Below are 72,089 nucleotides of genomic sequence, written 5' to 3' on the forward strand. Positions count from 1 at the left end.
TGAAAAGCGTTCACCTTTATTGGGCTCCACGTTATCATTATCCCGTTCTGAGTCCGTACATTGTGGACCCTCCTCTCCCCATATGATTAACACTTATAATGATCATATAAATCGAAACATCAACTCCCTTCGCTAATAACTTCCACAATCAGGTATACACAACGTCGCATTGTATTATTTCCAGGCTGTGGATTTATTGATCACCGCTCGTTTTTAATTTTTTCAATTCACAGCTCGACTTGATCATCGTCTCACACTTAGATGATTACGTCACAACTTCATCAACGTATCATAACGGGAGGGGTTCATTGGTTCCCTATTTGGGGTAATTACCCCTCCCAATGCACTTTGGGAAATGAAAACCTATTTCGGTGTCTACCTGTGATTAATCCCACTTTATTGAAAGCCGGTATTCGGTACGAGCTGATCCAAGTGAACCCGTCTTCATGGAGAACCGAAGACCCGGTGGTGTCCCGAGATCCAGTGCCGGCGGACGCTTTCCATTCTATGACGACGACGGGGAATCCCCATCGGTCCTTCCTAACCCAGACGGCAGCGCGAGGTCATCCCATGTCCACCCTTGCCTTGCGACCATCTGGGACGTTCCAGAGAATCGCACATGGTACGCGGACCCTGGAGGCGTCAACAATTTGGAGATCGAACGGACTCACCAGCTCGGACTCAGAAATCGATCGAACTCAGAAAGACCTTCTGTGAGTGGATTCGGACCTTTCAGTGATTCTCCTTTTTACACACATTTTCTTGACGAAATGAGGTCGTTTTGGAGCGAGGTCATGACCCCGTCGGGTGCACTCGGGTCAGAGGTGGCAGATTCAGAGGCAGCGCACACTCTTGGCAGATTCCCGATAGGATCAAACTCCTCGTCGCTTGTCGGAGCGGAGTCCCGTGGACCTCAAGCCGTCCCTTTCAACGCCGTAGACCCGAGAGGTCACCTGGAAATGTCGAGCTCCTCGGACCATCGGAGGTTCCAAGCAAGCTACAGCAGGTCATTGGAGAGGACCCCTCGACACAGCAGACCTCCGTGCGTGCTCTGTTTAAAGAACGGATCTGGGAACCAAACGTGCATGGAGCACGCGCTCAAGGACGGGTACGGCCGCATCACGTGTCCCATCCTGCGTGCGTACACGTGTCCCACCTGTAACGCCATTGGGGACAACGCGCATACCGAGCACTACTGTCCGGCGCTCTTGCAGATGGGAAGGTCCTCCAAACCGTCCCATGGTGCACCTCGTCGCGACGGTCCTCCAAACCGCCCCAGTGTTACACCTCTTCGGGAGGGTCCTCCAAACCGTTCCAGTGGTGCACCTCGTCGGGACGGTCCTCCAAACCGTTCCAGTGGTACACCTCGTCGGGACGGTCCTCCAAAACTGTTCCAGTGGTACACCTCGTCGGGACGGTCCTCCAAACTGTTCCAGTGGTACACCTCGTCGGGACGGTCCTCCAAACCGTTCTCGTGGTACACCTCGTCGGGACATCCCCACTGAGTTTGCCATTCGTGGCAACAGGTGTGCGATCACCTGTGTTTGCAAAAAAAACTTTGTTTTACCTCTAAACATGTTTGTTGTGCCGTTTTCTATTTTACAAAAACTTTGATGAAAATGTTCTAATCACAATTCCCCAAAATTACATTTGACTTTTCATATGTTGAAATGAACATGTTGTGATAATAAATTGTGAGAATCAATTTTTTTGGTGTTTTCAATATCGCAATCCAACTTGTAGTAACTCTTTGGGAGGTATCACGTATCGGAAAGGTGAACCAGGTACTCCCGGGACCCAAGGTATCCGTCATCATCTTACTATAATTCACCAAATGTCCGTCTGTCCGTTCGAAGGTACCGCAAAATCGGCTCAACCGATCGCGATATTTTCGGTGGATATTCCTGGGGCCCCTGGGAGTAAAATAGGCGAATATCGTATATTGTTTTTCCAATTTTTCAAAGTTTTCCAATTTTCCAGTTTTTCCAAACACGATGGAATAATATTTACCGATATGAAGTGATGTGGGTTTTGTTAAAATTCTTCAATTACTGTTTAGATTTTGATGATTTGCGTGTGATATGATTCAACGGATGTTTATATGAATCGTTTAAAATAAAAAAGGCTTCAATTACTGATATTTTTCCTTTTCTTTTGCGCTTCCCAATTGAAGCCCCGCCCATAGGGCGGGTACTGTTGCTTGTATTTTAAATTTACTTTTGACGATCGGCCGAAGAGCTTAACTCTCTGAGCATGGCGTTCAAAAAATTGTCGGAATGAGATACAATAATCGATCTGTTGCCAAACCTGGCTGAACATTGTACACGTGCACCTACACAGATAATTACTAAGTGTTTGTACGTTTGTGCGTTTATACGTTTATGTGTTTGTACGTTTATGTGTTTGTACGTTTGTATGTTTGTGTGTTTGTGTGTTTGTAAGTTTGTGTGTTTGTGCGTTTGTATATTTGTGTGTCTCTGCGTTTGTATGTTATTCTTTCAAGGCCGCACCGAGTGCGCCAAATTTTGGATCGTTGGAATTTCAAAATCTGCATAAGGTTTCAAGCTTACCCCTCCATCCTCCCCCCCCCCCCCCCCCCCATTCCATCCGCTCCCCTCAAGGAAATTTTCTGTACAGGTACACATGTTTTTATCGGGTTTGAAAATCATGGAAAATCGTCTCCGCCAATATGCAACTGATTTTGCGTTAGTGTTGGGGATACACAAAGTCACGTCATGTGTACAACCTTCTCCCTCCCCCCTCCTCCCACCCTCCACACATACAAGGTGCTGCATGGAGAAAAACACTATTTCGGGGTTCTGCAACATGTTGTGCATTGAAAACGTTAAAATCTTGAAAATAATTTCATTTGTGTTTTTGTGTGTGGCTGTTTGTGACTCTCACGGCCGAAATCACCGCCAGATAAGTAGGTCCTGAGACTTTATAAAGAGTACTTTATAAATAATTATTGTAAAATATAAAGAGTGTTTTATAAATAATTATTGTAATATATAAAGAATATCTCATAAATAATTCTTGTAAAATATAAAATGTATCATAAATAATTATTGTAGAATACAAAGAGTATCGAAAAAATAATTATTGTAAAATATAAAGATTATCGAAAAAATAATTATTGCAAAATATAAAGATTATCGAAAAAATAATTATTGTAAAATATAAAGATTATCGAAAAAATAATTATTGTAAAATATAAAGTGTATCGAAAAAATGATTATTGTAAAAATATAAAGAGTAACGAAAAAATAATTATTGTAAAATACAAAGAGTATCTTACAAATGATTATTGTAAAATATACAGAGTATCTTCCAAATAATTGTTGTAAAATATGAAGATTATCTTTCAAATAATTGTTGTAAAATATAAAGTGTATCATAAATAATTGTTGTAAAATATAAAGTGTATCTTATAAATAATTGTTGTAAAATATAAAGTGTATCTTATAAATAATTGTTGTAAAATATAAAGTATATCTTATAAATAATTGTTGTAAAATATAAAGAGTATCTTATAAATAATTATTGTAAAATATAAAGTGTATCTTATAAATAATTGTTGTAAAATATAAAGTGTATCTTATAAATAATTGTTGTAAAATATAAAGTGTATCTTATAAATAATTGTTGTAAAATATAAAGTGTATCTTATAAATAATTGTTGTAAAATATAAAGTGTATCTTATAAATAATTGTTGTAAAATATAAAGAGTATCTTATAAATAATTATTGTAAAATATAAAGTGTATCTTATAAATAATTGTTGTAAAATATAAAGTGTATCTTATAAATAATTGTTGTAAAATATAAAGTGTATCTTACAAATAATTGTTGTAAAATATAAAGTGTATCTTATAAATAATTGTTGTAAAATATAAAGTGTATCTTATAAATAATTGTTGTAAAATATAAAGTGTATCTTATAAGTAATTGTTGTAAAATATAAAGTGTATCTTATAAATAATTATTGTAAAATATAAAGTGTATCTTATAAATAATTATTGTAAAATATAAAGTATATCTTATAAATAATTGTTGTAAAATATAAATAATATCTCGTAAATAATTATTGTAAAATATAAATAGTATCTCATAAAAAATTCCTATAAAATATGAATAGAATATTTTAAATAATAATTATAAAATATGAATAGAATATTTTAAATAATAATTATAAAATATAAATAGTATCTTATAAATAATTGTTGTAAAATATAAAGTGTATCTTGTAAATAATTGTTGTAAAATATAAAGTGTATCTTGTAAATAATTGTTGTAAAATATAAAGTGTATCTTATAAATAATTGTTGTAAAATATAAAGTGTATCTTATAAATAATTGTTGTAAAATATAAAGAGTATCTTATAAATAATTGTTGTAAAATATAAAGTGTATCTTGTAAATAATTGTTGTAAAATATAAAGTATATCTTGTAAATAATTGTTGTAAAATATAAAGTGTATCTTGTAAATAATTGTTGTAAAATATAAAGTGTATCTTGTAAATAATTGTTGTAAAATATAAAGTGTATCTTGTAAATAATTGTTGTAAAATATAAAGTGTATCTTGTAAATAATTATTGTAAAATATAAAGTGTATCTTATAAATAATTGTTGTAAAATATAAAGTGTATCTTGTAAATAATTGTTGTAAAATATAAAGTGTATCTTGTAAATAATTGTTGTAAAATATAAAGTGTATCTTATAAATAATTGTTGTAAAATATAAAGTGTATCTTATAAATAATTGTTGTAAAATATAAAGTGTATCTTATAAATAATTGTTGTAAAATATAAAGTGTATCTTGTAAATAATTGTTGTAAAATATAAAGTGTATCTTGTAAATAATTGTTGTAAAATATAAAGTGTATCTTGTAAATAATTGTTGTAAAATATAAAGTGTATCTTATAAATAATTGTTGTAAAATATAAAGTGTATCTTATAAATAATTGTTGTAAAATATAAAGTGTATCTTATAAATAATTGTTGTAAAATATAAAGTGTATCTCATAAATAATTGTTGTAAAATATAAAGTGTATCTTGTAAATAATTGTTGTAAAATATAAAGTGTATCTTGTAAATAATTGTTGTAAAATATAAAGTGTATCTTGTAAATAATTGTTGTAAAATATAAAGTGTATCTTATAAATAATTGTTGTAAAATATAAAGAGTATCTTATAAATAATTGTTGTAAAATATAAAGTGTATCTTATAAATAATTGTTGTAAAATATAAAGTGTATCTTATAAATAATTGTTGTAAAATATAAAGTGTATCTTGTAAATAATTGTTGTAAAATATAAAGTATATCTTGTAAATAATTGTTGTAAAATATAAAGTGTATCTTATAAATAATTGTTGTAAAATATAAAGAGTATCTTATAAATAATTGTTGTAAAATATAAAGTGTATCTTGTAAATAATTGTTGTAAAATATAAAGTGTATCTTATAAATAATTGTTGTAAAATATAAAGTGTATCTTGTAAATAATTGTTGTAAAATATAAAGTGTATCTTATAAATAATTGTTGTAAAATATAAAGAGTATCTTATAAATAATTGTTGTAAAATATAAAGTGTATCTTGTAAATAATTGTTGTAAAATATAAAGTGTATCTTATAAATAATTGTTGTAAAATATAAAGTGTATCTTATAAATAATTGTTGTAAAATATAAAGTGTATCTTATAAATAATTGTTGTAAAATATAAAGTGTATCTTATAAATAATTGTTGTAAAATATAAAGAGTATCTTATAAATAATTGTTGTAAAATATAAAGAGTATCTTATAAATAATTATTGTAAAATATAAATAATATCTCGTAAATATTTATTATAAAATCTAAATAGTATCTCATAAGAAATTCCTATAAAATATGAATAGAATATTTTAAACAATAATTATAAAATATAAATAGTATCTTGTAAATATTTATTGTAAAATCTAAACAGTATCTTCAGAAATAATTATTATAAAATACAAGTAGGATTTTATAAATATTTATTGTAAAATATAAATAGAATCAGAAACTGTTTGCTTGTGTGTTTGTGCGTCTTTGTGCATTTTGTACCTCTGTCACCAAAGGTGTTTGTGTGTGTGTGTATGTTTATATATTTGATATCTACATATATATATATGGGTAAGTACACGATATGTTCAAACCTCTTGTTTTATTTTACCTCTTGTTTACCAAAGAATTAAAAAATGTTACGCGCTGCTTCCTTGCATGACGTTCACTATTTATTAAAGGACAGAGCACTGACAAATAATCGTAGGTTGGTAATGACACCGCAGGCTTTCTTCTCCCGATGGTCTCCTTCTGCGTCGAGGATCCTTCATGTTCCTTGTTAGTCCCAGGATTAGAGTGAAGGAAGAGTGTTTCCAGGTCTCCACGACCTCCATCTCCACGACCTCCATAAAGTGACGACACTCGACATGGATACCGTAGGGAAGGTGTTCTTTCAATTATTCAGAAACTCATAATGTTTCATACATACTCCATCAATACACTTCAATATGAGCTTTGATTGTCGCTCGCAGGACACCAACGGGGTGCACAACTCGGTGTCGGCAGAGACAAACGGACAAACAGATAGACACGGCTGAAAACATAACCTCCATCCACCTTTTGTGGCAGGGCAACAATTCGGTGAACTGCAACGTATTTTGATCGTTTACAAAATGTTTAATTACGAAAACGTGATTGGTTACAAATGCAGATCCACCTGTAAATCTAAAAACAAACGGTTGACGTCTTGACGTTCCTGAGCTCTTGTAGGCGTTTCCTGGAACATTTTTGGCGCTCAATTGGTAATATAACTGTGAACGATCGATGTAATCGATGTAATCGATGCAAACGATCACGTGTAACCTCCATGTTTAATCTGAACCGTTCAAAATACGTCGCAAGCACCCGGAGGCCATTGGCGAACAAAGACCGTCACAGGTGGAACCGGTAAAAATAGACCCGATGTCGATTACTTGACGGAAACACCCATTGATGACGTCACAAGGTGATTTCAGGCACAGGAGGCCACGTCAAATGGTCGATTACGAAGTAAGACTACATTAACCATCAAATATTCACGACTTTAACAATAGTTCTGTAATTCAAGGCCACAGTGAACGTGTATTTTTTAATGAGATTTGTTTGCATTGGTAACCTGCATTCGTGTACAGGTAAACAGGTTATGCGCACTCATTCACAATTGCTGACAATTCATTAATTCCACTTTAACAATGTCAGGTGCACGATACCAGGTCCAAATGAAATGTTTAAACAAGATAATCGACATCGATACTTGTTTATAATACAAACTTCAATTTGAGGATTTCTTCCATTTCCGAGAAAATACAAAAAATTCTCATCAAGTAAGTTTTCCTGTCATAAGATTCCATAAACAATAACAGGAGGTTTCATGAAGTTTCCATGGAATGTTGGGAATTTATGAAAAACTCTTTAATCTATACTTGATGTAACTGTTCCATGAGCATCGCATTTGGTATTGAACGAATTTAAAAAAATCAATGAAGAATTCTATAAAGTGAGAGATAGGTCGGATATATATTTACAGACTTGGCATTTAATATGGAATAATTTTTTTTGGGGGTGAACTTACTTTTCAAGATGTCTTAGAACCAAAATTTCATTGGAATTATGTTGAAATTATTCTAGATTTTGTTAATGTGACCTTTAAAAGAAACAAAAACCACATTTGGCATTTCTAAATAAATAAATTGATCCTTGAAAGTGATGGAAACTGATATCGAACTCAATTCATGGACAGTACTGTGTAAACTTCTGTACGTTTTCCAGAAGTATCTCTTTATTTTGCACATTAGCCAAATGTTTTTTTTAACAAAAACAAAAGTTAAATTACGACTGGGATTACGGACAGTAAAATTACAGTTCAGTACTTTGTGTAACCCCCACGAGCATTCAGGAGAGCATGTACACGTTGAGGCATGGTGTTCACGAGATTTGCCAAGGTTTGGATAGGAATCGCTTGCCATGCAGTGACAATAGCCTGCTGCAAATCACGCACAGAGGTCGGCTGCTGGTCCAAGTGGTCGATTTGACGCGTTAATTCTGCCCACAAGTTCTCTATCGGATTCATATCCGTGGACATGGCAGGCCACTCCATATGCTCTAAAACCACGGTCAGCAAGAAAGTGTTGGATCATGCGAGCACGATGAGGCCGTGGATTGTCATCTTGGAAGACAAAGTTTCCTCGAAAGGCTGCACGAGCAAATGGAAGCAATGTTTCTTCCAGAATGGCCCTGTACTTGAACTGGTTCAGGTTTCCATTCAGAACAACCAGGTCAGTTTTGCCCCCTGCATGAAAAGCAGCCCAAACGGTCACCCCACCACCTCCAGCTTGGACTCTTGGCACTATACAATCTTTGTTGTAGGCTTCATGCACTTGTCTGTGCACTCGGACACGGCCATCTTGACGATAGACCAGAAATCTAGACTCGTCACTGAAGGTCACGTGATTCCAGTGTCCTGGCTGCCATTGACGGTGCTCTCTGGCCCACTGCAATCGGCGCTGGCGGTGTTGTCTGGTCAGGCGTGGCTTTCTCAGGGGACGCCTGGCACGATAGCCTGCTTGAACCAGTCATTGGTTGACTAGCCTTCTGGATACAGGCACATTTGCCAGTTGCTGCCACTCAGCCCTAAGCAGATTTGCTGACTTGGTACGGCCATTGCGGACTAACCGGTGCAGCTGGCGATCATCCCTCCTTGTGGTTCTGCGGGGACGTCCTGGCCTCAGTATTGGAGTAGGGACACCCCTCTGAGCATTTCGTTTCAGGATCTTTGACACCTGACCTTGAGTGATGCCATGCTACCGAGCAATAGCACGCTGCTGTTTCATGCCGTAATTTCGTAAAGCCACCACTCCATGACAAACAGCATTGTCGAGTTGACGGACCATCTCCAGAGGAAGCGGCATTAACTTTTGGAGACGTGCAGCAGTTGTTTTCCTCGAAGACAGAACGCAACAACCCTTGTATACCCGGCTGTGAAGCCAATCATCAAATGCACCTGTCCGTACATTTTGCCACGCCACCTGTGATATAATCCTGTTGTTGACTTCTTGCTGTGACAGACAATCAGTGACATGGTTCTTTTAACAAATAAATCACCAAAGTGTAAAAGAAACTCACCAGATTGATATACTGAGTTAAGAAAGTAAACCCAAGTCAAGAAAAAAAAAAATTCTATATTAAATGCCAAGTCTGTATATATATATTGTTACTGATCGCGGTTTAGGATGTTGTTTGCCGAGCGAAGGCTCCGCGACCGAACAGTTGTTCCCCGACTCACCCGATTCACCCAGAACTTTGGCCGTATCACACCGCAGCTGCCCAATCTGGAAAAGACTAAAACGACGAAATGCAAAGAGGAAAAGGAATAAGACGAGAAGACGGACAGAAGAGTAATTGGATTTATTATACACACAAGCAAAAAGAAAGCAGTCACGTTTATTTACAACACATAAGACGCAGGTGACACAGTGCAAATACTAGCTTATACAGACTTAATTAAATACCCAGGGACAAGACACACAGAACAAACTCACGTACACAAGAAGGGTGGAAAGGCAGGAGGTGGATGGCTGGAGGGAGAGGAAGGTCCAAGGGGGTCCTGCAGCACGATCGGCGCGTTTAGCAGCCGCCGTTCCTTCGCGGCCCTGCTCAAAACCGCCGTCCAGGCCCCAAGCGGCTGTTGGGTGTTGTTGCTGCTGTGGCCGCCGCTTGCTTTGCCAGGACTCGTCTGACTCGTCTGGTCCAAACCCTCAACTCAACTACACTCTTGCACGTGTCCCTGTCCAACCATTCTTTCTCTCTTGGTCCAACCACTCTTTCTCTTTCTTGGTCCAACCACTCTTTCTCTCTCTTGGTCCACTCACTCCTCACCACCGACCACCTCACGCTTCTTGCGCGCGCGCCTTTATAGCGCCTCCGGCGATCAAGCCGCCGGCCTTCAGGACACGCCCATCGGTGTGCTCACCTCGGCCCTGGTTGGTCACGCGACCCTCTGGCTCCGCCCTTGATGACGACGGGCGGGCACGCCCCTCTTCCCCGACCCAAGCACATGTTCAATGGTGGTTTTGGAGGGGATGTAATTGGCAATCGAGGCTTGGCAATGACGAAAGGGGATGTGAAAGGAAATGGAGATTTTGGGGATGGGAATGAAAGGGGATCTATTCTCTTTCACTGGTGCAATGGAGTACTTCAATTAATGGGAGACACAGCCTTACCCTAAAACACAGAATAAGATACAACTATCGAACAGGGGTATTCTATTATTGGCTGACGTGTATGCTTGTGGACTAATTATGGGATGCCCTTTCACCTTTACACAGCTCCGGAGGCAGGGGGCGCAGAATAAACAATAATAATAATAATAAAGCACACAATCAAAAAAATAAATACAGTCCTCATATCCGCAACACTGCACCCTCCTCCTCTTAGGCACGTCCCGGGCCTACAACTTTTATTTAGTGTGACACGTAGGTGTAGTTCCCTCTACTTTTAACCTGACCCTGAGTGCGACAGTTTTAAAACATAAATAAATGTGTCCCGCTGCTCCATTGCACCCTGCCTAACAGACTTACGCCCACAGTTAACCGAATTGCGGAATGGTCTTCAAACTATACACTGACGGTGGGGAGCATTATTTACAATGACGCTATTTATATTTACAAAACTAACCCAGGACCTGTGATTGTTCTTTCTGGGGGGGAGACAGTCTGCTCTGCATCAATGCACCATGAAAGCACCCAAAAACGCACCAATACACACCCAAGCACCAATCGGTGCAGTCACCATTGTTCAAGAATAAAAATAAATCAACAACCCCTAACCCTGCAGGTGATCTCTTGCTCTTCGGCTGCCTCTGCTGGTTATTATTATTTGTTCTTCCAGATGTTGGCATTCCTTTGCTTTGCTTACTGGTGGCCTATTTGTATTAAAACTTGCACCCAATGTGTCCATTTTTATTTATTTTATTTATGGCCCACAGGGCCGACTACGTGTGGTTCACCTGTGGGGTATCGGTGCCCTGTGGCCAAGGTCCGCCAGCAAGATGTCGGGCCCTCATGGCCGGTTCCAGCAGAGGGGCCATGCCCCAACCCATGGGGTCCATCAGTGGTGCTCGGCCACAGACATGTGGTCCATAATGTGGTGCATTGATGCAGACAGCTGGTTCTGGGAATTCCGGGCGCACAATGAAGGACTCACGCACGCTCCCCTCGGCACCCAATGGCGCACAGGTCATGTGGGAGACAAAAGAGACAATTGAGCGAGGGGTAAGGTCACAAGGGTACACATCAATAAGGCAATGCAAGGCGAAATGCGTACGGAGGGCGAAGTGAGAAAGCTCGTCCCTACCGTACGTCACCCCCCCTGTCACCTACACTACCCTTGCCCTTACCCCATATTTACAAAATCTACCCATTTACAAATTCGTCACTACTGTCACGTCTTCCCCATATTTCTCCTATACCAAATTCGTCTCCACAATCCCTCTACTTCAAAATTTGCCATCACCAAATTCATCATCAATCCTCATAAGGAGGAAGAGATGGAACATCAAAGCACAATGTCACACCCACGTCATGATGCGTCTCACAATCCAAACATTTGCATCATAAAAAATAATCTAAACATGGCATGGTGTGGAGTACCTGTCACCTCAGGTGAGTGCATGTAGATGGTGCGAGGAGACTTCAATCCTAACTATCCTCTAAATGACATTAACACACTTTACACTACCCGGGGTCTTTCCCTGCCAATCCATTGGCCAACTTACTCTATGGGTTCTAAAAACCAATTCCCATTGCCCAAACTGTGGTGCTTCTCAATTTGGGGTCTCACTCCCCCGATTCATCTCCCGGTGCCCTCGCACAATTTCTGGGCTGTGACGTGTAGCTCTCCCAGCAGGTCTACCCACCTGCACACCTCCACCACTGCAGTTGCCACCCGAGCTTACCTAGCTCCTCACCCTAACCTAACTAACTGGGGAAATCCCCTCCTGGCTCTGTCACCCCACTCGGTGCCCTCTGGCACTGGGCTACCCGGGTCCGTCCTCCGGATCCTCGGGCCCCATCCACAACAACTACTACCGGCTCCCAGAGCCCACCTGCGGTCTCACCTGGCCGACATCCTCACAGTGGTGGAGTGCCCAAACCAACTACACACACTAACAGGCTACACGCCCAGCCATTTCCACAACACTAATGCACCCATCCAAAGACCATTCTTTCACCCGCACCACAGATGCCAATATCCAACCACAATTTACCTGTACCCTCTACCTAACACTTACACTACCCGCCCCGGGTATCCGTGATGGGGGTCCACTCTTCCCCCATTCACACCTTCGCACCATCCACTCCACTCCACAATTTCCACCATACTCACTCCACGACCATCCATTCCAATACTCCATACCATTTATTCCATACACCTGTCCTCCATTCACCTGTCGTTGCACACCTGTGCAATCATACCTGGTGCCACCTGCACCCTCCTACTCTTCCTGGACCAGTTGGTCAACCCAACACACATCACCATCACTCACTCATACACTGCTCCACACACCTGTTCAGTTGCACACCTGTGCAATCACACCTGTTCAATCACACCTGTTCAATCTTCAAACACACGGCATCATCTCAGCTAACTACTCCCCTCTGAAACTTGCGCTTCCCAGTCGCCCCTTTAAACTATTGCGCTCCCACGTCATTATCATCCACGCTAATCTACCTGCGTCCCCACTACAGGTATCCTTGTCACTAACTAACCTTAACGTCACCTAATGTCATCTTCTAGGGCCCTACACACGATATCCTAACCCACCCGGGCTAGTTTTCACTGCCATAAACCCCATAAACTAGTGCTCCTTTGCCCCCCCCCCCCCCGTTGTGAGGGATGGTGGATTTGCCATCCCACCACATCGGGGAGGTCCTACTATCAATTTCGCTCGTCCAAATCCAATAAATCAAAAATTTGCCATTTACCGCTAATCACCGTACCAATCATCAAATTTTGCCTTTTTCTAATTTTGGGTCCAAAACACTATCCTCATCACCCGTCTACTTATTAGATCCTCTCGGTGCGCCAATTCACGTCTACAGCCCGGCTTCGTACAGCCGAGCAATGAACGCGGGTTGTTTTGTGCCAGCGGCTGGATACGTCCCGCATTCGGGGCAGGGACGGGGGCTTACCCGGGCCGAGATCCCACGCACCACCTCGGCGTGGAGCCATCCAATGTCCCGATCTCGACCTGCCGGCACATCTCAACAAAAAGTGGTCGCCATGACGACCCTTCCTATCGAGCTGCCCGCTCCGTCTAGTGGAGCACGGACGCGGCCGTTCCAAGCGAGGCCCAGTGTGGATCGCGTACGGCGGTCCTTTCGAACCCGCCGTGGCTCGGATCCCCGCTGGTTCTCGTGGCACGCGAAGCCAGGCACGCACCGAGGGCCCGATTCGGCTATAAGTCGCTCTAACCGCTAACCCGGTTACCGTCGATGCCTCACCTGGATGCTTACACGCATACGCTACCCCTTTCTTGCTACTACCTCCAGCTGTTCCCATGCTCCTCGTACCTTTCCTTACACACCTCGGTACACTCATTCCGCTCACCGACTTGGTCACACACCTGACCACCGAACACCTTGGCACACATTCGTCGCTCGCACACCTCACCAACACACCTCTTCGCGCCCCTTCCTCGGTCACCTCCTCTGTGACCATCACAGGTGTGCTTTCACTCGCACACCCAACCACGTGCCTCACTACCAATTCCAGCGTGCATTCCCACACACGCTCTACCATTCCAGGTGTGCTTCCTTTCTCACCTGTCACAACCAACTCACGCTCCGTGTCACTCTTACTACTCTCACCTCCACTCTTGACAGCGCACTCACCCTTACTCTCGACAGCACACTCTTTCCTCATGCACCTGTCCGTCACACATCTTTCGCACGCACACTCTCCCGTTACATCCTCTGTAACACTCACCACAGGCGTGCATTCCCCCTTACTCTTGACAGCGCACTCTTTCCCCATGCACCTGTCCATTACACACCTTTCTCGCGCACACTCTTGCGCACACTCTTTCGTTACTTCCACTGTAACACTTACCACACCGTGCTTCCATGTACCCCCTCGCACACGCGCTTCGACCAACTCACTCTTGACGGCACACTCACTCCTCGGCGTGCACCTTTTCCTCACACACCCCATGGTCGGACATTCTCGCACACCTCTTTTTTCGCACACCTGACCTGTCACACACTTCACCAACGGCCTTTCACGAACACCCGGATCCAAACCAATCCCCAAGCCGACTGAAGCTTTCCTCACATCATGTACATTTCCGATTATATCGCCACTCACCTTGGCACCTCGTCTCTGCACCTCCTTTGCCACCTGCAAACTCTTTATTTGGTTAGTGAGCAGAACATCATGAGTTGAGCACCGACCTTGTACATATTCCATTACTTCCTCCTTTATCTCCCTCTTAGTTTCTGTCCGTCCCTTCTTAATTTCACTCACCTCTTCTTCCACTTCCTCTAATTTTTGCTTCACCTCTCTTATTTCCTGGTGCGTCTCCTCAAGTTCGTCCTCTAAGGCTACCGTGACCGTCTCTATGTGCATACCTTTGTCTCCTTTGTCTTTGTCTCCTTTGTCTCCATTACCTCTGTCACCTCATCCAACCTCATGGTCAGTCCCTCACGTACCATCTGACATTGCCTCTGTGTCGCTATTAATTCGTTTTTAATTTCTTTTTGTGTCGCCTTTAACCCTCCGAGTACTGCAGTGTTCCTTTGAACCTGCTCCACTAACTCCGTGTGTCCCTCCGTCAGCTGTTCCACCTCCTCCGTCAGACCCTCTATGCCCCCATGTAACCTAGCCGTCCCATTTCTCACCTCTTTCTCCATACGCTTCTCACCTCGCTTTACCTCCTCGCATAGCCCCGAGACCTCCTCACTTACACCTCGTCGTATCCCCTCTTTCATCTCCTCCATCTCTTTTGTAGATGCCACCCTCATCTGTCCCAATTCATCCCTCTGAGCATCCAGTTTACTTTCTAACCCGATTTGCACCTCCTCTATCTGGTTCCCCATTCGTTTGATTTCCCGGGCAGATTGTTCCCCTATTTCCCGCAATTTGTCTTCCATCCTATTTTCTAACCCCATTAACCCATTCTTTACCTCTTTTATCCCGTTGTCTAACCCCTCAAATTTCTTGTCTAATCCCTCAAAATTATTGTCTAACTTCCCAATTTGGGCGTTGGTACTCCTCACCTCGTCCCTCAATCGCTCACTATCAGCCCTTGCTTCGTCCCTCATTGCCCCCATACTGTTTTTCAAACCTCCAATTTGGTCTCCCATACTCATCTGTACAGCTGCCTGTAGCTGCGCAATGAGGGCCTGTATGTCAATCGGCTGCATGTTAAAGCCCGCTGATACAGCGGGCTCGGCTACCGCGCGCTCGTGCGAGGCGCCTTTTTGCGCGCCTGAAACCTCGTGCGCGAGAGCGCCATTTTGTGCGCCTGATACCCCCTCAACCACATTGCCAATGTTCTCCTCCTCTCTTTCATCCACATACATTTCCCCGAGGTCCTGGGTCGATTCTACCCCGTCTATCTCTCCCACCGGCATCCCGTCGCCTTGACCAGCCATGGCGCGATTTCAAAATTCGGGTTTTGTAAAACAAAAGCAATTTCGGTACTTTGTAATTTTGAGCGCGTTAAGCGCGCTTCGGGTCCGATCTCACTTCCTGACACCAATTGTTACTGATCGCGGTTTAGGATGTTGTTTGCCGAGCGAAGGCTCCGCGACCGAACAGTTGTTCCCCGACTCACCCGATTCACCCAGAACTTTGGCCGTATCGCACCGCAGCTGCCCAATCTGGAAAAGACTAAAACGACGAAATGCAAAGAGGAAAAGGAATAAGACGAGAAGACGGACAGAAGAGTAATAGGATTTATTATACACACAAGCAAAAAGAAAGCAGTCACGTTTATTTACAACACATAAGACGCAGGTGACAAAGTGCAAATACTAGCTTATACAGACTTAATTAAGTACCCAGGGACAAGACACACAGAACAAACTCACGTACACAAGAAGGGTGGAAAGGCAGGAGGTGGATGGCTGGAGGGAGAGGAAGGTCCAAGGGGGTCCTGCAGCACGATCGGCGCGTTTAGCAGCCGCCGTTCCTTCGCGGCCCTGCTCAAAACCGCCGTCCAGGCCCCAAGCGGCTGTTGGGTGTTGTTGCTGCTGTGGCCGCCGCTTGCTTTGCCAGGACTCGTCTGACTCGTCTGGTCCAAACCCTCAACTCAACAACACTCTTGCACGTCTCCCTGTCCAACCACTCTTTCTCTCTTGGTCCAACCACTCTTTCTCTTTCTTGGTCCAACCACTCTTTCTCTCTCTTGGTCCACTCACTCCTCACCACCGACCACTACACGCTTCTTGCGCGCGCGCCTTTATAGCGCCTCCGGCGATCAAGCCGCCGGCCTTCAGGACACGCCCATCGGTGTGCTCACCTCGGCCCTGGTTGGTCACGCGACCCTCTGGCTCCGCCCTTGATGACGACGGGCGGGCACGCTCCTCTTCACCCGACCCGAGCACATGTTCAATGGTGGTTTTGGAGGGGATGTAATTGGCAATCGAGGCTTGGCAATGACGAAAGGGGATGTGGAAGGAAATGGAGATTTTGGGGATGGGAATGAAAGGGGATCTATTCTCTTTCACTGGTGCAATGGAGTACTTCAATTAATGGGAGACACAGCCTTACCCTAAAACACAGAATAAGATATAACTATCGAACAGGGGTATTCTATTATTGGCTGACGTGTATGCTTGTGGACTAATTATGGGATGCCCTTTCACCTTTACACAGCTCCGGAGGAAGGGGGCGCAGAATAAACAATAATAATAATAATAAAGCACACAATCAAAAAAATAAATACAGTCCTCATATCCGCAACACATAGCGGCATTAACTTTTGGAGACGTGCAGCAGTTGTTTTCCACGAAGACAGAACGCAACAACCCTTGTATACCCGGCTGTGAAGCCAATCATCAAATGCACCTGTCCGTACATTTTGCCACGCCACCTGTGATATAATCCTGTTGTTGACTTCTTGCTGTGACAGACAATCAGTGACATGGTTCTTTTAACAAATAAATCACCAAAGTGTAAAAGAAACTCACCAGATTGATATACTGAGTTAAGAAAGTAAACCCAAGTCAAGAAAGAAAAAAAATTCTATATTAAATGCCAAGTCTGTATATATATATATATATATATATATATATATATATATATATATACATGTATATATTGTTGCGGATATGAGGATTGTATGTTTTTGATTGTGTGTATTGTATTGGAAATTGCTGTGTAACATTATTGATTATGGCCCCTCCTGCCTCCAGAGTTGTGTAAAGGTAAAAAGGGCGTCCCGGTAGTTAATTCCATGAAACACCACATTGAAGGACACGATAAAACCCTTGTTCAGTAGCTTATATCTTTATTATGTGTTTTAGAGTAATGCCTTGTCTTCCAGTAACATGACACTCCATTGCTCCAAGTAAAAGAGATAGATTCCCTTCATTCCCATTCCCAAAAACCTCCATTTCCCCTTTCGTAATGGCCAAGCCTCAATTTGGCAATTACATCCCCTCCAAAGCCGCCATTGGCCACGAGGCAGGGTCGGGGAAGAAAGGCGTGCCCGCCCGTCGTCATCAAGGGCGGAGCCAGAGGGTCGCATGACCAACCATGGCCGAGGTGAGCACACCGAGGGGCGTGTCCTGAAGGCCGGCGGCTTAATCGCCGGAGGCGTGATAAAGGCGCGCGGAAGGGTCGTCAGAAGAGAGTTGCAAAAAGGTCCAAGGCTGAGCTGAGCTGCGTGGTGAGGTGCAAAGGAAAGAGCTGGGTCGTCAGAGCAGAGCTGAGTTGTGAGGTCCAAAAGCAGAAGATCATCCAGGGAAGCACAAAGCCTGCTATTCGTCACCTTGCTCGCCAGCAGCAGCGTCTACAGCAGCAACAAGATTCGACAGCCGTTTGGGGCCTGGATGGCAGTTTGGAGCAGGGCCGCGAAGAAACGGCAGCTGCCCAACGCGCGGATCGTGCTGCCGGACCCATTGGACTTTCCTCTCCTTCCAGCCATTCCTGCCTGCAAGTTCCCCATTTGCGTACGTGAGTTTGTTTTGTTTGTTCTGTCCTGAGTAGGTAATTAAGTCTGTATAAGCTAGTAATTTTCACTGTGTCACCTGCCTTTTTCATGTCCCCTGTAAATAACCGTGACTGCTCTTTTTGCTTGTGTATGTGTAAATAATAAACCCCGTTACTCTTCTGTACGTCTTCTTCTTCTTCTTCTTCCTCTTTGCATTCGGTCGCTTTAGAGTTTTCCACATTGAATAGCTGTGGTGCGATACGGCCAACATCTGGGTGAATCGGGTGAGTCGGGAAAAACTGTTAGGTCGCGGGGCCTCCGCTCGGCAAATATAACATCCTTAACCGCGGACCGTAACAATATATATATATATATTAGGGTGGTCCTCAAATGTACACCAAAAAATAAAATTGGACTTTTTTCAGGTGCTTGTTGGTAAAATTGTTCCTTATTGTGAAAAAATGAAATGTGCCAAAGATGGTTTCTATACGACTTTATTTACTACTGTCACACATGGGTTGAAAATTACAATGTTTCAGTATCGACACACAAAATTGTTTTTAATAAACTAACACTCAGATGTAATCCCAAATCAGTAAGAATGTATGACAATCATCATAAACACACAGAGTAAGAGTCCTCCAGACCATTGATTCCTCATTAATAAGTTCTGTGGTAAATTATTTCCTCCGTATGTTCTTTGCGTCGGGGAACTGATGGCGATGCCACTCAACAACTTGCAACAGGTACTGGCGCTGCTGTTCATCCTTTGTCAAGACTTGATTGTAGTCCTGTATTAATGCTACACCACGTTCTGCAAAGTCGTTGACAGTGGCAATACCGCGCAAGACTTGCTGTGATGACTGAAATGATGGGTTATTGGCCCACTCACCAGGGTCCTTTTCTAGGAAGTCAGTATTGACTTTGAATGCAGTAAAAATTCGCAGTGAGGCAGAAGTAACAAAATCTGCAACAGTCTTGGCAGCGATGGCTTCTTTTGCTGTAAGATCCACATGTACCTGTGGTTGAGGATTATCTTGGCATTCTTCTTTAAGAGCAGCTACTATCATTCGCTTGACATCAAGCTCAACACTATCGTCAAACAGAGCAAGTCCTGCCAGTTCTTCGCTGAGGTACCACAAGTGATTGGAAAGCTTTTTGCTGGTGGCTTCGGCAATCACTGAATCAGGATAGAAAATGAGTGCTTTTAAGAGAGCTAAGTCTCCAGCGGGAGCACCAATGGCAGATGGAGCGCTAAACCATGCTTTGGTATACACTGCTCCAACAAATGCTGTAAAACGCTTTATGCCAGTGAGTTCCTTTGGGATCAGTCGAAACTGATCACGGAACAAGTAGATCTTGATTCCATAAATCACACGGGCCATCCATCTTGCCCGATGCATGGCTCCTGGCTGCATGAACCTGAATCCTCTCGGAGGACGCTCACCAAACAGAATAATAGTCAACTCAAGAAGTTCACGGTAGTCATCTCGTAGTTGGCCCGATTCCAGTTTCTGGATGCAGAATGAAACGACATCTTCTTTGCAACTTAAAAATACACCTGAAACAACAGAGTCCAGGTCATCAGGCATCATTGGCTTAAACTTGCTTTGGTCAATGGAATTCCAGTTTGACTGGAAACGCTTGAAGACGGATATCTCAGGTCCTTTTGATGGACCAATAAATGGTTTGAATGCTGCCATTGCTGCCTCTACCACTAGTTCCAGAATGTGATGCCAGCATGCAAAATGTAATAGTGGTCGTCCAAGCTTTTGCTGCAAAATAGTGCACGCACCAAGTGCTGAACCAGTGTTGCTGGCTGTCGTGTCAAAGCTCATACCTGCCACCATGTCTTGCAAATGCCATTCTTCGAGGCATTGCATAACAGCAGCAGCTGTTGCTGGTCCAGTTCCTGCTGGCAGCTTTGGCACACCCAGAAGCTTTCCAGTTCCTTGTGGGTCACTGACAATGACAGGAAGGCGATCAACTTTTTTAGTCCCATCGTCTGGAAGGAGCTTGCCATCCCAATGAACCACCAGACTTGTGTTTGGAGCATAGGATGCCTGGATGTCACCTGCAATTGTCTTCCGTTGGATCCGCCTGGATTTCCTGATCGATGTGTGGTTGATGGCCAACTCTGAAGGGTCGTGTCCCAGAGCAGAGGCTGCTGCTGACAAGCTGTGAACAGCTGATCGATCGCTAACCTTGGTGCGGTCGAGAGCTGCTGTTAGGTCCGGTGTAACAATGCTACTTGCACGCTTTCGGCTCTGCCTCTTTGAAGCAGATAGAACAGCAGAGTCGTCATGATCACTGGCTTCAGCACTGCTGTCTGTTGATGATGCTAGCTCAAGAGTCTCCTCTCGGGCTGCTTGCTTCTCTTTTTCATGCTGCTCTCTTTCAGTCAACACCTTGTCGCGTTGATGTGTCCGCTCCTCTTTTCCTGCTAGCACCTTGTCAACACCAACCATAAGGCCCCGTCGACCTTGCTCCCGTTGTGCCATAAGGAATTCACGGTCCTCTGGTATTTTGATCAGATCAAGGACATCAACGTGATGTCAAATAAGTCACGTGGACCGGTTTGAAACTGCTCTTCTTTCTTTATCTGAGGGACAGATCGCCGGCTCTTTCCTTTCAGGATGGATCCGTATTGTTCTACTTTTCTCTCTAGTTTTGCAATGATATTCCGCTCATCTGCAGTGGGGATCCGTGCTTTCTCCCAGATGCATAATGTCTCACGAACAACAGATGTTGCGGCACTGCTTATGTCCAATTTCTCAGCATGATGTAGCTTAAAGTATCGCTGCAGAATCTCTTGCCAAGATGGGAGCCGAGTTTCTGGTAGTTTTTCAATATGGCAGCCATTCAGCCACACATGGTTCCTTTTTCTGGTTGCTCTTCTTGAAGTACTTGCACTCGCCATCATAACTGAAACAAACCGAAATAATTTCTGTATAGTGCTGATTAGCAGATTAGCAGGGGCCATGTGACAGTGGTAAAAGTTTTCAAAATGAAATGAAATTTTACCCAATTTGTTCTCTCTACAGGTGTAATAAAAAAATGGAAAAGCACTTTAGAAAAGTTAATGTTTACATTTGAGGACCACCCTAATATATATATATATATATATATATATATATATATATATATATATATATACAGTAGTGACCCCTAATTCCGAACGCCCCTCATCTCGAACTACTCTAATTCCGCACCGTAAATTCGAGAAAATTTTGTCCCTAATTCCGAATGTATTTCTATAACCGAACCGCCAACATAGCGTTAGCGTCGTTCATATTTCCCGCCGCGAGCGTCGTTCATATTTCCAGTGCTGAAATTAGAGAACTGTGCTTCCATTGGTCGAAAACACAGGCCATTGTTGAAAAGTGGCACCCTAATAAAGCAGTGGTTAACAGGAGCATTCACTTGTCAGTGACAATGTGATTGACCACTTCAGAAAAATTAAGAAAAGTCGCCAACACCAGGCAACTTTGGAGAGGTGGTTCTCTAAAGAAAGCAAGCCTAGTGAGCCCCAACCCTCTACAAGTGGTGTTAAGAGACAAAGAGAGCAAACACCAGAAGCACAGTCATCTGATGTTAGCTTGGAAGGTGCCTCACCTTCCAAGCAATAAAACCCTCTCCCTCCTTCCTCCTCTCCAGCTTCCACATGCACCATCAGAACTCTCCACTAAGGTAAATGCAGTTATTTTCATGTTAGTACATTTATTTCTTGTTTTTATTATTATTATTATTTGATATTTAGGGCATTTACTCATCTTATTTTACCATGAATCATGTGTATTTGCAGTTAACAGTGTCTTGATAATGGGGTTTTGGGGTCCAGGAACGGATTAATTCACTTTCCATTATTTCTTATGAGGAAAATAGTTTCTAATTCCGAACTTTTCCCAATCCGAACTGCCGCTGGAACGAATTAAATTCGGATTTAGAGGTCCCACTGTATATATATATATATATATATATATATATATATATATATATATATATATATATATATATATATATATATACATATATATATATATATATATACATACATATATACGTATATATATATATATATATATATATATATATATATATATATATATATATATATATATATATATATATATATATATATATTGTTGCGGATATGAGGATTGTATTTTTTTGATTGTGTTGTATTGTATTGGAAATTGTTATGAATTATTGCTTGAGTCTGGCCCCTCCTGCCTCCAGTGTTGTGTAAAGGTCAAAGGGTGTCCCGGTAGTTAATTCCATAAAGCACCCATTGAAGGACACTATAATACCCTTGTTCAGTAGTTTATATCCTTATTATGTGTTTTAGGGTAAGGCCTTGTCTTCCATTAGAATGACACTTCATTGCACCAAGTAAAAAAGATAGATTCCCTTCATCCTTCATTCCCATTCCCAAAACCTCCATTTCCCCTTTCGTCAATTGCCATTCGCATTGCCAACTACAATTGCCGCCATTAAACATGTGCTCGGGTTGGGGAAGAAAGGCGTGCCCGCCCGTCGTCATCAAGGGCGGAGCCAGAGGGTCACGCGACCAACCAGGGCCGAGGTGAGCACACCGATGGGCGTGTCCTAAAGGCCGGCGGCTTAATCGCCGGAGGCGCTATAAAGACGCGCGCGCAAGAAGTTGCAAAAAGGGTCCAAGAGAGAGCTGAGTTGTGAGGTCCAAGGCTGAGCTGCGTGGTGAGGTCCATGAAAAGAGCTGAGTCGTCAGAGGAAAGCGGAGTTGCAAGGAGGTCCTACGAGAGAGAGAGAAGGGAGATCATCCAGCAGCGATTCTTGTCCAGAGAGAGGAGGGAGATCATCCAGCAGCGATTCTTGTCCAAGAGAAGAGATCATCCAGCAGCGATTCTTGTTCAAAGGAGATCATCCAGGGGAGCACAAAGCCTGCTATTCGTCGCCTTGCTCGCCAGCAGCAGCGTCCACAGCAGCAACAACACTCAACAGCAGCAACAACACTCAACAGCCGCTTGGGGCCTGGACAGCGGTTTTGAGCAGGGCCGCGAAGGAACGGCGGCTGCCCAATGCGCCGATCGTGCTGCCGGACCCGATGGACCTCCCTCTCCTTCCAGACAATCCACTCTGCAATTCCCCATGTGAGTCCGTTTCTGTTTGTTCTGTCCTGGGTAGTTAATTAAGTTTGTATAGGCTAGTATTTTCACTGTGTCTCTAAAAGCTTCTGTATATTATTTTATTATCTTTCCTTCTCCTTGGTTTATTTGAGCCTGTAAATAGTAATAAATAGTAATCGTATTTCAAACCTTTTTTTTGCCTTCGTCTTCCTCTTCTTCACATCCGTGTCGTCTTTGTCTTTTCCCTCATTGAATAGCTGTGGCGCGATACGGCCAACGTTCAGGGAATCGGGTTTAGTCAGGTAAAAACTGTTCGGCCGCGGTGCCTCCACTCGGTAAACAACATCTTATCCGCGGACCGTAACAATTGGTGTCAGGAGTGTCGGATTCGGACCTGGGACTAAATTCATTTAGCCCAAATTTTGGACACAATTGTACAATTGGCGTAACAATTGGTGTCGGGAGCGGGGTCGGACCCGAAGCGCGCTTAACGCGCTCAAAATTACGAGCTGCTGGAAATTGTTTTGTTTAAAAAACCAAAAAAAAAAACCCGAATTTTGATATCGCACCATGGCTGGTCAAGGCGATCGGATGCCGGTGGGTGAACTAGGAGAGGGGTTAGGAGTAACCCAGGATCAAATGGAGGGGAACATTGGCAATGTGGTTGTGGAGGTTTCAGGCGCGCAAAATGGCGCTCTCGCGCACGTGGTTGTAGCGGCACCAAATTTTGCCGCGCCCGTGACCGTAGCAGCACCAAATTGCGCTGCGCACTTGGTCGCGGCAGCCGAGCCAGAAATGCCAGAGTACATGCGAGTCTTTATGATTCAAATGATGGCAAAAATGGATGCCCAAAGTGATAAGTCCACCCGAGAGCAAAGAGAAATGGGTGAGCAATTGGGGGTAATGAGGGATGAAGCGAGGGGTGCCGGTGAGGGATTAAAAAAAAAATTTGGGAAGTTAGACAATAAATTTGAGGGGTTAGACAACGGGATAAAAGAGGTAAAGAAGGGGTTAATGGGGTTAGAAAATAGAATGGAAGACAAATTGCGGGAGATAGGGGAGCAATCCGCCCGAGAAATTAAACGAATGGGAGAGCAGATAGAGGAGGTGAAAATCGGGGTAGAAGCCAAATTGGATGCTCAGATGGATGAATTAGGACAGATGAGAGTGGCATCTACAAAAGAGATGGAGGAGATGAAGGAGGAGATACGACGAGGTGTAAGTGAGGAGGTCTCGGGGGTACGCGAGGAGGTAAAGCGAGGTGAAAAGCGGATGGAGAAAGAAGTGAGGAATAATACGGCTAAGTTACAAGGGGGCATAGAGGACCTGACGGAGGAGGTGGAACAGCTGACGGTGGGACAGACGGAGTTAGTGGAGCAGGTTCAAAGGAACACTGCGGTACTAGGAGGGTTAAAAGCGACACAAAACGACATTAAAAATGACTTGATAGTGTCGTGGAAGTGTTGGTGAGACTCAAGACGCCAATGGTCGGAAACAGGTTTTACAAAAGGTCATGACCTTATTAAATGGTTGTTCACTTCATTCCAATAACAAATAATACCGTTTAACTCAATGGACCAGGTAACTCTATCCGCATAGTCCCTCTTTCGTGGCTCCAGCGCCGAACCCGTGGTACGCGTTCATTCCGTCGGGCAGGGCTTCTGAGGATGAGTGCCCCTTCACTCCAAGTCTCTTCTGTTTATATGGGCAAGCTTCAGTTAATCCTCTGTGCGCTGAAATCGTAATCCCTTCTCCGCTGCTTCTAATCCGTTCTCCGCAAACGTTACTCGGTCGCCTCACTGGCACCAGCTCGCTCCCCTCCTGCTGCGAGTTCCATTTACCAAACAATAGGGGGGTGCTCCAGCCTGGGGCTTTGACCAGGTGGACAAGAGATTACCATGTTCGTGCACATTCCTGACACTCATTTACGAAATCGGCTATCTGCTTCGTTACTAGTCCCAATCAATGAGTTACATTTCCACAATTCCCTCATCTTTTTGTTTTTGTTTATATTAACCATTAATCTAAACATCAATATAAGTAAACAATCAATCACTGCAAGTAAACATCAATACAAGTATAAGTAAATAATCAATCACTGCAAGTAAACATCATTACAAGTATAAGTAAATAATCAATATCTACAAGTAATCAAATTCCCTTAGGCATACACCGTCATCCTGCAAGAATCACAAAACATTTCGTTGGTCATTGACTCCTTCCATATTGTTCAATCTATTGCATTTGCATCACAAATATCTTTTCAAAACAACACTTCACCATCACCAAGATACAACAATTTCACTTCATTTTCAAGTTTCGTAAAGCATCTGCACCATCTGGCAAAAACGTTTGCCTCCACACAAATGTTGACTTTGTTTGAAAGGAAGGGCTGATCACTTGTGTTTGAATCTAGGTATGAAACATTTTCTCCTAATGTCTTCATAGCTCCTGCACTACTTCGTGTAGGATTTCGCTGTTGTGGTAACATTGCGGAGTCATAGACTGACCCTGCTCTCCATGTAGCATTCTTGCCACTTTTTGCTGTAAACCATAGTAATTCCTGACCAAGGCCTTCACCCAGTTGTAGTTGACTTGCCTCATCCCTCATTGTGAGTGGGCAGCAAGTATTGGTGTGACGTTGATTGGCCAGCAAGATGTGGAACAGGGATGCCGGATGCATCCACAATGATGTTGGGACCATGGTGTTCAGGTCATCCATGGTCCATACCAGGAGTGGCCCGCAGAATCGTGCACAGCTGTTGTGAAAAGGCACAGCCATTGGTTTGCAGCTCCATGCTGGCTCCCCGGAAGTTGGTGAAGTAATAACATATGTCCCCGCATTTCACAGAGGTTGCAGGTAAAATGTCGTTGTCCTGCAACTTCTGATGTGATGAATGTTCGAAGCCTTCGAACAAGAGTAAGTGATCGCCTTTCTTTCATATGTTGCAGTGTGATCCAGGCAAATGGTCACATAAATTTCCTTGGTGAAGGTAAGCATTCATCTCCAAGTTACACGGGAGAATGTCTTCATCATTCTTTGAGAAAGAGGGTGTATGCCACGATTAACTTCATTTTTTAGCCACAAATTTTCTTTCTCGAACTTCTTCCCAATTCCGTTAGCACTCCCTTCAAAATGTGATCTCGTCTTATCCTTATGCTCAGTCACATCTGAATCTGCTTTCCACACACACTGAATCAGATAGGGTACATCTTACCATGAAATCAGCATAATCATGTATATCTTCCGACAGTTTCACATTCAACAATTTGTTGTTTTCCCTTACAACATTCAAAAAGTTATATTCATTTATATGCGTCACACAAATAATATTCAATCAGGTATGTATTTTACTACTAAACTAAGAATAGCATCCACAATTGCTTTCAGGTTAATATAGTTCAAAAATTAACTTGTGCAGGTATTTTAGCACTACTCTAAGAAAATAAATTGTATATGATTACAATCACAAACAGGAATATCTAATTCCCAACAACAATTTTCCCAAACCAACAAATTATGCATAATGTATTATTACCATAATTCCTCTCCACTTTTTCTTTTTCCTTTTTTTTTTCTTTTTTTTTTTTTCTTCCTAACAGTGTGTCACTCGTGGTGATATGAGTTCACTGATATTGTAATTGACACAACTCATAACATTGTCGTTATGCCATTATCTTAATTCTACTGTATATATTCATTTGCAACATCACTTGATTTAATCTTTTAATCTCAGTATTTATGTCGCCATAAAAGTCTTCCTCTTGTGGTTCCACATTTCTTTCCTCATTTGTCACTTCATGCGTTATCATCGTGTTGTTGGTTACCTTATTCAAACACACCGTCACTAAGGCTTTCAAGCAAGCCACCACTAAAACAATTGCCAATATAACTACTAAACCAACAAACAAGTCTGCTACTCCTTGTATATATTCATACCTATGACATAATTATATGTCGATGACATTCAACATTATATACCAAACTAACAAGCTTCCTAAAAGGTAAATAAAGAAAATCCCTTAATATGTAACATAAATCAGATTATTTGTCTTACCCTGATCCCCCTATCTCCCGGGGTCGAACTAAATCCCCTAATCATGAGTGTAGTTGTGATACATTATCCCTCATGTTGCGCTAATATCAGTAGATACTGGTATGTCATGTAGGCAAATAAATGTCACTATCTTCCCTAATTCAAGTAGGAATATTAAATGTTGAAATTGTAATGTTTATCAATGCAAGGGGTGTTAAAATGTAATTCAAATGACTGTAAATCACGACTATCATTTATCTGCCACTGAATGTTCTGCTGGGCTGCTAGGTGCAGCCTCCTTTTCTGTGGGATCGTCCACCTTAGCCCCGTGTGCTTGTTTGCAATGAGGGGCATGAATCCAACTTTCTATTTTGGGTCCATTTTTTTTTTTTCTCTATTCTTACCAATCTCCTATGGTTTATCATTTCATTCATAGATACCGCAACCAAAGGTTTTAACCAAAGCTCTACCAAACTATTTCCAATTTGAACAAAAAATGCCAGTGAAACAATGATTCGAAGAATTAACTTCAAGGGGTCAATAAATTTATTCTATAGCCAGATCTAATTTTCCCATCCAATAGTTTGCCTTGCCACATGTCATATTATAACACTTTAATAAACCTTCGAAAAATGTTTCCCATCTCAACAAATTTCCTTTTTACAAATAGCCATGTGTAACTTACGTATTTAACTACAATTTCCTCTCAATTTGTTTGGCCTAACTGGCCGCAAAAGTGGCTGCCAGCATGCAGTACCGTTTTTTATCTACCAAGGAAGTGCTCGTCCACACAAGACCTCTACCAAAATGTTGTTTGTAAAAACAAATCTGGGATTTCCGATTACATGGATACACTCTCAGGACATTTTCAGGCTGCTGTTAACAATCCACTATGATAAATTAATTCCTTTACCCACAATCAAATAATTATTACAAATTGAGGATATTATCCATCTGACATTCATTTATAGATTCATTATGTTGGATCTAATATATATATATTTTTTTTTTTTTCCAATAATTTCGCACTGGTGTAAGGAAGAACAATATAGTAGGGGAGCTCCCAATAGAGTTCGTGACCATTTTCCCGTGATCAAGGTTTGAAGGTTGATTTTGAAAGATAAAAATATATATATAAAAATAAGCTTGGGTATCTTTTTTTAAAATGTGGGCTAACTCGGCCAGAGGACAAAATCCAAGATGTCCGCCAAAACCGCGAAATCGGGCATATTTCCGCCTACGTGAATGCTACATATACATATTGGGTGTCCATATGTGGGTTTTTCTGGGCCCAGATCTTGCATCTTACATCAGTCAAGTGATATTGTGACTTAAAATGATATTAAATGATTAATGTTGACCAAAATCCAAGATGGCCGCTGCAAAAAACCATGTATTGTATATGTTCATAATTGTGCATACCATAGATTCATCACTGGCGTCTAAATACAGTTTTACATGACTAGTGTTTTCATTTATAACCTTACTGTTACTATGAATGACTTTTTGAGCAGGCAACGAACCAAGATGGCTGCCTCTCGCCCATTAGATAAGCAGTTATGGCTACTGTACATTGTATCTATTGCAACGTCTTTTATTTGACACAATGTTCAAGGTTTTCATTTGCAATCAGTAAGAAAGAATTTATCTTTCTCTATTTGGTTTTATTATATTTACAGTGACATGACATTACATTTACAAGCAGTGATACACATTGCACAAGTAGCATATACGGTAGGGTTGAAAATGACAATAGTTGTTATAACAGTTTGTTTGTGTTGGATAGATTGAAATTGTTATTCACTGTCCGAATCGTCCGTCTCGGACCCAGACTCGACTGGATCATCCATAGTTGGGCTGCTTTCCAAAGCCTGAGTTAGTTTTTCTGGGAGTGCTGGGTGAATGTACCTCAATGGAAGACACATGCCTTCCTCGAGATGCCAGCCATGAGATAAAGGAGACGGTGGCGCATCAGGTTTTTCGTAGTTGAGCAACACGTAGGTTTGATAGTTCACTCTCTTGACTTTCAAATCGTGGGATTCTTTGTCTGGTGGAAGCCGCAGTATTGATTTCCTTTTCATTTGTCGCCACTTCCTGGCCCGAGCATCACACAGAGTGGTACTTTGTTTGTCCTTGTATATGTACCGTATGGTGTACAGCGTCATATGATCAAGCACCTGCTGAGGGACCGGTAGGTGTTTCCCTACTTCACTGAGGAACGCTCTAGCTTCAGGTGAAGTGGATGATATGTCGAAGATGGTTTTCTTCCCATGTCCAAAGAATGCTGCTGTTGTGTCTGAGCCGCTGTGGACGTGGAGAGGAACTATGATATCTGCTATTTCCTTCGGGCAGAAAGCTGTACAATCTATGAACTGCTTTTTGTACTTCATTGCGAGCACCCCTTCAGTTCTATGAGCAACATACGATGCCAATACAAGCACGTCCGTATCTTCTGCGTCGATGATAACAGGTGTTTCTATTCCAGCTTTACGTATTTGTGAGTAGATGAAGAACATGCATGTGTCTGCTTCTAACTGTTCACACTGGAAGTCTGTAACAGGCAAACCTGTCGATAGATTGACACATGTGGGCCCAACGCAGTAGACAAATTCAGTGTTAGAATAGTTTCGGTACAACACGCTGAACTCGTTTCTGAGAAAGATCTGTAGGTGCTGCTTGTTTGTTGCATTGTGGAAGAAGTCTTGAAATCCTTTGGCAGATGGGAATTTGTCCGACTGCTTGAAAAATACATTCTTGGAGCCATCTGAAAATCCAGAAGTGCTTTTTCGAAGCTTGCGTTCGCTATCCTTGACGGTCAGGGAAACATCATATCTGTCATTGACAAACACAACTTGTGATGCATATTTATGTCTGCTCATAATGACGGCGAACACCTTCGATGCGTAGTCTCCCCAGGTGTAGGAAATTCCATCAGCCTTTTCCCTGTCTTCTACCGATGGCGTAGACAAACGCCATATAAATCCCATGTCCAGGATCGCCGTGTACTTGTCTGGTGTTGGTTCCAACGCATGTAGCTTGAATTTTTCTACCAACTTAGATTTTTGCACTTTTTTCATGGTGCCGTTGATATTGAATATTGGCAGACATTCATCTGTGACTCGGTACGACATTATCTCTGACAAGGTGAAATTTTCGGTGTCATTTTCAGCAAGTGAGACAACTGCTGCCATCGCTCTGTTCTCCATTGCGTCTGACTTCATGATGCGCTCGCCAGTCTTGACTGAAGGTGGGTTGCTGAAGTTCCGTCTCAAATTCCTGTGAATGGTTGCATGGAAAGGTTTGTTGCTGCTGAACATTCTGTCTTCACAGAATGCCTTCAAGCATTTCTCGCCATCGGTGTGGACCGATTCAAAATCTTGAATGAGGTCATCAGAAGCTACCATTCCAGACTGTAGTGACTTCAAGACCTTGTTTTCTTCATTGAAAGGGTCACAGCCGAATTCAGTGATGCAGTTGTTAATATCTTGTACAGCTTGTTCGTCTTCCTTCATGCGAGTGGGAGCATTTTCACTGTGATGTCGTTTTGATTCTGATGTGCTGGCAAGATCATGCAGTGAGGATCGGACTCTATTAACATTGTTAGCATTTCGGGAATGTGACAGCAGCATCTTTTCGTTCTTCAAAATTTTGAGCCAGCCAGCTTTCATCTTTGAACCCTTGTTCATTGTCATCTCGATCCAGAGATCCAATGGCAAACATGAGTAAGGCTTTCCCGACATGGATTGAGCAAATAAGCCATCTCGCATGTATTGTGCTACATCCTCTGGGAGGGATTCCATTTCCAGCCAATACTCAACCAACCACCGTCCATATTTATCGTTGTCATAAATCTGGATCCATGGTAGCATTAAACGTAATGTCGACTTGAATTGTTCCCAGTTCTGGATTCTCAACGCATGCAGATTCATCATCAATATTTCAGTCATCTCCATAAATGTGATCCAGTACTTTGCCATTGAACCACCGGACTCCTCAATTCTATTGAACTCATCTGCCACCAATGAAATAACCTCTTGGTTGGCTTCCAGAAGTGCATAACATTCCTGCCGTTCTTCTGCTGTTGAGGAAGGATTCCGCAGGACAGTCAAGTGAGCTTCAAGTTCATCTGAGATGCTTCCCCCATTCTGTAGTGACTGTTGTATGATTCTTCTCAGCAGAGTTTCATACATCAATCGGAGACATCGTATGCTCCTCTTGTAGTGTTTGCCCCGTAATGCCTGGTCCACAGACCCTTCTGCAATAACATCTGCCGCAACGAGGATGTCAGACAAGCCAGACCCGTGAAAACGCTTATTCATGGCAGAAATGTAAGACATGTGAATATGAAATGGGCCCATAGAAGGCAACACGACACTGAATTTATCAGGGTGTTCGTATCTCATTTGCACTATCAAGGCATACACTGGTTGATCTCCTACCAACTGGATGAAGGGCATGTTCTTTTTGCCTGCTGCATCAACCATCCAGCACATTATTTCGTGCACTACAGATTTTCCAGGAGGATTTGGAAAAGTCAAGAAGTAATACGGCTTGCTTTTGACAACATGCGGCTGAACTGTTGACTGGAAACCTGCAAATCCCCCAACTGTTTGACTGCATGGTGCAGGTGGTGTATGAGTCTCATCTAGACGTGCCATGGCATGAATGAGTCCTCGCTGCCTCTGGACTTTAGTATCTGAAGGAGTAATGTCAACACCTGTTCGCATACTTGGAGCTCCACGCTGGACAGTCTTGTAAGGATGGACTTTATGCTGATCGATGCAAAGATGCTTCATTTCTTTAGACTTGGGAATTGTTAATTCTGGGGCCGATTCCTCTGGAGCATGAACCAAATCAAGTGGCTGGACAAACATAACATTTGTACGGTGTGAAGTGTTCGCGCCAGTTAGCGTGTCCTCAGAAAAGTCATCATTGTCCATTACTGCTGTCCCTGGCATACCCAGTGCAAGCTCCTCTGGACATGCTTTGTTCTGCTCAATATCGTACTTGGCCCAAGCATCATAGAGATGTAGCACGTCTTTGTAGCTGATCCCAATTGAGAATTATTTCAATAACTCGACAAGTTCCCGGCTTCTGGTTAGTCCGTGTATCATAACAGACAACCTTGTTCCAAATGAAGTTCGTTTGCCTGTCATATATGAAGAGAGCAAGGCAGTCAAAGCGATAACTGCAGAGTCGTCATCCTCCATATCAAGGTCACGCTGAGGTTTTGAAGACTTTAGACGGGAAATGAGCTGTTTCAGTAGGCTGCTTGTTTCGTCCTCATTGAGTAAATCGTCAATGTGAGGTGGCCAGATCATTGGCGATACTTTTGCTGCTTCAGCTCTAATTCGTTGCGCTACAATTGAGACGAGTTGGTCATCAGTTGCACCTAGGCAATTTACAGCAGCTTCTATGTATGTTCCACCAGCTGACGTGTCAAAAACCATTGAGCTCTTGTTTTTTGTAACTCTTTCGTGGAAACCAATTTGGTCGCTGAATTCCGTTTGGAGCATAGATTTTATTGTGCTAGACTTCACAGTGTTCACAGTCATGCCAAAGTTCACCAGCATTTGCGTGTAGTCTTGTAGAAGGCTCTGTAGTGTTCGGAGTTCATGTCTTTCAAAAATTACAGTGCGCACATGTTTGAAAAACATTTGACGTACTTCTGCCAGTCGTACATTGTGCATGTGCAAATGTTGATCATTATAATCATGGACTTTGATGTATTTCGTCCAACATGACCGATGGTAGCGGATCTCTGTGGCAAATGGATCTGACGTGGAATCAATCAGTGTCAAAATGCGATCCCGCATATTCTCGTCGTCCAGATGGACTGTGTGACCTTTGAAGACATGCCATGCATCCATTTGTTGCATGATGTGCCACTTGTCCCGTCCAGGGTGTTTCAGGTCTTCTCCCTTCATACACCAAATACACAAATGTTTGTCTTGTATAATACCGGTTTGTGATCGTGATTGTCTCTGAGCGCAAGATGGTCCAGGTGCTTCGTCAGCTACATCATCGCTGCGAGAGATTTCTGTTTCAAAACATTTCTTTTGTCGCTTTAGTGCCTGCTCCAATTTATAGTTACTGGCCAGTTGAACTTTACACAGTTTGTGGAAATATATTCCAGCTGGTCCATTGTGCCATGGCACTGCATCAAAGACTTGACCATATTTGTCCAATCCTCTCCATCGTTCTGCTTGTTGTTGGAGATGCTGCCAGGCTTCTGGGCTTAAGCTACTCTTTTCCTCATCACAATGCTTATGACAGAGGATACACTCACTGGAGCTTGATAGTCCTGGAGGCTGGTCCTCATCTTCACTCTTTCTCTTCTTTCCTTGAATGGGTGGTGTCGCCATGGTATACTCTGCAATGAAAAATAAAACCTATTACTTACTGTACATACCGTACATCAGACAGCATGATATGAATGATGTTAATACTTAACTGAACTTAAATATTGAACAGGACAGATCTTTATCTCTTAAAGAAAGGGACTTAACTAATATTTTAACTATTATTAGTTGAATATACTTAACTGTAATGCCTTGATCCATTGTCCACCCTGGTACTCCCTGGAAATTAATACTAACAACTACCTGTGAACAAATACCTGTGAAACTTAATCAAACCATCTTATAGATAAGGCAGCAATCTTGGTTCGTTACCTGCTCAAAAAGTCATTCATAGTAACAATAAGGTTATAAATGAAAACACTAGTCATGTAAAACTGTATTTAGACGCCAGCGATGAATCTATGGTATGCACAATTATGAACATATACAATACATGGTTTTTTGCAGCGGCCATCTTGGATTTTGGTCAACATTAATCATTTAATATCATTTTAAGTCACAATATCACTTGACTGATGTAAGATGCAAGATCTGGGCCCAGAAAAACCCACATATGGACACCCAATATGTATATGTAGCATTCACGTAGGCGGAAATATGCCCGATTTCGCGGTTTTGGCGGACATCTTGGATTTTGTCCTCTGGCCGAGTTAGCCCGCATTTTAAAAAAAGATACCCAAGCTTATTTTTTTATATATTTTTTTATCTTTCAAAATCAACCTTCAAACCTTGATCACGGGAAAATGGTCACGAACTCTATTGGGAGCTCCCCTACTAATAGCTCTCATAAGTCTTAGTAATATCATAGTTAATTTACCCAGCATCAAAGAATTTATTTACTATCCATTCTCATCTGTTAACCAGTGACTTTGTTTGAACTCCAGAACTCAAAACTCACAATAGTTCAAACCAGCAAAATTTCCTTTACTATTTTCCCATATCATCTATGCCTTATACCCATCCATACATACAGCCCAATTTATATTCTGATAAAATTCAAGTTTATATATATATAAAATCCGTGAGCAGAGTACTCTGGGAAGTCAGTGTAAGACCTCTCCAAAATTTGGCTAATTTTGTACTCCCACATTTTTTATGAAGCTCATATCCATAAATAGCTTTGATTCTCATATAAATTCTATCACAATGGAATCCCAAGATTACTCCCAATTTTTACTATTAATGAATAGCTGCTCATAACTCAGCAAATCAAATCTTTATTCTCCATCTCCCTTGACAAAAGTGATAATTTTCATAATCAAATTATATTTCTATTTTTTTTTTTTACGAATTCTCTCCATATGCGATCCCATCCCCATGGAACTATCTATTTTTTTTCAGACAAGGCACACTGTCGGTGTCAACAATCTTGTAAGATTGATACACAAAAACAAAAACACTGACACACAAAATACCCACACACACATGCATTATGCGTATTTGTTTGCGTTGGAACCCTTATTTACAGATCCGGATGGGTGTCAACTTTATTTGAATTTCTCAAAATTTGTCCTTCAATTTTATAAGCGCTAATACACAAATGGACCAAAAAGTTTATTCTTAGAAAACCCCTATGATGTCACATTGACATTACCCTTTCAGTTCCCACAATAATTTATCCAAATTTGACTACCCACCCATTTGTATGTCAGTCGACCACTGACCTATCAATCGTGTGGAACAATAGTCCGAAATTCCCACCTGATCATGATGTGACTCTTGTCACTTGGTTTGCCAAAAAATTGCAAAGCAATTGTTCCAAACTTTGTAAATTTAAAATTTTGTGCCCAACATAAAAGATCCAATTTCGGCATTTGATCAATTAATTATCAATTTGCTTACAAGCAAAAGAAAAATGAATAATTCTTGCTCTGAAAACTTTTCAGACCCAAGAATCATTGACAGTTATTCATGTTTGTCCAGCAATCTAATTTGTTGAGGCCAATCGTCATTTGGGATTTGTCGCAATGAAGGCCTAATCATTGTCTGAGGTATCGGTCAGCACTGGTACCCTTGATCTTGGTTTACCCTATGAACTTGTCTTCCTTTTGGTATACGGACATCCTCTTTTCCAATGTCCCATCCGTCCACACTTGAAACACCGGTTTCTGTCGTTGCCTGGTCTGTGCACCTGTGCACTTGTATTGCTGGGCTGCATCTCTACATCCCTGAGTTGCCACTGCAATCTCTCGTTATCTCCTGAAACACGAAAAAATTCTCTGTACCGTCCTTTTTGGGGAGACAACTGGAAATCAGATGGGACAATTGTCACTTTCATTCCTAATTTCGAGGGCAGTTGTGCATTTGTCTCCTCCACTGTATCCTGTATCCTTTTTATTTTAAGTTCTAGATCCGTTATCCGTTCTTGCTGTTCCCGTTGTCTGGATTCACCATCCCAAAGATGGAATGCAAGCCAGTCTACCGTTAGATTCTGTCTCTTCCTGGCTTTCAATCTTTGTTCCAATCTTTCCAATCGACTTCGCTCAAATGTACCATCTCTTGGAAACTCCTCATCATGTCCCTTTGTCCACAAATACCAATTCTCGACCTGCCTTATAGCTTCGGCACCATAACGGTCATACATATGATGTGTACAAGTACCTTTTTGTGGAATCTCTGGTTGTCCTTGTGTATTCTTGCAGGCTCCATTTCCCATTCTGCCTTTTATCAAAGTAGCGTTGGATGTGTTGTAGTTTGTTCCTCTAAAGCTTCACTCGTACCTCCAGGAAGGATCTCTCCACCTGTTCAAACGGTGATTTCCAGAGAATCTCTCTCACCTGTGGCTTTTGCACAATCCAATCTCACAGATCAGTATTTGCAGATGAGCCAGAGGGTCAGTATGAAATGGGTGAATCCTCAGGTGTCCGCTCTGTTGAAGGGGAAATCACACAATGGTAACCGCACATATATATCTATATATAACTCACCATCTTGCTCAATTTTCCAAGGTTGTCTTCACATTGATAATATCTCACAAAGATATAAAAGCTTCTTTCTTGAGACCGCATTTTCATCAATCAAACGATCAATATATTCAATTTAATTTATTCAATTCAATTTATCCAGTTAAATTTATTCAATTAAATTCAATCAATTAGATTCAATCAATCAACAATTCAATCAATTATTCAATTTCAATTAATTCATCAATATTCATCAATAAATCAAATTAATCATTTTGGATGACTCCTTGCATAAGCCCTTTCCCCAATGATGTCAGGACAGGTCCATCCATTGACTGAGATCGAATCTCATCGGTCGTCACCTCTGGTTCATACCTCATGTCAATTGATGAATCACCGTCCTGTCCTAGGGTCATATCTGACATATTTCCCCATTTTGCCTGGTCTCCACAAATTTTCTTTGCAACCACTAAAGGCAACTCATCCTTCATTCGTGAGACAGCCAAAATGGATGGCAGATATTAAAGTTATTTGGGAAAAATATCTCATCATTTTTCTTTTAATAGTACCCAAATCTCTTGGCAATATAAATTTCGTAAAACTCCTGAAATAAGACTGTAAAATTCCTTCAATCATGCTAAATTTTGAAACTCCATTGCTTGTAACACCCAATTTATCCCATAGGGCTTGAAAGTTCTTTCCCAAGTTCATGCAATCATTCTGCATTTGAACCCTATGATATCATTCATAATAATCATCATGATTTTATAGTCATGGTCCTATCATAATCATCTATTTAAAACGAACATTTCCTTTATCACCACAGCTATGTGGTATAATCAACAATAGAATAAAACTTTACATAGCAACAGGCTACCTCATGGCCACTTAGTATACCTATTGACAATAAGTCATAACAATATCGAATAATCATTGAACAATTCAAAAATCGCTTCCACTGCTCCAGCCGCAGCATTCGTCATTTTGTCTGCTCATCCGCGTGACCAAAACGAAATAAAGGGAGCTCAACCATTACACAGCGCTTTTAATGGCGCATGCCATAGGAACTCAACGCAATTTCGAATCGGCCAGAAAAACGAGCAAATTTTGCAGGATGTTAACTGGAATTAGCCGTGAAAATATATACAAAATACACAAAAATACACACCCACAAAAATAAACAACAAAACCCAAACAAACCCAAGGTCGACCATCTTACACAGTAAATTACATCATTTCAGCATCGTATTGATTGCTGAAATATTCCAGGGTTTATACACACCTTAAAAGAGGTATGTGTGGTGTTGCCCCCTCCCACGTTTATTCCAGGGTTTATACACACCTTAAAAGAGGTATGCGTGGTGTTGCCCCCTCCCACTTTTAATTAAATTACATCGTTTCAATTAAAAACATCGCTTCTACTGCTCCAGCCACAGCATTCGTCACTTTGTCTGCTCATCCGCATGACCAAAACGAAATAAAGGGAGCTCAACCATTACACAGCGCTTTTAATGGCGCATGCCATAGGAATTCAACGCAATTTCGACTCGGCCAGAAAAACGAGCAAATTTTGCAGGATGTTAACTGGAATTAGCCGTGAAAATATATACAAAATACACAAAAAATACACACCCACACAAATAAACAACATTTATTCCGTTCAACAGAACAAACATTTCCTATATCATGACATGCATGTCTTCAAAATTATATGACCAAGAGAAAAAGTAAAACTAATTAAAACTGCGGGCAGTGATGATCCGGGGACCATACCGCTCCATCCTGATTGGACGAGTGCATGCTAGAGTCGTTAACAACGACAGTCCAGATCCGATTGTTCAAAATTTCGGCTCAATCGATCGAAAAATGAACGCAGGGATGCATTTTAAAGGTGCAGTGGCACTAACTGAGTTGCCACGAATATGGCCACGAAATTGCCAATATGGCCATCACAAAATATTTTCCTTAATCAATTGGCTCATAGCATAACCAATCTGCAAGTATTTCATCCGAAGATGTATCTCTGAGGAATTTTAATTAAATAAGTCATTTATAAATCAACGAGTTAATTTATTAAATGATTAATCAATAAATCAAAATTTTCCTTGACAGCCACATCACTTGGTCAGTGTCATGTCCAAATATCAGCTTCCTTACTCAAAAGGTGCCTGAGTTAATGTAATGTAATTACTGTAATAAGATTACTGCAATTACTGTAATGATTACTGTAATTACTGTAATTACCGGAACTGTAATTACTGTAATTACCTCAGGTAATTACCGTAATGTAATTACTGTAATGTAATAAGAAATGTAATTAATTAAATAAGTACTTCATTAATCGCTAATAATTAAATAACTCGTGAATTCTTATCCGATTCACTTAACATTTGAGTGTCCCCAAAACGTTGGAGCAAACCGTTGCAACAACGAAAGTGAAACGTTGTGGCGACGTTGTGGAAACGTTAGCAAAACCCAACATTTGAATGTTCCCAAAACGTTGGAGCAAAACGTTGCAACAACGAAAGTGAAACGTTGTAGCGACGTTGTGGAAACGTCAGCAAAACCCAACATTTGAATGTTCCCAAAACGTTCCCAAAAATGTTCTCTCTCTGTCTGTCTATCTCTCTCTCTCTGTCTCTCTTTCTGTCTGTCTATGTCTCTCTCTGTCTGTCTCTCTCTCTCTGGCTCTCTCTCTGTCTATCTCTATGTCTCTCTCTCTTTCTGTCTGTCTCTCTCTCTCTTTCTGTCTCTCTCTGTCTGTCTCTCTCTCTGTCTGTCTCTCTCTGTCTGTCTATCTCTCTCTCTCTGTCTGTGGTTCTCTCTGTCTGTCTCTCTTTCTGTCTGACTATGTCTCTCTCTCTGTCTCTCTCTGTCTATCTCTCTCTGTCTGAATATCATCTTTATCTCTGTCTGTCTCTATGTCTCTCTCTCTGTCTCTCTGTCTGTTTGTCTCTCTCTGTCTATCTCTCTCTGTCTGTCTTTATGTCTCTCTCTCTTTCTTTCTGTCTCTCTCTCTCTGTCTCTCTGTCTGTTTGTCTCTCTCTGTCTATCTCTCTCTGTCTGTCTCTCTCTCACTTTCTGTCTCTCTCTGTCTATCTCTCTCTGTCTGTCTGTCTGTCTCTCTCTATCTGTCTGAATATCATCTTTATCTCTGTCTGTCTCTATGTCTCTCTCTCTTTCTTTCTGTCTCTCTCTCTGTCTCTCTGTCTGTTTGTCTCTCTCTGTCTATCTCTCTCTGTCTGTCTCTCTCTCACTTTCTGTCTCTCTCTGTCTATCTCTCTCTGTCTGTCTGTCTGTCTCTCTCTATCTGTCTGAATATCATCTTTATCTCCGACTGAGAAGCCAATCATCAAATGCACCTGTCCGTACATTTTGCCACGCCACCTCTGATATAATCCTGTTGTTGACTTCTTGCTGCGACAGACAATCAGTGACATGGTTCTTTTAACAAATAAATCACCAAAGTGTAAAAGAAACTCACCAGATTGATATACTGAGTTAAGAAAGTAAACCCAAGTCAAGAAAAAATATATATTGCATATTAAATGCCAAGTCTGTAGTTCAACCAACAACTATTTTGTTCCACATAGGCCAAAAGTCAACAACAATTTCAAAAATCCTTAATTTTCATTCGATTCACTTGACATTCGAATGGGATTTACATATCAGCCACCTAATTCAACCAACAACTATTTTTATTCAACATAGGCCAAAAGTCAACAACAATTTCAAAAATCCTTAATTTTCATTCGATTCACTTGACATTCGAATGGGATTTACATATCAGCCACCTAATTCAACCAACAACTATTTTTATTCAACATAGGCCAAAAGTCAACAACAATTTCAAAAATCCTTAATTTTCATTCGATTCACTTGACATTCGAATGGGATTTACATATCAGCCACCTAATTCAACCAACAACTATTTTTATTCAACATAGGCCAAAAGTCAACAACAATTTCAAAAATCCTTAATTTTCATTGGATTCACTTGACATTCGAATGGGATTTACATATCAGCCACCTAATTCAACCAACAACTATTTTTATTCAACATAGGCCAAAAGTCAACAACAATTTCAAAAATCCTTAATTTTCATTCGATTCACTTGACATTCGAATGGGATTTACATATCAGCCACCTAATTCAACCAACAACTATTTTTATTCAACATAGGCCAAAAGTCAACAACAATTTCAAAAATCCTTAATTTTCATTCGATTCACTTGACATTCGAATGGGATTTACATATCAGCCACCTAATTCAACCAACAACTATTTTATTCAACATAGGCCAAAAGTCAACAACAATTTCAAAAATCCTTAATTTTCATTCGATTCACTTGACATTCGAATGGGATTTACATATCAGCCACCTAATTCAACCAACAACTATTTTTATTCAACATAGGCCAAAAGTCAACAACAATTTCAAAAATCCTTAATTTTCATTCGATTCACTTGACATTCGAATGGGATTTACATATCAAGAACAGGGAGCAGAGGAAAAACACGAAAAAGCAACAGCCCTGGCTTTGCTTCCTGGAAGCTTCCTGGAAGCTTCCTGCAAAACGCTTTGCTTCTCGCAAAACGTCCGCCAATGGGAACTAGAGGGAGGGGAGGGAGAAGGAGCGGGAGCAAGAGACAGGTAGCCGAAATGGAAATGAGGGACAATGAGGGACAGTGAGGGAGTGTCGGTATGCAATTTTCATCCAATCGCCATCTTTCACAATAATTCTGGATCGGCATGAGATGGCGTTGTCTGTCATTAATTTATATTGTAATCAAACGAGTTTTAGACATGGCGGGAAAACTGAAAAAAAATTATTTATTTATTTATTTAAAACGGGTGTACACGATTGTACACGTGTATGGACCTTACCGAACCTTACCGAACCGGCAAACAAATCGCCTCATGGTGCACTTCATGAGCCGATTTGCCTGCAGACCAGAGTAAGGCTCTTAACACCCAGCGTATACCGTACGCATCCTCGCAAGCACACGAATAATAGAATCATTTAAAACGTTCCATCCGTGACTTTTACCTCGGACGGTCGTGACAAAAATACGTTTACACTCCTTGGATTACCTATATCACGGCCAGCCCCACACACACATCCTCCACCATGTTCAGAATTCGTATTTCATAATGGACCATCCCAAGACGCCATGCTTACCTTGGCGACGTCCACTCGAAATCCAGCGGTGCCTCCAGATTGTCGTGGAAGTGTTGGTGAGACTCAAGACGCCAATGCTCGGAAACAGGTTTTACAAAAATAGCGACACAGAGGCAATGTCAGATGGTACGTGAGGGACTAACAACGAGGTTGGATGAGGTGACAGAAGTAATGGAGACGAAGGACCGGGAGGTGAGGACGCACATAGAAACGGTCAAGGTAGCCTTAGAGGACGAGATAGAGGAGACGCACCGAGAAATAAAAGAGGTGAAGCAAATGTTAAAGGAGGTGGAAGAGGGGGTGAGTGAAATTAAGAAGACACGGACCGAAACTAAGAGAGAAATACAGGAGGAGGTGATGGAATATGTACAAGGTCGGTGCTCAACTCATAAATGTGTGCTCACTAACCAAATAAAGAGTTTGCAGGTGGCGAAGGAGGTGCGGAGACGAGGTGCCAAGGTGAGTGGCGATACACGAGGAAATGTACATGATGTGAGGGGAGCTTCAGTCGGCTTGGGGGTTGATTTGGATCCGGGTGTTCGTGAGGGACCAATGGTGAGGTGTGCGACAGGTACGTTGTGCGAAGGAGGAGGTGTGTGAGAATGTCCGACTCTGGGGTGTGTGAGGAAAAAGTGTGCGCCGAGGAGTGAGGGTGCTGTCGAGAGTGAGTCGGTCGTAGCACGTGTGCGAGGGAGCACATGGAAGCGCGTAGTGAGGAGTGTTACAAAGGATGTAACGAAAGGATGCACGCCTGTGGTGAGTGTTCCGGAGGAAGTAACGGGAGAGTGTGCGCAAGAGTGTGCGCGAGAAAGGTGTGTGACGGACAGGTGCATGAGGAAAGAGTGCACTGTCGAGAGTAAGGGTGAGTGCGCTGTCAAGAGTGGTGGTGAAAGTAGTGAGAGTGACACGGAGCGTGAGTTGGTTGTGGCAGGTGAGAGAGGATGTACACCTGGAATGGAAGGATGCACACCTGGAATGGTAGAGCGTGTGTGGGAATGCACACTGGAATTGGTAGTGAGGCACGTGGTTGGGTGTGCGAGTGAGGACACACCTGTGGTTGTCACAGAGGAGGGGGCGCGAAGAGGTGTGTTGGTGAGGTGTGCGAACGACGAGTGTGTGCAAAGGTGTGAGGTGGCCAGGTGTGTGACCAAGTCAGTGAGTGAAAGAACGAGTGCAATAGCGAAGTACGCGGGGTGTATGGGCGGCGTTGGAGCACCGAGCTCGGTGAGGGTGAAAGGGGTAGCGTATGCGTGTGAGCATGCAGGTGAAGCATCGACGGTAACCGGGTTAGCGGTTAGAACGACATTTAGCCGAATCGGGCCCTCGGTGCGCGCCGAGCAGCTTCGCGTGCCGCGAGGACCAGCGGGGATCCGAACCACGGCGGTTTCGAAAGAACCGCCGTACGCGATCCACGCTGGGCCTCACTTTGAACGGCCGCGTCCGTGCTCCACTAGGCGGAGCGGGCAGCCTGATAGGAAGGGTCGTCATGGCGACCCCTTTTTGTTGAGGTGTTCCGGCAGGTCGAGATCAGGCCATTGCATGGCTCCGTGCCGAGGTGGTGCGTGGGCTCTCGGCCCGGGTAAGCGTCCTTCCCTGCACCGAGTGTCGGACGCATCCAGCCGCCGGCACCAAAGAACCCGCATTCATTGCTCGGCTGTACGAAGCCGAGCTTTAGAAGTGAATTGGCGCACCGAGAGGATCTAGTAAGTAGACGGGTGATGAGGTTAGTGTTTTGGCCCCGAAATTAGAAAAAGCAAAAATTTAATGATTGGCAAAGGATTGGCAGTAATGATTGGCAGATGATGGGTAGTGATTGGCAAATTTTTGATTTGTTGAAATTGGGTGTGCAAAATTTATAGTAAGAGATGCCCCATGTGATGGGATGGCCAATCCACCATCCCTCACAGCGGGGGGCAAAGGAGCACTAGTTTTATGGGGTTTATGGCAGCGTAAGCTCGCCGAGGGAGGGTTAGGATATAATGATAGGGATCTAGAAAACGACCTTAGGTGACGGTAAGATTAAGTAGTGACAATGATACAGGTATCTGGGGACGCAGGTAGGTTAGAGTGGATGATAATGACGTGGTATGTGCTTAGTTTAACGGGGCGACGGGGAAGCGCAACTTTCAGTGGGGAGTAGTTAGATGAGATGCTGCCGTGTGTTTGAGGATTGGAAGTGTATTGTGAAAAGTGTGTAAGGAACAGGTGTGATTGCACAGGTGTGCAACTGAACAGGTGTGAGGAACAGGTGTGATTGCACAGGTGTGCAACTGAACAGGTGAATGGAGCAGTGTATGAGTGAGTGATAGTGATGTGTGTTGTGTTGACCAAATGGTCCAGGAAGGAAGGAGGGTGCAGGTGGCACCAGGTGTGATTGCACAGGCGTGCAACGACAGGTGTATGGGGAATGCTTGTGTGGAATAAATGGAGTGTGGAATATATGGAGTATTGGAATGGATGGTCGTGGAGTGAGTATGGTGGAAACTATGGAGTGGAGTGGATGGTGCGAAGGTGTGAATGGGGGAAGAGTGGACCCCCATTACGAATACCCGGGGTGGGTAGTGTAAGTGTTAGGTAGAGGGTACAGGTAAATTGTGGTTGGATATTGGCATCTGTGGTGCGGGTGAGAGAATGGTATTTGGATGGGTGCATTAGTGTTGTGGAAATGGCTGGGCGTGTAGCCTGTTAGTGTGTGTAGTTGGTTTGGGCACTCCACCACTGTGAGGATGTCGGCCAGGTGAGGCTGCAGGTGGGCTCTGGGAGCCGGTAGAGTTGTTGTGGATGGGGCCCGAGGATCCGGAGGACGGACCCGGGTAGCCCAGTGCCAGAGGGCACCGAGGGGTGACAGAGCCAGGAGGGGCCTTCCCCAGTTAGATAGGTTAGGGTGAGGAGCTAGGTAAGCTCGGGTGGAAACTGCAGTGGTGGAGGTGTGCAGGTGGGTAGACCTGCTGGGAGAGCTGCACGACCCAGCCCAGAAGTTGTGCAAGGGCACCGGGAGATGAATCGGGGGAGTGAGACCCCAAATTGAGAAGCACCACTGTTTGGTCAATGGGAATTGGTTTTTAGAACCCATAGTGTAAGTTGGCCAATGGATTGGCAGGGAAAGACCCCGGGTAGTGTAAAGTGTGTTAATGTCATTTAGAAAGTAGTTAGGATGGAAGTCTCCTCGCACCATCTGCATCCACTCACCTGGGGTGACGTAACTCCACACCATGCCATGTTTTGTTATTTTTATGTGCAAATGTTTTGGAAGGTGAGACGCATCATGACGTGGGTGTGACATTGTGCTTGATGTTCCATCTCTGCCTCCTTATGAGGATTGATGATGAATTGGGTGATGGCAAATTTTGAAGTAGAGGGATTGTGGAGACGAATTTGGTATCGGGGAAATATGGGGAAGACGTGACAGTAGTGACGAATTTGTAATGTGTAGATTTTGTACATATGGGGTAAGGGCAAGGGTAGTGTAGGTGACAGGGGGGGGGGGGGTGACGTACGGTAGGGACGAGCTTTCTCAATTCGCTCTCCGTACGCACTCGCCTTGCATTGCCTTTGTTGATGTGTACCCTTGTGACCTTACCCCTCGCTCATCTCTCTTTATCCCCTTTTGTCTCCCACATGAGGACCTGTGCGCCATTGGGCGCCGAGGGGAGCGTGCGTGAGTCTGCCATTGTGCGCCCGGAACTCCCAGAATCAGCTGTCTGCATCGATGCACCACATTATGGACCACATGTCTGTGGCCGAGCACCACTTATGGACCCCATGGGTTGGGGCATGGCCCCTCTGCTGGAACCGGCCATGAAGGCCCGAAATCTTGCTGGCGGACCTTGGCCACAGGGCACCGATGCCCCACAGGTGAACCATACATAGTCGGCCCCTGTAGGCCATAAATAAAAACATGGACACATTGGGTGCATTTTTTATTGCAAATAGGCCGCCAGCAAAGGAAAAAGACAACAACTGGAAGAAATAATAATAGCCAGCAGAGGGAGCCGAAGATCAAGAGACCACCTGCAGGGTTAGGGGTTGTTGATTTATTTTTATTCATGAACAATGATGACTGTGCACCGATTGGTGCTTGAGGGTGTATTGGTGCGTTTTGGGTGCTTTCATGGTGCATTGATGCAGAGCAGACTGTCTCCCCCCCAGAAAGAACAATCACAGGTCCTGGGTTGCGTATTGTAAATAAAGTAACGTCATTGTAAATAATGCTCCCCACCGTCAGTGTGTAGTTTGAAGACCATTCCGCAATTTGGTTAGCTGTGGGCGTGAGTCTGTTAGGTAGGGTGCAATGGAGCAGCGGGACATATTTATTTATGTTTTAAGACTGTCGCACTCAGGGTCAGGTTAAAAGTAGAGGGAACTACACCTACGTGTCACACTAAATTAAAGTTATAGGCCCGGGACGTGCCTAAGAGGAGGAGGGTGCAGTGTTGCGGATATGAGGATTGTATTTTTTTGATTGTGTTGTATTGTATTGGAAATTGTTATGAATTATTGCTTGAGTCTGGCCCCTCCTGCCTCCAGTGTTGTGTAAAGGTCAAAGGGCGTCCCGGTAGTTAATTCCATAAAGCACCCATTGAAGGACACTATAATACCCTTGTTCAGTAGTTTATATCTTTATTATGTGTTTTAGGGTAAGGCCTTGTCTTCCATTAGAATGACACTCCATTGCACCAAGTGAAAAAGATAGATTCCCTTCATCCTTCATTCCCATTCCCAAAACCTCCATTTCCCCTTTCGTCAATTGCCATTCGCATTGCCAACTACAATTGCCGCCATTAAACATGTGCTTGGGTTGGGGAAGAAAGGCGTGCCCGCCCGTCGTCATCAAGGGCGGAGCCAGAGGGTCGCGCGACCAACCAGGGCCGAGGTGAGCACACCGATGGGCGTGTCCTAAAGGCCGGCGGCTTAATCGCCGGAGGCGCTATAAAGGCGCGCGCGCAAGAAGTTGCAAAAAGGGTCCAAGAGAGAGCTGAGTTGTGAGGTCCAAGGCTGAGCTGCGTGGTGAGGTTCATGAAAAGAGCTGAGTCGTCAGAGGAAAGCGGCGTTGGAAGGAGGTCCTACGAGAGAGAGAGAAGGGAGATCATCCAGCAGTGATTCTTGTCCAGAGAGAGGAGGGAGCTCATCCGGCAGCGATTCTTGTCCAAGAGAAGAGATCATCCAGCAGCGATTGTTGTTCAAAGGAGATCATCCAGGGGAGCACAAAGCCTGCTATTCGTCGCCCTGCTCGCCAGCAGCAGCGTCCACAGCAGCAACAACACTCAACAGCAGCAACAACACTCAACAGCCGCTTGGGGCCTGGACGGCGGTTTTGAGCAGGGCCGCGAAGGAACGGCGGCTGCCCAATGCGCCGATCGTGCTGCCGGACCCGTTGGACCTCCCTCTCCTTCCAGCCAATCCACTCTGCAATTCCCCGTGTGAGTCCGTTTCTGTTTGTTCTGTCCTGGGTAGTTAATTAAGTTTGTATAAGCTAGTAATTTTCAGTGTGTCACCTGCTTTTTCATGTCCCCTGTAAATAACCGTGACTGCTCCTTTTTGCTTGTGTGTGTAAATAATAAATCCCGTTACTCTTCTGTACGTCTTCTTCTTCCTCTTTAGATTCGGTCGCTTTAGAGTTTTCCATATTGAATATCTGTGGCGCGATCCAGCCAACGTGCGGGTGAATCGGGTGAATCGGGGAAACTGTTAGGTCGCGGTGCCTCCGCTCGGCAAACATAGCATCCTTAACCTGGCAGGTGCCTGGCAAGCATCCTTAACCATCCTTAAACTGGCAGGTTTTTGGTGGGCTGGAATGGATTAATAGCATTTCAATGCATTTTAATGGGGAAATTTAATTTGAGAAACGAGCAAATTGAGTTACGAGCTCGGTCACAGAACGAATTAAACTCGTAAGTCAAGGTTTCACTGTATATATATATGTTGTGGAAAACCAATCAGGTCCACACAACTTTAGTCCAATAGTTGGTTTAATTGCATTTAGATCATCACATCATCCTGTAAAGTAGAAATACACAATAAGTATACGATGCGACAACTCATGGGTCCATTCATATCATTCAATGCAAGCAAGCTGGATATTCTATACAGGCGTACCATTAGCGAGGCTACCGATGTAACATGTCACAGGAGAAGTCTCTGGAGCACCGTTCGCAGCAGCAGGTCTTATAGTCACGCCCCTAGCGGTGTCAACGTGCAGCGAGCATCACCCCGGGTTCAGTACGAATACGATTTCACTACATTCTCCCCCCCCGTCAGAATTATACGGCCGCGCGGCTAAAAGCGAGTGAGCGTCAGCACGAATAGGGTGCGGAATATCAGTCGACCCAACCGTATCGGGCCGGGCGGCGAATTTCTCTGCCAGCACACGTCCGAAATTCCCCGGGTACGGCATCACGTATCCCTGTGTCCCCGGCGTCAGAGGCGCCAACAGGGTCGGGTGACGAAGGGGGTAACTCCAAGTCGTCGGGCCCAGGTAGTCTCGGCGAGGGGAGGGTCGGTAGACTTTCGGCGATGGGAGCGTCGGGAGAGGCCATAGACTCATAGATGGGTTCGATCGGTTCGTCCGATTCCCTACTTAGGTCGTCGACCCCGCAAGGGGCAAGCTGATGGACGGAGACAGTAGTCTCACGGCCATCAGCCGTCATCACACGAGCATGCTCAGGATTAGCCTGGAGAATCTGCACTTTGTCCACTAGGGGGTCGTACTTGCTCGCGCGAACCGCCCGTTTAAGGTAGGCCGGCCCGGGCCCAGCGAGCCAACTGGGCAAAGACCGTATACACCCCGAGCTCCTGGGGTGGTGGAAAAGTCGCTCGTGGGGAGTTTGGTTGGTTGCCGTACTCAGGAGAGCCCTGATCGAGTTCAACGCCGCAGGTAGCGACCAAGCCCATTTATCGAGGCCCCGGCCGAGGGTCCGGAGGTGGAGCATGATGGACCTCCAGATAATCCCGTTGAAGCGTTTGATCTGCCCATTAGCCTGGGGTCTGTACGGCGTGGTGTAACTAGACGCAATGTTATTTTGGAGCAGATAGCCGCGCACCTCCTGAGACAAGAAGAGCGCACCCCGGTCGGTATGGACATAGGCCGGGTAACCGAACATTGAGAACAAGTTCTGTAAGCATCGCATCACCGTGGCAGCAGTCATGTCCGCGCACGTATAAGCAAAGGGGAATCGCGAGTACTCATCAACGATAGTGAGCAGATAGCGAGAGCCGCTCGACACCGGCAATGGGCCCTTGAAATCCATCGCCAAGCGTTCCCACAGGCGTGTAGCCTTCACCAGAGTCCCCATGGGAGGGTTATAGAAACGCGGTTTGATTTCCGCGCAGATAGCGCAGTCGCGACAGATACGGCGGATATCGTCAATCGAGTATGGGAGATTCCCACTCCGCACAAAATGAGCGAAACGCGTTACGCCGGGATGGCCCGCAGTGGCATGCAGCACCCGTAGGCCCTCCAAAGAGGTGATACCAGCGCATGTAGCCGGTCGTGATAAGGCATCGGCGGCCTGGTTATCCTTCCCCGGGCGATATTTGATGGTGTAACAGAAGTCGGCGAGTTCGATACGCCAGCGAGTGATTTTCTCGTTCTTAATGCGCTGGGCGTGTAAGGTGTCGTACATGAACGCAACGCTTTGCTGGTCCGTGATGATTTGGAAGCTCCGCCCGAGTAGGTACGGGCGCCATCGCCGAATAGACTCGACGATCGCATATGCTTCCTTTTCAACGGACGAGTGCCTCCGCTCAGCGGTGGTAAGAGTCCGTGAAAAGAAAGCCACGGGACGCCCCCCTTGGGAGAGGGTCGCCGCGATGGCCTGATCCGAGGCGTCACTTTCGAGGACGAACGAGCCGCTCTCGTCGATTGTCGCCACGGCGGCTCGGGCGATGTCGGTCTTAAGGCCTTCAAAGGCCGTCAATGCGGCCGAACTCAGGGGGAAGGTGTCGCAGGCCACAAGGGGGCGAAGTTTCGCGGAGAAACTTTGCACCCATTTGGAGTAATGGGCGAACAGCCCAAGGGCGCGCTTCAGGGACGCCCGATCGCAGGGCGGGGCCATGTCGAGCAAAGGTCGCAGACGCTCCTTATCCGGAGCGACAGAGCCGTGGGTCACGGTGTACCCCAGAAGATCTATCGTGCGTAGGGAGTATTGGCACTTATCCTCGTTCATAGTTAAGTGATACCGCTGCGTGACCTCGAGGAAGCGCTTGAGATTAGCATCATGGTGCCCTTGGTCATATCCACAAACCGTAAGATTATTGAGGTAGACGAAAACATCGGTTAAGTGCTCCCGCGCAACGAGGTCATCCATGGCCCTCTGGAAACAAGCGACCCCATTCGTTACCCCAAAAGGCAATCGCGTAAATTGGTACAACCGCTGCCCCGACTCAAATGCGGTATAGATACGATCCGCCCTAGAGATAGGGATCTGGTGGTACGCACTACGGAGATCGAGAGTGCTATAGACCGAATACTGGGACACCTGTTGCACTAGCGCGTCCATCCCCGGAAGGGGGTAGGCATCCAGCTGTGTAAAGCGGTTAATCGTTTGGGAATAGTCGATTACCATGCGTCTGCGATGGGCCTCGCTGCGCACCACCAAGACCTGGGCGCGCCACGGCGACCTACTAGGTTCTATGATGCCGTCGTTCAAGAGCTGAGCCGTTTCGTCCGCAATGAATTGCATGTCAGCGCGAGAGTAGCGTCGTGATTTTACCGCGACAGGGGTGCAGTCGGAGGTTAGATTGGGGAACAGCGAAAGCGGCTGGACGTCCATTTGCGCTAGGGCGCACACCGCAAGCGCGTCGTCCGCCCCCACAACAAGAGTGTCAGGCCCACCAAACTCCATTACCAGACGTCCATGCAGCTTAAGAAAATCGTGTCCTAACAGAATATCAGCACATAATGCAGGTAAAACCATAAGGTGTACATCAGGGAAAACCCGTCCCTTTAGCACGAGTTTCAATCGGCATTCCCCTTTCGTGCTGAGCCGAAGCCCCTGGGAAGCCATGAAGATTCGTCTCGTAGACCGCCAGATCCGCCATCCATGCCTGAGCACAAGTCGCTGGTCGATAAAACTATCCGTAGATCCTGTATCCACCAAGGCCCGAACACAATGGCCCTCAACCATGAGGGGAATAAGGGCTTGAGCCAGGCCAGACGAGGCTGCTGGGAGCGGGACTGAGCCCCCCGAATGGGTCGGACCAGCCTCGCGGGTGGATCCTACGCCAGCAGCAGTTTTGCGGTCGTGGCCAGAGTCTGCGTTGACCATGGGGAATCCATTATCGTCATTAGAGGGCTTTTCCCAGCATTCCGGTGTTTCGCGATTCAAAATCTGACAATTCTGACGAGAAAAGGCCTCCGTAGTATTTGAAATCGCCTTTTGACACTTTTGGCAGAAAATGGCTTCTGTAGTATCCGAAATCGCCTTTTGACATTTTTGGCAGAAAAAGGCTTCCGTAGTATTCGAAAACGCCTTTTGACATTTTTGGCAGCAAAAGGCCTCCGTAGTATTGGAAAGCTCCCTTATCTCCTTTGTCGGGGCATGGGCCGCTGTTAGCTCGTGGACGACTCGAGGAGTACGTTCCGCTGGGGCTTGGCGAGGTTTCAAAGCCCCTTGCGTGGCCCGGAGTTTGGCCAAGGACACGGCCTTTGTGCCCGATGGAGAATGAGACGGTGGTGGCTGTCCGGTGACGCCCGCCAAGGACGTCTGAGCGCCCAGGGGTCCGCAGAGAGGGGCCCTCCCCTTCGAAGTCGGGTAAGGCGCCGGGTGTCGGGCTCTCGCGGGCTCCGCAATGAGCCCATTCAAGGTCGCTGCGCCCACGCGACCGCGACTGCGCGAGTCAGTGAGCCGCGAGCCGCGTGCCGTTTTCCTGCACACTTTCGCGTAATGTCCCTTTAACAAGCACAAATGGCATATAGCGTCTCGTGCCGGACACACGACCCGGGCATGACGTGGCCCCCCACAGAAAAAGCATGCGGCCCCGCGCAAGGCCTTGGGTCTGGTCGTAACGGCAGCCGTCAGGGCTGGGTCTTCCTCCGGAGCATCCCGGAGTTCAGCGAGCGGATCCGCGTCCTCGGCGGTAGCACTCTCCGGCCGGGCGTGTAGTGTGGTGCCCGCCAAAAGGCGCATGCGATCATAGGTGTTCGATTGCATCCGCGCTTCGGTGTATACTGTCGCTTGCTCGAGCGCCGTAGCGAAGGTCAGGTCGGTCTTCTCCAAGAGTTTGAGCCTTAGTTCCTGGGAGGAGACCCCTGCAATGAAGGCATCTAAAAGACGATCATCCTGAGCCTGCGCGGGAGTCCGTGGCTCCCTGACGCTGTCCAGCAAAAGCTGCCGGAGCTCCTGGGCGTAGTGGTCCATCGCCTCGTTGGGTTGCTGGCGTCGCGTTTGCAACAAATAGCGTGCGTACACCGGGCTTTTTTCCTTTATGTATAGCCGTTTGAGCTCGGCGATGGAGAGGTCGTACGTCGCGCATTGAGCGATAACGTTGTACACCCGGTAGTCGATTTTTGCATGGAGAGTGGCTAGCTTCGCGGCAGCCGTCGGTGCGGTCTCAGGCTCATCAAAAAGATTCTGCAATTGTCTGAGCCAGTGCTTCAGCTGCAAGCCACCATCCGCGGCTTGCGGGTCGGCGCTGAAGATGGACACCGTCAGCGTCTTGTTGCCAGCCATGGATCTTAAATGCAATTAAATGTTGTGGAAAACCAATCAGGTCCACACAACTTTAGTCCAATAGTTGGTTTAATTGCATTTAGATCATCACATCATCCTGTAAAGTAGAAATACACAATAAGTATACGATGCGACAACTCATGGGTCCATTCATATCATTCAATGCAAGCAAGCTGGATATTCTATACAGGCGTACCGTTAGCGAGGCTACCGATGTAACATGTCACAGGAGAAGTCTCTGGAGCACCGTTCGCAGCAGCGGGTCTTATAGTCACGCCCCTAGCGGTGTCAACGTGCAGCGAGCATCACCCCGGGTTCAGTACGAATACGATTTCACTACAATATAAATATATATATATATTTTGTATACAGAGTCTCCTCTCGTGTAAGAGCTAACACATTCAACACGAATACATGCACGAACACATAAAACGGAAGCAGGAGACAAGAGGAGGAGAGGGAGGAAGCATACGAGCACAACAACAGTAGAGAACAGTGACGGACATCAGTAGACCTGTGGAAGGGAGAGGGAGGGGGGATGAAAGAGGAGAGGTACACGGTATTAAGCAAATTAACACTACTAGGAATTTCAGGAAAGTAGTTGGAAATTGAAAGAGGTGGATTTGGGGTTTTTTAATGGGGGTAGAATAGATCAAGGTTTTGGATGGGGGAAGATAAGACATGGTGTGAACAGCTGTTTTAAAGCCCTGGTGGGAGGAGTGGGATTCAAGGGAGTGAGGGAGTTTGTTCCAGAGGCGGGAGAAAAGAGGAATGAAAGAGAGAAGGTGAGCAGAGAGTCTTGATTTTGGCAATTTCACCAGAAGAGGTTTGCTGGCAGATCTTGTGTGTCCTGCAGGAACATTTGGGGGGACACAGCACAGACAGAGCTGGGGGATCTAGGCCTGATAGAAGTCGGCAGAAGACAAAAAGACCAACTACCTGCCTGATGTGAGTGAGTGAAAGGCCCTCAGAATCAGCTTCATCACGGGAGATACCAATGATTATGAATTCTTTGGTTTCTGCAGCATGAAGCTGAGCTAGGTGTAAGGCAGGAAAACCAGCCCAGAGGGGAGAGCAGTATTCCATTGAGCTGCGAATGAAAACTTTGTATGTGGTGAGGAGCTCAGAGGTGCCAAGGAAGGACTTCACACGACGGAGCATGCCCAGTCTGCGACTGGCTTTGGCCAGCTCGGAATTGTGCTTTTCCCAGGAGAGATCATGGCAGATAGTGAGACTCAAATCTTAAATCCAGATATCAAACTCAACATAGTCCAGAGACGATAAAATATTTGAAAAGCGTTCACCTTTATTGGGCTCCTCGTTATCATTATCCCGTTCTGAGTCCGTACATTGTGGACCCTCCTCTCCCCATATGATTAACACTTATAATGATCATATAAATCGAAACATCAACTCCCTTCGCTAATAACTTCCACAATCAGGTATACACAACGTCGCATTGTATTATTTCCAGGCTGTGGATTTATTGATCACCGCTCGTTTTTAAAATTTTCAATTCACAGCTCGACTTTATCATCGTCTCACACTTAGATGATTACGTCACAACTTCATCAACGTATCATAACGGGAGGGGTTCATTGGTTCCCTATTTGGGGTAATTACCCCTCCCAATGCACTTTGGGAAATGAAAACCTATTTCGGTGTCTACCTGTGATCAATCCCAGTTTATTGAAAGCCGGTATTCGGTACGAGCTGATCCAAGTGAACCCGTCTTCATGGAGAACCGAAGACCCGGTGGTGTCCCGAGATTCAGTCCCGGAGGACGCTTTCCATTCTATGACGACGACGGGGAATCCACATCGGTCCTTCCTGGCCCAGACGGCAGCGCGAGGTCATCCCATGTCCACCCTTGCCTTGCGACCATCTGGGACGTTCCGGAGAATCGCACATGGTACGCGGACCCTGGAGGCGTCAACAATTTGGAAATCGAACGGACTCACCAGCTCGGACTCAGAAATCGATCGAACTCAGAAAGACCTTCTGTGAGTGGATTCGGACCTTTCAGTGATTCTCCTTTTTACACACATTTTCTTGACGAAATGAGGTCGTTTTGGAGCGAGGTCATGACCCCGTCGGGTGCACTCGGGTCAGAGGTGGCAGATTCAGAGGCAGCGCACACTCTTGGCAGATTCCCGATAGGATCAAACTCCTCGTCGCTTTTCGGAGCGGAGTCCCGTGGACCTCAAGCCGTCCCTTTCAACGCCGTAGACCCGAGAGGTCACCTGGAAATGTCGAGCTCCTCGGACCATCGGAGGTTCCAAGCAAGCTACAGCAGGTCATTGGAGAGGACCCCTCGACACAGCAGACCTCCGTGCGTGCTCTGTTTAAAGAACGGATCTGGGAACCAAACGTGCATGGAGCACGCGCTCAAGGACGGGTACGGCCGCATCACGTGTCCCATCCTGCGTGCGTACACGTGTCCCACCTGTAACGCCACTGGGGACAACGCGCATACCGAGCACTACTGTCCGGCGCTCATGCAGATGGGAAGGTCCTCCAAACCGTTCCAGTGGTACACCTCGTCGCGACGGTCCTCCAAACCGTCCCATGGTGCACCTCGTCGCGACGGTCCTCCAAACCGTCCCAGTGTTACACCTCGTCGGGAGGGTCCTCCAAACCGTTCCAGTGGTGCACCTCGTCGGGACGGTCCTCCAAACCGTTCCAGTGGTGCACCTCGTCGGGACGGTCCTCCAAACCGTTCCAGTGGTGCACCTCGTCGGGACGGTCCTCCAAAACTGTTCCAGTGGTACACCTCGTCGGGACGGTCCTCCAAACCGTCCCAGTGTTACACCTCGTCGGGAGGGTCCTCCAAACCGTCCCAGTGTTACACCTCGTCGGGAAGGTCCTCCAAACCGTTCCAGTGGTACACCTCGTCGGGACGGTCCTCCAAAACTGTTCCAGTGGTACACCTCGTCGGGACGGTCCTCCAAACCGTTCTCTTGGTACACCTCGTCGGGACATCCCCACTGAGTTTGCCATTCGTGGCAACAGGTGTGCGATCACCTGTGTTTGCAAAAAATAACTTTGTTTTACCTCTAAACATGTTTGTTGTGCCGTTTTCTATTTTACAAAAACTTTGATGAAAATGTTCTAATCACAATTCCCCAAAATTACATTTGACTTTTCATATGTTGAAATGAACATGTTGTGATAATAAATTGTGAGAATCAATTTTTTGGGTGTTTTCAATATCGCAATCCAACTTGTAGTAACTCTTTGGGAGGTATCACATATCGGAAAGGTGAACCAGGTACTCCCGGGACCCAAAGTATCCGTCATCATCTTACTATAAATTCACCAAATGTCCATCTGTCCGTTCGAAGGTACCGCAAAATCGGCTCAACCGATCGCGATATTTTCGGTGGATATTCCTGGGGCCCCTGGGAGTAAAATAGGCGAATATCGTATATTGTTTTTCCAATTTTTCAAAGTTTTCCAATTTTCCAGTTTTTCCAAACACGATGGAATAATATTTACCGATATGAAGAGTGATGAGGGTTTTGTTGAAATTCTTCAATTACTGTTTAGATTTTGATGATTTGCGTGTGTTATGATTCAACGGATGTTTATATGAATCGTTTAAAATAAAAAAGTCTTCAATTTCTGACATTTTTCCTTTTCTTTTGCGCTTCCCAATTGAAGCCCCGCCCATAGGGCGGGTACTGTTGCTTGTATTTTAAATTTACTTTTGACGATCGGCCGAAGAGCTTAACTCTCTGAGCATGGCGTTCAAAAAATTGTCGGAATGAGATACAATAATCGATCTGTTGCCAAACCTGGCTGAACATTGTACACGTGCACCTACACAGATAATTACTAAGTGTTTGTACGTTTGTGCGTTTATACGTTTATGTGTTTGTACGTTTATGTGTTTGTACGTTTGTATGTTTGTGTGTTTGTGTGTTTGTAAGTTTGTGTGTTTGTGCGTTTGTATATTTGTGTGTCTCTGCGTTTGTATGTTATTCTTTCAAGGCCGCACCGAGTGCGCCAAATTTTGGATTGTTGGAATTTCAAAATCTGCATAAGGTTTCAAGCTTACCCCTCCATCCCCCCCCCCCCCCCCCCCCCATTCCATCCGCTCCCCTCAAGGAAATTTTCTGTACAGGTAAACATGTTTTTATCGGGTTTGAAAATCATGGAAAAATCGTCTCCGCCAATATGCAACTGATTTTGCGTTAGTGTTGGGGATACACAAAGTCACGTCATGTGTATAACCTTCTCTCTCCCCCCTCCTCCCACCCTCCACACATACAAAGTGCTGCATGGAGAAAAACACTATTTCGGGGTTCTGCAACATGTTGTGCATTGAAAACGTTAAAATCTTGTAAATAATTTCGTTTGTGTTTTTGTGTGTGGCTGTTTGTGACTCTCACGGCCGAAATCACCGCCAGGTAAGTAGGTCCTGAGACTTAAAAATAATTTAAAACAGTATCTTCTTTTTTGTTTCTCTAAATTATTACCTATTATTAATACGAATAGTATCTTATAAATAATTGATATAAAATATAAACAGTATCTTATAAATAATGATTATTGTAAAATATAAAAATTATCATAAATAATTGTAAAATATAAAGAGTACTTTATAAATAATTATTGTAAAATATAAAGAGTGTTTTATAAATAATTATTGTAATATATAAAGAATATCTCATAAATAATTATTGTAAAATATAAAGAGTACTTTATAAATAATTATTGTAAAATATAAAGAGTATCTTATAAATAATTATTGTAAAATATGAAGATTATCTTTCAAATGATTATTGTAAAATATAAAGATTATCTTACAAATAATTGTTGTAGAATACAAAGTGTATCTTAAAAATAATTATTGTAAAATATGAAGATTATCTTTCAAATAATTATTGTAAAATATGAAGATTATCTTTCAAATGATTATTGTAAAATATGAAGATTATCTTACAAATGATTATTGTAAAATATAAAGATTATCTTATAAATAATTATTGTAAAATATAAAGAGTATCTTATAAATAATTATTGTAAAATATAAAGAGTATCTTATAAATAATGATTGCAAAATATAAAGAGTATCTTATAAATAAATATTGTGATATATAAAGAGTGTCTTCCAAATGATTGTAAAATATACAGAGTATCTTCCAAAGAATTGTTGTAAAATATAAAGTGTATCTTTAAAATAATTATTGTAAAATATGAAGATTATCTTATAAATAATTATTGTAAAATATAAAGAGTATCTTATAAATAATGATTGCAAAATATAAAGAGTATCTTATAAATAAATATTGTGATATATAAAGAGTGTCTTCCAAATGATTGTAAAATATACAGAGTATCTTCCAAAGAATTGTTGTAAAATATAAAGTGTATCTTTAAAATAATTATTGTAAAATATGAAGATTATCTTACAAATGATTATTGTAAAATATAAAGAGTATCTTATAAATAGTTATTGTAAAATATAAAGTGTATCTTATAAATAATTGTTGTAAAATATAAAGTGTATCTTATAAATAATTGTTGTAAAATATAAAGAGTATCTTATAAATAATTATTGTAAAATATAAAGTGAATCTCATAAATAGTTATTGTAAAATATAAAGAGTATCTTATAAATAATTATTGTAAAATATAAAGAGTATCTTATAAATAATTATTGTAAAATATAAATAATATCTCGTAAATATTTATTATAAAATCTGAATAGTATCTTATAAATAATTATTCTAAAATAGAAATCGAATCTTATATAAATAATAATTATAAAATATAAATAGTATCTTGTAAATATTTATTGTAAAATCTAAACAGTATCTTCAGAAATAATTATTATAAAATACAAGTAGGATTTTATAAATATTTATTGTAAAATATAAATAGAATCAGAAACTGTTTGCTTGTGTGTTTGTGCGTCTTTGTGCATTTTGTACCTCTGTCAACAAAGGTGTGTGTGTGTGTGTGTGTGTGTGTGTGTTTGTGTGTGTGTGTATGTTTATATATTTGATATCTACATATATATATATATATATGGGTAAGTACACGATGTGTTCAAACCTCTTGTTTTATTTTACCTCTTGTTTACCAAAGAATTAAAAAATGTTACGCGCTGCTTCGTTGCATGACGTTCACTATTTATTAAAGGACAGAGCACTGACAAATAATCATAGGTTGGTAATGACAACGCAGGCTTTCTTCTCCCGATGGTCTCCTTCTGCGTCGAGGATCCTTCATGTTCCTTGTTAGTCCCAGGATTAGAGTGAAGGAAGAGTGTTTCCAGGTCTCCACGACCTCCATCTCCACGACCTCCATAAAGTTACGACACGCGACATGGATACCGTAGGGAAGGTGTTCTTTCAATTATACAGAAACTCAAAATGTTTCATACATACTCCATCAATACACTTCAATATGAGCTCTGATTGTCGCTCGCAGGACACCAACGGGGTGCACAACTCGGTGTCGGGAGAGACAAACGGACAAACAGATAGACAGGGATGAAAACATAACCTCCATCCACCTTTTGTGGCAGGGCAACAATTCGGTGAACTGCAACGTATTTTGATCGTTTACAAAATGTTTAATTACGAAAACGTGATTGGTTACAAATGCAGATCCACCTGTAAATCTAAAAACAAACGGTTGACGTCTTGACGTTCCTGAGCTCTTGTAGGCGTTTCCTGGAACATTTTTGGCGCTCAATTGGTAATATAACTGTGAACGACCATTGATGCAAACGATCACGTGTAACCTCCATGTTTAATCTGAACCGTTCAAAATACGTCGCAAGCACCTTGAGGCCATTGGTGAACAAAGACCGTCACAGGTGGAAACAGTAAAAATAGACCCGATGTCGATTACTTGACGGAAACACCCATTGATGACGTCACAAGGTGATTTCAGGCACAGGAGGCCACGTCAAATGGTCGATTACGAAGTAAGACTACATTAACCATCAAATATTCACGACTTTAACAATAGTTCTGTAATTCAAGGCCACAGTGAACGTGTATTTTTTAATGAGATTTGTTTGCATTGGTAACCTGCATTCGTGTACAGGTAAACAGGTTATGCGCACTCATTCACAATTGCTGACAATTGATTAATTCCACTTTAACAATGTCAGGTGCACGATACCAGGTCCAAATGAAATGTTTAAACAAGATAATCGACATCGATACTTGTTTATAATACAAACTTCAATTTGAGGATTTCTTCCATTTCCGAGAAAATACAAAAAATTCTCATCAAGTAAGTTTTCCTGTAAATGAGATTCCATAAACAATAACAGGAGGTTTCATGAAGTTTCCATGGAATGTTGGGAGTTTATGGAAAACTCTTTAATCGATACCTGATGTAACTGTTCCGTGAGCATCGCATTTGGCATTCGAACGAATTAAAAAAAATCAATGAAGAATTCTATAAAGTGAGAGATAGGTCGGATATATATTTACAGACTTGGCATTTAATATGGAATAATTTTTTTTGGGGGTGAACTTACTTTTCAAGATGTCTTAGAACCAAAATTTCATTGGAATTATGTTGAAATTATTCTAGATTTTGTTAATGTGACCTTTAAAAGAAACAAAAACCACATTTGGCATTTCTAAACAAATAAATTGATCCTTGAAAGTGATGGAAACTGATATCGAACTCAATTCATGGACAGTACTGTGTTAAACTTCTGTACGTTTTCCAGAAGTATCTCTTTATTTTGCACATTAGCCAAATTTTTTTTTAACAAAAACAAAAGTTAAATTACGACTGGGATTACGGACAGTAAAATTACAGTTCAGTACTTTGTGTAACCCCCACGAGCATTCAGGAGAGCACGTACACATTGAGGCATGGTGTTCACGAGATTTGCCAAGGTTTGGATAGGAATCGCTTGCCATGCAGTGACAATAGCCTGCTGCAATTCACGCACAGAGGTCGGCTGCTGGTCCAAGTGGTCGATTTGACGCGTTAATTCTGCCCACAAGTTCTCTATCGGATTCATATCCGTGGACATGGCAGGCCACTCCATATGCTCTAAAACCACGGTCAGCAAGAAAGTGTTGGATCATGCGAGCACGATGAGGCTGTGGATTGTCATCTTGGAAGACAAAGTTTCCTCGAAAGGCTGCACGAGCAAATGGAAGCAATGTTTCTTCCAGAATGGCCCTGTACTTGAACTGGTTCAGGTTTCCATTCAGAACAACCAGGTCAGTTTTGCCCCCTGCATGAAAAGCAGCCCAAACGGTCACCCCACCACCTCCAGCTTGGACTCTTGGCACTATACAATCTTTGTTGTAGGCTTCATGCACTTGTCTGCGCACTCGGACACGGCCATCTTGACGATAGACCAGAAATCTAGACTCGTCACTGAAGGTCACGTGATTCCAGTGTCCTGGCTGCCATTGACGGTGCTCTCTGGCCCACTGCAATCGGCGCTGGCGGTGTTGTCTGGTCAGGCGTGGCTTTCTCAGGGGACGCCTGGCACGATAGCCTGCTTGAACCAGTCATTGGTTGACTAGCCTTCTGGATACAGGCACATTTGTCAGTTGCTGCCACTCAGCCCTAAGCAGATTAGCTGACTTGGTACGGCCATTGCGGACTAACCGGTGCAGCTGGCGATCATCCCTCCTTGTGGTTCTGCGGGGACGTCCTGGCCTCGGTATTGGAGTAGGGACACCCCTCTGAGCATTTCGTTTCAGGATCTTTGACACCTGACCTTGAGTGATGCCCTGCTACCGAGCAATAGCACGCTGCTGTTTCATGCAGTAATTTCGTAAAGCCACCACTCCATGACAAACAGCATTGTCGAGTTGACGGACCATCTCCAGAGGAAGCGGCATTAACTTTTGGAGACGTGCAGCAGTTGTTTTCCACGAAGACAGAACGCAACAACCCTTGTATACCCGGCTGTGAAGCCAATCATCAAATGCACCTGTCCTTACATTTTGCCACGCCACCTGTGATATAATCCTGTTGTTGACTTCTTGCTGTGACAGACAATCAGTGACATGGTTCTTTTTACAAATAAATCACCAAAGTGTAAAAGAAACTCACCAGATTGATATTCTGAGTTAAGAAAGTAAACCCAAGTAAAGAAAAAAAAAAATTCTATATTAAATGCCAAGTCTGTATATATATATACAGTATATATATATATATATATATACAGTGGAACCTTGACTTACGAGTTTAATTCGTTCTGTGACCGAGCTCGTAACTCAATTTGCTCGTTTCTCCAATCAAATTTCCCCATTAAAATGCATTGAAATGCTATTAATCCGTTCCAGCCCGCCAAAAACCACACCAATTTTTTTTTAAATATACAGTATATATAAAAAATATCTCGCGCTTTATATTTCACCTGTATGCAGCATACAAGTTGGCAGGATGGCCTGGACTGGAGGTACGCACACTTGACTCTAAACTGTCCAGCCTGGGTTTGAATCCCGACCCAGCTATAACCTCACATGTCGGTGTTTCATAGGCAGGGTGATTCATCAATGTGTGTACCGCTAAACTGGGCGCCCCGTTTGCGTCCCATTAGTTGTTGGATGTTTAGGATCTCACCGTGTCTTCCACAAAGAGAAGGCGAGCTATCGCCGGCACTCTGAACAAGTTGTGGCCTGGCATGCTCTTCTCCTCTGCCATTATATACGTCCTCCTCGGCATCTTTTTCCAGAAGAGCCCTGTCTCGTCACAGTTGAAGATTTGCTGGGGGATGTATCATTCGGCTTCTATCAGTTCGGCAAAAGTTATAATAAAATCTTCAGCTGCCTTCACATCTGCCTCACCAAGTCGACAACACGCACACCTCGCTCATGTTTTTCGACGATTGCATGTTTTATATCCAAGCACATCATCCTCTTCTTCTTCTCAGTACTGCCCTTGGCACTCAATTACTTAGGACCCATGGTTAAAACTAAGAAATTTTCAAAAATAACCAACATGCGAAAACAAAACAGCAGCGATATACGGCAGATATGCTTGCACGGCAAGATAACCACGTGACCGGAACCCACCTGGTGGCGGCTGGCGTAAGCTCCAAAATAACCAACATGCGAAAACAAAGCAGTGATATACGGCAGATATGCTTGCACGGCAAGATAACCACGTGACTGGAACCCACCTGGTGGCGGCTGGCGTAAGCTCCAAAATAACCAACATGCGAAAACAAAACAGCAGCGATATACGGCAGATATGCTTGCACGGCAAGATAACCACGTGACCGGAACCCACCTGGTGGCGGCTGGCGTAAGCTCCAAAATAACCAAAATGCGAAAACAAAACAGCAGCGATATACGGCAGATATGCTTGCACGGCAAGATAACCACGTGACCGGAACCCACCTGGTGGCGGCTGGCGTAAGCTCCAAAATAACCAAAATGCGAAAACAAAACAGCAGCGATATACGGCAGATATGCTTGCACGGCAAGATAACCACGTGACCGGAACCCACCTGGTGGCGGCTGGCGTAAGCTCCAAAATAACCAACATGCGAAAACAAAACAGCAGCGATATACGGCAGATATGCTTGCACGGCAAGATAACCACGTGACCGGAACCCACCTGGTGGCGGGTGGCGTAAGCTCGTAACTCAGATCTCGGCTCGCATCTCAAAGCAATAAACCGCCCGAGCGACGGCTCGTATCTCGGAAAACTCGTAAGTTGGTGCACTCGTAAGTCAAGGTTCCACTGTATATATATATATATATATATATATATACATGTATATATTGTTGCGGATATGAGGATTGTATGTTTTTGATTGTGTGTATTGTATTGGAAATTGCTGTGTAACATTGTTGATTATGGCCCCTCCTGCCTCCAGAGTTGTGTAAAGGTAAAAAGGGTGTCCCGGTAGTTAATTCCATGAAACACCACATTGAAGGACACGATAAAACCCTTGTTCAGTAGCTTATATCTTTATTATGTGTTTTGGAGTAAGGCCTTGTCTTCCAGTAACATGACACTCCATTGCACCAAGTAAAAGAGATAGATTCCCTTCATTCCCATTCCCAAAAACCTCCATTTCCCCTTTCGTAATGGCCAAGCCTCAATTTGGCAATTACATCCCCTCCAAAGCCGCCATTGGCCACGAGGCAGGGTCGGGGAAGAAAGGCGTGCCCGCCCGTCGCCATCAAGGGCGGAGCCAGAGGGTCGCGCGATCAACCATGGCCGAGGTGAGCACACCGAGGGGCGTGTCCTGAAGGCCGGCGGCTTAATCGCCGGAGGTGTGATAAAGGCGCGCGGAAGGGTCATCAGAAGAGAGTTGCAAAAAGGTCCAAGGCTGAGCTGAGCTGCGTGGTGAGGTGCAAAGGAAAGAGCTGGGTCGTCAGAGCAGAGCTGAGTTGTGAGGTCCAAAAGCAGAAGATCATCCAGGGAAGCACAAAGCCTGCTATTCGTCACCTTGCTCGCCAGCAGCAGCGTCTACAGCAGCAACAAGACTCGACAGCCGTTTGGGGCCTGGACGGCAGTTTGGAGCAGGGCCGCGAAGAAACGGCGGCTGCCCAATGCGTGGATCGTGCTGCCGGACCCATTGGACTTTCCTCTCCTTCCAGCCATTCCTGCCTGCAAGTTCCCCATTTGCGTACGTGAGTTTGTTTTGTTTGTTCTGTCCTGAGTAGGTAATTAAGTCTGTATAAGCTAGTAATTTTCACTGTGTCACCTGCCTTTTTCATGTCCCCTGTAAATAACCGTGACTGCTCTTTTTGCTTGTGTATGTGTAAATAATAAGCCCCGTTACTCTTCTGTACGTCTTCTTCTTCTTCTTCCTCTTTGCATTCGGTCGCTTTAGAGTTTTCCACATTGAATAGCTGTGGCACGATACGGCCAACGTCTGGGTGAATCGGGTGAGTCGGGAAAAACTGTTAGGTCACGGGGCCTCCGCTCGGCAAATATAACATCCTTAACCGCGGACGGTAACAATATATATATATATATATATATATATATATATATATATATATATATATATATAGTTGCGGATATGAGGATTGTATTTTTTTGATTGTGTGAGGAGTGAGGAGTGTTACAAAGGATGTAACGAAAGGATGCACGCCTGTGGTGAGTGTTCCGGAGGAAGTAACGGGAGAGTGTGCGCAAGAGTGTGCGCGAGAAAGGTGTGTAACGGACAGGTGCATGAGGAAAGAGTGCGCTGTCGAGAGTAAGGGTGAGTGTGCTGTCAAGAGTGGTGGTGAAAGTAGTGAGAGTGACACGGAGCGTGAGTTGGTTGTGGCAGGTGAGAGAGGATGTACACCTGGAATGGAAGGATGCACACCTGGAATGGTAGAGCGTGTGTGGGAATGCACACTGGAATTGGTAGTGAGGCACGTGGTTGGGTGTGCGAGTGAGGACACACCTGTGGTTGTCACAGAGGAGGGGCGCGAAGAGGTGTGTTGGTGAGGTGTGCGAACGATGAGTGTGTGCAAAGGTGTGAGGTGGTCAGGTGTGTGACCAAGTCGGTGAGCGAAAGAACGAGTGCAATAGCGAAGTACGCGGGGTGTATGGGCGGCATTGGAGCACCGAGCTCGGTGAGGGTGAAAGGGGTAGCGTATGCGTGTGAGCATGCAGGTGAAGCATCGACAGTAACCGGGTTAGCGGTTAGAACGACATTTAGCCGAATCGGGCCCTCGGTGCGTGCCGAGCAGCTTCGCGTGCCGCGAGGACCAGCGGGGATCCGAACCACGGCGGTTTCGAAAGAACCGCCGTACGCGATCCACGCTGGGCCTCGCTTTGAACGGCCGCGTCCGTGCTCCACTAGGCGGAGCGGGCAGCCCGATAGGAAGGGTCGTCATGGCGACCCCTTTTTGTTGAGGCGTTCCGGCAGGTCGAGATCAGGCCATTGCATGGCTCCGTGCCGAGGTGGTGCGTGGGATCTCGGCCCGGGTAAGCGTCCTTCCCTGCACCGAGTGTCGGACGCATCCAGCCGCCGGCACCAAAGAACCCGCATTCATTGCTCGGCTGTACGAAGCCGAGCTTTAGAAGTGAATTAGCGCACCGAGAGGATCTAGTAAGTAGACGGGTGATGAGGTTAGTGTTTTGGCCCCGAAATTAGAAAAAGCAAAAATTTAATGATTGGCAAAGGATTGGCAGTAATGATTGGCAGATGATGGGTAATGATTGGCAAATTTTTGATTTGTTGAAATTGGGTGTGCAAAATTTATAGTAAGAGATGCCCCATGTGATGGGATGGCCAATCCACCATCCCTCACAGCGGGGGGCAAAGGATCACTAGTTTTATGGGGTTTATGGCAGCGTAAGCTCGCCGAGGGAGGGTTAGGATATAATGATAGGGATCTAGAAAACGACCTTAGGTGACGGTAAGATTAAGTAGTGACAATGATACAGGTAGCTGGGGACGCAGGTAGGTTAGAGTGGATGATAATGACGTGGTATGTGCTTAGTTTAACGGGGCGACGGGGAAGCGCAAGTTTCAGAGGGGAGTAGTTAGATGAGATGATGCCGTGTATTTGAGGATTGGAAGTGTATTGTGAAAAGTGTGTAAGGAACAGGTGTGATTGCACAGGTGTGCAACTGAACAGGTGTGAGGAACAGGTGTGATTGCACAGGTGTGCAACTGAACAGGTGAATGGAGCAGTGTATGAGTGAGTGATAGTGATGTGTGTTGTGTTGACCAAATGGTCCAGGAAGGAAGGAGGGTGCAGGTGGCACCAGGTGTGATTGCACAGGTGTGCAACGACAGGTGTATGGGGAATGGTTGTGTGGAATAAATGGAGTGTGGAATATATGGAGTATTGGAATGGATGGTCGTGGAGTGAGTATGGTGGAAACTATGGAGTGGAGTGGATGGTGTGAATGTGGGAAGAGTGGACCCCCATCACGAATACACGGGGTGGGTAGTATAAGTGTTAGGTAGAGGGTACAGGTAAATTGTGGTTGGATATTGGCATCTGTGGTGCGGGTGAGAGAATGGTATTTGGATGGGTGCATTCGTGTTGTGGAAATGGCTGGGCGTGTAGCCTGTTAGTGTGTGTAGTTGGTTTGGGCACTCCACCACTGTGAGGATGTCGGCCAGGTGAGGCCGCAGGTGGGCTCTGGGAGCCGGTAGAGTTGTTGTGGATGGGGCCCGAGGATCCGGAGGACGGACCCGGGTAGCCCAGTGCCAGAGGGCACCAAGGGGTGACAGAGCCAGGAGGGGCCTTCCCCAGTTAGATAGGTTAGGGTGAGGAGCTAGGTAAGCTCGGGTGGCAACTGCAGTGGTGGAGGTGTGCAGGTGGGTAGACCTGCTGGGAGAGCTGCACGACCCAGCCCAGAAATTGTGCAAGGGCACCGGGAGATGAATTGGGGGAGTGAGACCCCAAATTGAGAAGCACCACAGTTTGGTCAATGGGAATTGGTTTTTAGAACCCATAGTGTAAGTTGGCCAATGGATTGGCAGGGAAAGACCCCGGGTAGTGTAAAGTGTGTTAATGTCATTTAGAAAGTAGTTAGGATGGAAGTCTCCTCGCACCATCTGCATCCACTCACCTGGGGTGACGTAACTCCACACCATGCCATGTTTTGTTATTTTTATGTGCAAATGTTTTGGAAGGTGAGACACATCATGACGTGGGTGTGACATTGTGCTTGATGTTCCATCTCTGCCTCCTTATGAGGATTGATGATGAATTGGGTGATGGCAAATTTTGAAGTAGAGGGATTGTGGAGACGAATTTGGTATCGGGGAAATATGGGGAAGACGTGACAGTAGTGACGAATTTGTAATGTGTAGATTTTGTACATATGGGGTAAGGGCAAGGGTGTAGTGTAGGTGACAGGGGGGGTTGACGTACGGTAGGGACGAGCTTTCTCACTTCGCTCTCCGTACGCACTTCGCCTTGCATTGCCTTTGTTGATGTGTACCCTTGTGACCTTACCCCTCGCTCATCTGTCTTTATCCCCTTTTGTCTCCCACATGAGGACCTGTGCGCCATTGGGCACCGAGGGGAGCGTGCGTGAGTCCGCCATTTTGCGCCCGGAACTCCCAGAATCAGCTGTCTGCATCGATGCACCACATTATGGACCATATGTCTGTGGCCGAGCACCAATTATGGACCCCTTGGGTTGGGGCATGGCCCCTCTGCTGGAACCGGCCATGAAGGCCCGAAATCTTGCTGGCGGACCTTGGCCACAGGGCACCGATGCCCCACAGGTGAACCATACATAGTCGGCCCCTGTAGGCCATAAATAAAAACATGGACACATTGGGTGCATTTTTTATTGCAAATAGGCCGCCAGCAAAGGAAAAAGACAACAACTGGAAGAAATAATAATAGCCAGCAGAGGGAGCCGAAGAGCAAGAGACCACCTGCAGGGTTAGGGGTTGTTGATTTATTTTTATTCATGAACAATGATGACTGTGCACCGATTGGTGCTTGAGGGTGTATTGGTGCGTTTTGGGTGCTTTCATGGTGCATTGATGCAGAGCAGACTGTCTCCCCCCCAGAAAGAACAATCACAGGTCCTGGGTTGCGTATTGTAAATAAAGTAACGTCATTGTAAATAATGCTCCCCACCGTCAGTGTGTAGTTTGAAGACCATTCCGCAATTCGGTTAGCTGTGGGCGTGAGTCTGTTAGGTAGGGTGCAATGGAGTAGCGGGACATATTTATTTATGTTTTAAGACTGTCGCACTCAGGGTCAGGTTAAAAGTAGAGGGAACTACACCTACGTGTCACACTAAATTAAAGTTATAGGCCCGGGACGTGCCTAAGAGGAGGAGGGTGCAGTGTTGCGGAAATGAGGATTGTATTTTTTTGATTGTGTTGTATTGTATTGGAAATTGTTATGAATTATTGCTTGAGTCTGGCCCCTCCTGCCTCCAGTGTTGTGTAAAGGTCAAAGGGCATCCCAGTAGTTAATTCCATAAAGCACCCATTGAAGGACACTATAATACCCTTGTTCAGTAGTTTATATCCTTATTATGTGTTTTAGGGTAAGGCCTTGTCTTCCATTAGAATGACACTCCATTGCACCAAGTGAAAAAGATAGATTCCCTCCATCCTTCATTCCCATTCCCAAAACCTCCATTTCCCCTTTCGTCAATTGCCATTCGCATTGCCAACTACAATTGCCGCCATTAAACATGTGCTCGGGTTGGGGAAGAAAGGCGTGCCCGCCCGTCGTCATCAAGGGCGGAGCCAGAGGGTCGCGCGACCAACCAGGGCCGAGGTGAGCACACCGATGGGCGTGTCCTAAAGGCCGGCGGCTTAATCGCCGCAGGCGCTATAAAGGCGCGCGCGCAAGAAGTTGCAAAAAGGGTCCAAGAGAGAGCTGAGTTGTGAGGTCCAAGGCTGAGCTGCATGGTGAGGTCCATGAAAAGAGCTGAGTCGTCAGAGGAAAGCGGCGTTGGAAGGAGGTCCTACGGGAGAGAGAGAAGGGAGATCATCCAGCAGCGATTCTTGTCCAGAGAGAGGAGGGAGATCATCCAGCAGCGATTCTTGTCCAAGAGAAGAGATCATCCAGCAGCGATTCTTGTTCAAAGGAGATCATCCAGGGGAGCACAAAGCCTGCTATTCATCACCTTGCTCGCCAGCAGCAGCGTCCACAGCAGCAACAACACTCAACAACAGCAACAACACTCAACAGCCGCTTGGGGCCTGGACGGCGGTTTTGAGCAGGGCCGCGAAGGAACGGCGGCTGCCCAATGCGCCGATCGTGCTGCCGGACCCGTTGGACCTCCCTCTCCTTCCAGCCAATCCACTCTGCAATTCCCCGTGTGAGTCCGTTTCTGTTTGTTCTGTCCTGGGTAGTTAATTAAGTTTGTATAAGCTAGTAATTTCCAGTGTGTCACCTGCTTTTTCATGTCCCCTGTAAATAACCGTGACTGCTCCTTTTTGCTTGTGTGTGTAAATAATAAATCCCGTTACTCTTCTGTACGTCTTCTTCTTCCTCTTTACATTCGGTCGCTTTAGAGTTTTCCATATTGAATATCTGTGGCGCGATCCAGCCAACGTGCGGGTGAATCGGGTGAATCGGGGAAACTGTTAGGTCGCGGTGCCTCCGCTCGGCAAACATAGCATCCTTAACCGCGGTCCGTAACAATATATATATATATATATACAGGGTGATTGAAAAGTAACTCCCTATTTTTAAATATTTAGAAAGTATTTATTTATTGTAATATTTTTCTCAAATTTTTAGTGTTTGTTCCTTAATGTATGAGAATTTAATCTTTGTTGGTTTTTTTTCAGATTATTTTTTGTTTGAAATTCGGAAGCCCTACAAACATGGCTGGACGTCTTACCCTGCAGGAGCGTGCCCAGCTAGTGGTATGATGATTGGGCTGATCTCTTTAAAAAATATCCTCTGGTCTGATGAAGCGGTATTTCACATCGGTGGGTTTGTGAACCGTCACAACTGCTATTACTGGGCAGGAGAAGATCCTCGTGTTATTTCTGAAAAAACGCAATATCGGCCCAAGGTAACGGTGTGGTGTGGAATGACTTCGGAAAGGATTGTAGGTCCCTTCATTCTTCGCGATACCATGAATGCCAAAAGGGACCTCACCATGCTGCAAGACGAAATCTGGCCAATTATCAGTGCTTCGGAGAATGTTGAAGATTTGATTTTCATGCAAGATGGCGCTCCTCCACATTTTGCTATTGTTGTTCGTGAATGGCTGAATGCCCACTTCCCTGGGAGATGGATGGATCGTCGTGGTCCGTATGAGTGGCCAGCCAGGAGCCCTGACTTAACACCATGTGACTTTTTTCTTTGGGGTTGGGTAAAAGAGCAAGTCTACTGTACCAAACCAACGACTTTGGAAGAACTTGAAGGGCGAATACGAGAAGTTATGTCTTCCATCCCACAAGAGTTCCTGGTGAAATCAGTTGACGCGGTTCCCGGGCGGCTTGAGAAGCTGGTGGCGAATTCTGGTGCCCATATCGAATTTTAAATAAAACTTCATGCTATACGCTTTCTTCTTATATCCATTTCTTGTAAAACATTTAGTTAGGAAATACATTATAAGTATTTTAAAATAGGGAGTTACTTTTCAATCACCCTGTATATATTTTGTATACAGAGTCTCCTCTCGTGTAAGAGCTAACACATTCAACACGAATACATGCACGAACACATAAAACGGAAGCAGGAGACAAGAGGAGGAGAGGGAGGAAGCATACGAGCACAACAACAGCAGAGAACAGTGACGGACATCAGTAGACCTGTGGAAGGGAGAGGGAGGGGGGATGAAAGAGGAGAGGTACACGGTATTAAGCAAATTAACACTACTAGGAATTTCAGGAAAGTAGTTGGAAATTGAAAGAGGTGGATTTGGGGTTTTTTAATGGGGGTAGAATAGATCAAGGTTTTGGATGGGGGAAGATAAGACATGGTGGTGAACAGCTGTTTTAAAGCCCTGGAGGGAGGAGTGGGATTCAAGGGAGTGAGGGAGTTTGTTCCAGAGGCGGGAGAAAAGAGGAATGAAAGAGAGAAGGTGAGCAGAGAGTCTTGATTTTGGCAATTTCACCAGAAGAGGTTTGCTGGCAGATCTTGTGTGTCCTGCAGGAACATTTGGGGGGACACAGCACAGACAGAGCTGGGGGATCTAGGCCTGATAGAAGTCGGTAGAAGACAAAATGACCAACTACCTGCCTGCTGTGAGTGAGTGAAAGGCCCTCAGAATCAGCTTCATCACGGGAGATACCAATGATTATGAATTCTTTGGTTTCAACAGCATGAAGCTGAGCTAGGTGTGAGGCAGGAAAACCAGGCCAGAGGGGAGAGCAGTATTCCATTGAGCTGCGAATGAAAACTTTGTATGTGGTGAGGAGCTCAGAGGTGCCAAGGAAGGACTTCACACGACGGAGCATGCCCAGTCTGCGACTGGCTTTGGCCAGCTCGGAATTGTGGTTTTCCCAGGAGAGATCATGGCAGATAGTGAGACTCAAATCTTAAATCCAGATATCAAACTCAACATAGTCCAGAGACGATAAAATATTTGAAAAGCGTTCACCTTTATTGGGCTCCACGTTATCATTATCCCTTTCTGAGTCCGTACATTGTGGACCCTCCTCTCCCCATATGATTAACACTTATAATGATCATATAAATCGAAACATCAACTCCCTTCGCTAATAACTTCCACAATCAGGTATACACAACGTCGCATTGTATTATTTCCAGGCTGTGGATTTATTGATCACCGCTCGTTTTTAATTTTTTCAATTCACAGCTCGACTTGATCATCATCTCACACTTAGATGATTACGTCACAACTTCATCAACGTATCATAACGGGAGGGGTTCATTGGTTCCCTATTTGGGGTAATTACCCCTCCCAATGCACTTTGGGAAATGAAAACCTATTTCGGTGTCTACCTGTGATTAATCCCACTTTATTGAAAGCCGGTATTCGGTACGAGCTGATCCAAGTGAACCCGTCTTCATGGAGAACCGAAGACCCGGTGGTGTCCCGAGATTCAGTGCCGGCGGACGCTTTCCATTCTATGACGACGACGGGGAATCCCCATCGGTCCTTCCTGGCCCAGACGGCAGCGCGAGGTCATCCCATGTCCACCCTTGCCTTGCGACCATCTGGGACGTTCCGGAGAATCGCACATGGTACGCGGACCCTGGAGGCGTCAACAATTTG

The 72,089-nt window shown here is 44.3% G+C and overlaps 1 protein-coding gene across 1 annotated transcript; it reads right to left on the reverse strand.

Moving 5' to 3' along the window:
- Positions 1-1,534: 1,534 nt before the first annotated feature.
- Positions 1,535-36,608, reverse strand: LOC144891478 (uncharacterized). Its single transcript, XM_078775097.1, has 3 exons — positions 36,335-36,608; positions 24,962-25,205; positions 1,535-1,538 (listed from the first exon to the last, which is right to left on the reverse strand). Exons 1-3 carry the CDS (start codon positions 36,387-36,389, stop codon positions 1,535-1,537), a joined length of 303 nt encoding a protein of 100 aa, XP_078631223.1. The 5' UTR covers positions 36,390-36,608.
- Between the last annotated feature and the right edge of the window lie 35,481 nt (positions 36,609-72,089).

Source organism: Myxine glutinosa, chromosome 4 (genome assembly GCF_964187855.1).
Source record: "Myxine glutinosa chromosome 4, kmMyxGlut1.1, whole genome shotgun sequence".
In the NCBI taxonomy this organism is placed as follows: domain Eukaryota; kingdom Metazoa; phylum Chordata; class Myxini; order Myxiniformes; family Myxinidae; genus Myxine; species Myxine glutinosa.

Coding starts and splice junctions, on each gene's coding strand:
- LOC144891478 (XM_078775097.1), bottom strand. CDS start 36,389: ATGGGAAATGGAGCCTGCAAGAATACACAAGGACAACCAGAGATTCCA. Junction 25,206..36,334: donor ACCAGAGATTCCACAAAAAG/GTACTTGTACAC, acceptor ACCTGGTCAAAG/CCCCAGGCTGGAGCACCCCC.